The following is a 72,089-nucleotide window of genomic DNA, read 5'->3' as shown; positions in this document are numbered from 1 at the left end:
CATGAGTAGAACTAATTTCCAAGATTAAAAATCCTTAACTAAGGGACCATGTCTTCCTCTATGCTTAGGCTGGGCCACCCATGCTGATAGGTGCCCTATAAATAATTACACAGCTTCCAAGTACTTTGGAATGTTTGAATAGCCTTGTTTATGACCTCTGGTCTATTACCCTTTTCATCTGTTCCTCATCCCCAGCCACATGGTCTGATTTCTTCCTCCCACCCTGCTCCATAATTTGCTTTTAGCTAGGGCACCTCCAGAATATAGTGGCTGGACTCAATGGTCATTTAAACTAGTCATAGACATAAGATATCCCATTCTCTGCAGCAAGTAAAGTGATATGTAGACACCGTGTGTTCAAAATAGAGTACATTTGTGTGATGCTAGCAGACCAGGTGCCAGCTCATGCCAAGTCCCTAGGCCTCAACCGAACTCTGTCCAATACATAGGTGGAAAACAGTCTGACCGTTGTGGTTTTTTTTGGTCCATCCATCTCCCGGCCAGCAGTTGTCAGACACCTTCCTTTTCCTCCCAAAATCTTTCTTTTAAGGACCACAAAAGGGAGTGATGGGTGGAATAGCTCATCCCCACATTCTTTTGTCCACCAATTAAGTCTAATTTCCATCATACCTTGTCAAGGCTGTATCCCCACTTTGAACTTTAGGGTACAAATGTAGGGGCCTGCATGAAAAACTCTAAGCTTAACTACCAGCTTAGCTTTGGTCCCGCTGCCACCATCTCAAGAATCCCCTCCCTGGGAAGCCTTGAGAACCCTTTCACCAATTCCCTGGTGAACACAGATCCAAACCCCCTTGGATCTTAAAACAAGGCAAAATCAATCTGGTTCTTAAAAAAGACGACTTTTAATTAAAGAAAAAGGTAAAAATCATCTCTGTAAAATCAGTATGGAAAATACTTTACAGGGTAATCAAACTTAAAGAGCTCAGAGGACCCCCCTCTGTCTTAGGTTCAAAGTACAGCAAAACAAAGATAAACACTCTAGTAAAAGGTACATTTACAAGTTGAGAAAACAAAGTAAATCTAAGACACCTTGCCTGTCTTTTTACTTACAAGTTTGAAATAGGAGAGACTTGTTTAGAAAGATGGGGAGAACCTGGATTGATGTCTGGTCCCTCTCAGTCCCAAGAGCGAACAACCCCTTAAACAAAGGACACACACAAGCCTTTTTCCCCCCCCCCCAAGATTTGAAAGTATCTTGTCCCCTTATTGGTCCTTGGGGTCAGGTGTCAGCCAGGTTACCTGAGCTTCAAATCCTTTTACCTGTAAAGGGTTAAGGAGTCTCTGTACACAGAGAGCTGTTACCCTTCCCTTTATAGTTATGACATACCTATTTTGGTCCTTTGATTTCTGGTGTTACCCACATAATTGGGGACACCCTACCTATTCCCTACCAGTGGCTCAAGGTGTGACCCAGTCAATTTAGACACCCCCTACCCCATCCTTTCTCTTCCAAGGGCTTGGGGCATAAGGCACCTACTTACTCCCAGGGCTCAGGGAGCAACCTGGTCAATTTAAGTACCCACCATTACCCTCAGGGCTCTAGGCGTCTGCAGGACCTTTTCCCAATGAAAGAGCCTTAAACAGCTGTGCTCTAAACATCTATTTATTAGCAAGACCCACAGAATACACATGCCAAGCAAATCTCTTATGCTCATCACTCCCAATATACAGACAAATTTCATCTGATGGCCAGTCAGGATTTGTCTGGGGGTTCCCGGTGCTCTTACACATCATGGTCATGTAGGGTATGATGTCTTGTAGCTTGTTGTTGTACTGCAGTCCAGAGTTGATTCCCAAAGAGCATTATTTTTCATTTACATTCAATAGGTAAAACTAATTACCTCCTTCAAATTTACTAAACCTATCACATTATCCCACACTCTTAAGGAACAAAAAAATGTAACCACTCACACTGGTACCTATGTGTCCTCCTTCCTGCCCAAGTTTTTTACAATTTATCTTTCATGCCCAAATTGTCACTTATTTGTGACCTTCTGTGTTTGTGCTGATGGTCAGAGCCTATCTTACCATTTATTGAGTGGCTCTGTATCCTCGATAAAATTTCCTAGCACCTGGGTGTCTTTACTTTACAATCCTTTACAACAACAATAGTGGTGCTCAGCACCCACCAGCCACCTGCTGATCAGCCCCTTCCCAGGGCTTCCCGCAGCCACTGATCAGCTGTTTGGCAGCGTGCGAGAGGCACTAGGGGAGGAGGAGCAGGGACAGGAAGAGGCAGGGAGGGGATAGAGCCTCGGGAGAGGGGGCGGATCAGGGGCAGGAAGAGGCGGAGCGAGGGTGGGGCCTTGGGGGAAGGCACAGAGTGGGGCAAGGCCTTGGGAGCAGGGGTGGAGCGCTCCTGGAGAAAGCTGAAAGTCAGAACCTGTGCTTGGTGGTAATAACTCTTGTTAGGGACATTCCTGCAGTGGGCATGCTCTGTCAGCAGCAGCAGAGCATTCTTTTTTTCAATTTTAGTGGTGAACTCCCTGAATTTCACCCAAGGCTGGTTTAATATGGGGGGGGGGGGGAATTAGGTCTCAGGCCTACACTGGTGCCACTCTTCTCTTGTTTACCATTCATGATCTTAACACAGTCCCTTATTTATATCAGTTTGCATTAGTCCAGATAAAAAGGCCGTCCTTCTGCAGCCCTTTTGCACCTTTTCCTATCAACATTTATTGTTATAGATTATTGTGACATTTTTGAACTTTCACTTATTTCTCACAATTGAGCTCATAATGAGTGTAAATGTGTAGGCCCCATTATTACAACATAATGCAAGTGTGCACAGTCTATCAGCTTTTCAATCAATAATGTGTTCAGTTTTCCTCTGAGGAGAGATAGATGACATCCATTAAAATGCTAATGGTCAGTCTCATCTCATTGGGCAGCTCTATAATAAGAGTTCCAGTTTTACTTATGATCTCACCAGCAATACCGCATTGGGCATTTTTAATCCAAAAAGGCATCTCCTCTAGTATATCTTTGGCCTAATTTTCTTGGCCTAATCTTTTTCTCATTATTTGTCTACCTTCTTATGGAGGATCTTGACCGATAGGGCCAAATCTTGCTCATCTTATCCATGTAGTCCCATTGATTTCAAAATGGTGAGTTTTAGAACCTACACAGCACTTTACAGAGGAGTTATGATAATTGTTAACATTTCTAATGTAGATAGATATTATCCCATTTTACAAAGGGGGAAAATGGGGCACAGAGAGGTTAAGGCCAACATTTTCAAACTTGAGTAAATGAAGTTAAGCACCTGAATATATTTAAGCATCTAAGTGACCTTATTTTTAGAGGTGCTGAGCACTCATAGTTCAGACTGAGGTATTGGAAGCTTTGACTCATCAGTAGCTTTAGATTTAGGTACCTACGTTTAGATATCCAGGTTTGAAAATTTTGTCCTATATGATCTGACAAAAGGCCACAGAGGGTGTCCGTTTCAGAGCAGGGATTACTCCCCTGCTCAGTTCTCTTGCACTTTTGAGCTGAATCTCCTTTTATACATAGGTCATGCTAGCTACGCAGCAGAGGATTTGGCTCAGTCACAGACAGCTGTCTGGTAGTCAATTTTCAATGATACTAATGTTGTAGCCATGTTGGTCCCATGAGGTGGGTGAGGTGATATCTTTTATTAGACCAATTTCTATTGCTGAGACAGACAAGCTCTGAAGCTTACACAGAGCTCTTCTTCAGGTCTGGGAAACATATTTTAGAGTGTCACTGCTAAATACAATGTGGAACAGATTGCTTAGCATAAGTATTTAATACATATTTCAAGGGACAATTTCATGGTGAAGTGGCCTGTTAATGCCTCTCCAGTCGTAGGGGGGGAAAGGAAGGCAAGAGGCAGCTGTGGGGAGAGGGGGTGGTTAGTACTAGTGTCATTTACAGTAGTCCAGGCAGCACTGTGAAATGACTTGGGGGGGCCACTGGGGCGACCACCCAGGGCACCATGGTTTGGGGGGGGCCATGCGGCAGCACAGAGATTTGCACTGCCAGCAGGCAGAGGAGCTCCACAAACTCACAGAAGAGACATGTTGGGGACAGGAGCACCGCCAGCTTTTCCGCCGCCCTAGGCAGCGGAAGGTCCCGCCCTGAAATGCCACCCCCCCACAGAGGCGGCAGAAGGTCCCGCCGCGGAAATACCGTCGTGGTCGCCGCCCCCCAAATCGCAGCACCCTAGGTGACCGCCTAGGTCGCCTAATGGGTTGCGCCGGCCCTGGTTGGGGAGCACCCAGATTTCTCTCTACTTCCTCCTGGCAGAGGAACATGGGGTGGGGGGTCACGAGCAGTGACTCACAGATACTGCTCCCCTCATGTTCTTCTGTGCCCCCCTAGGAGTCTGTGAGGTGGGGAGCAAGAAGCAACACCAAGCACGCCATGCATCCAGGTCACTTTCCCCACCTGAGCTGTGCTGTGAAGTGAGCATCAGGAACTGCTGCTCTCCTACCTTCTCCTTACACAGCCCAGATGAGGAAAGTGATCTGGATGCAGGGAGCCCATGGCTATCTTGGGAAGAAAGAGGGCCTGAAATGTACTTTTAAAAAATAAAAGCTGAGATTCTTTGTATACAAGTCCCCTGAGGTTTGTCTCCCAGATGGTGGGGGAACCTGACCACACCCAGTTACTTGCACTGGGAGGCTCCTGCACAGCTCCTAGTTCCTTCCTTCTTACATAGGCCCTTACCCCTTGCAGGCCTTCTTAAGTCTCTCCCGGGGAGTTTACTGCACTCCACGTAGGTTCAGGGTGAAGATCTTCTGGCTGGGAGGTCCTTGTGGCCCCAGGTGTCACACAAGCAGTTGCCTGATTAGCAATCCTGCTACTTCTCCTCCCACTCTAGCTGACTGCCATCTCCTCCTGTCTATCATATATGACTAACAAGGCCAGAGGGGCAGGGCTAGCCTCTCTGGTACCTCTGGCCTCTCTGGCACCTTCCTCATTAGTATGGGGTGTGTATACCCCATCACATTCTTCTCTACATTTCCATTTCCAAGGCATTCAAGGGCCCATAAAATCCAACTCTGGTATGAGTGATTCTTCTGGCCCTCACCCAACTCTGGACTTCCCATAACTCATTCCCACCTGCTTGCGTACCAATGAACGGCTCTCATGGGGCTGTTCTCTACAACTCACTGTGTAACTGCCTCCCCCCACTCTCCATGCAGCAGAACCATGTCCATCTTACTGTAAAAAAGGCCCCCACAGCTATGGAGGATACAGCTGGATTTACCTCACAGTGGGGGTTCAGTGCATCCATAACACACTGAGTACAGAACCCTTTGTAGATATCTAAGATCACTTACTTTGAAAAACAGGCAAAGAACAATCTTTACATAGACATCTAGGGCCAAAATGTTCAGGAGTGGCTACTGATCAAAGATGCCTCAAGTTTTGGGTGCCCAATTTGAATCACCAAAGGCCTGATTTTTAAAAATGTTTGGAGGATCCACTCTTCCCATTGACTTCAAGGGCCACTTTTGAAAATCTGACTACTTTTTTTTCTAGCTTTTGTGCTTTAGATATTTATGATGGTTTTTATATTTTAATAGGATACTGTGCACTTAATAGATAAAAGCCTTAGCTGCCAGACCCTCACACATGTGACTAGTATTTACTCATGTGAGTAGTCCCACAGAACAAGTCAGACTTGGCCACACATGCTCATTTTTATAGTCTTTTGTGGCCTGCTGTACGCTAGAAATTGGTCAGTTTAATTATGTCAGTCGGGTGTGAAATATCCACACCCCTAAATAGCCCTGTTAAGCCAACCTAAATCCCCATGTAAACAGCACTAGGTCAATGAAAGAATTCTTCCATTAACCTAGCTACCTCCTCTTCGGGAGGTGGATTACCTACACCGATGAAAGAACCTGTGCCAGTGGCAAAAGTAGTTTCTACACTGAAGTGTGCCGCTGTAGCATGTTAAGTGTAGACAAGTCCTATTTCTATTCCGTGTCCTATATTTCCAAAACTTTGATACTGTACATATTTCAGTTTCTGCTCTTTAGTATCTAGGAAGCAAAAGTTTTTACAGTGAATATTTTTTCTGACTGGGATTGGTTAATTCCATTCTTAATGAACCATTCAGAATATTACATCACTGTTGCTATAATCTCTCTAAGGGTATGTCTACACTACAAAATTAGGTCAAATTTATAGAAGTCGATTTTTTAGGAAGCAATTTTATACAGTCGATTGTGTGTCCCCACTAAGCACATTAAGTTGGCGGTGTGCGTCCACAGTACCATGGCTAGCGTCGACTTTCGGAGTGTTGCACTGTGGGTAGCTATCCCACAGTTCCCGCAGTCTCCGCTGCCCATTGGAATTCTGGGTTGAGCTCCCAATGCCTGATGGGGCAAAACGTTGTCACGTGTGGTTTCGGGTACATGTCATCAGTCGCCCCTCCCTCCGTGAAAGCAATGGCAGACAATCGTTTCGCGCCTTTTTTCCGTGCAGACGCCATACTGCTTTCAGTAGATGGTGCAGTAGGACTGCTAACCGTCATCATCCAACCACCGCTTCCACTGCAACTCTGCTCTCCTGGTGCCATGAATCCACCTTGCAGGTCCTCTCGTCGTTCTTTATAAATATCTGTCTCGGTGTGACAGTTCTGTTTGTTTCTCCTTGATGAAAACCCGCCACCTTGGTTGACTCTACTTCCCTGTAAGCCAACCGACCTCCCCCCTTCGATCACCCCTTTCAGAGGCAATAAAGTCATTATTGTTTCAAAATCATGCATTCTTTATTATTTCATCACACAAATAGGGGGAAAACTCGCAAGGTAGCCCAGGAACAGTGGTTGAGGAGGGAAGCACCGGGTAGGGTGGTGGATGAGGGAAGGACAGTGCCACACTACAGTTCAAAACTTATTGAATGCCAGCCTTCTGTTGCTTGGGCAATCCTCTGGGGTGGAGTGGCTGGGTGCCCATAGCCTCCCCCTCCCCCCCCACACGTTCTTGGGTGTTTGGGTGAGGAGGATATGGAAGTTGGGGAGGAGGGCAGGCGGTTCCCATATTCTGGATTTTTCTTGCAATTGTTCTTTGGCTGGAGATCATCATTTCCTTTCTTTTTCCTCACCACAGGGTTTGACCTTGCCCCTTTCCTAACAGCATTTTTTAGAGGAGTGAGGAGAGGTGTGCATAGCTCCCTGGTTCTGTGGCTGCTGGTTAGGTGTGAAGCCGAGCTTCTCAGGGAAAACAGTTTGTTTCAGGAACTTCAAAGAGTTCCCACTATGAAAATATTCTGGTGTTTCCAAGAAAAAATATTGCAGAATTTCAGTTCTGTGAAAATGTTCAAGTTTTTGTTTTTGTTTGTTTTGGGGAGGGAGGTGTCTTGACTTGGGATAAAAAAATTCTGAAAATGCAAAAATATTTGATAGAACTGAAATTCTTTCCACAGCCAGCTCCACTCTGGAAGCAGGGCATTCCCCTGCTGTCACAAATAGGTCTGGTTCTGCCCCCATAGCAAGCAGGCTGTAGTACCCCATTGTAATGGATCTGTGAATCTTATTACTCAAAGAAAGGACATTTTCAGGTTAGCACAGATACATTTCCTTATTCTCTCCTTTCCCAGAGCTGGGGTCATAGGCAAACGCGGCCAGGTAGTAAGAGCCTCCACTGCAGTCGCAGCAGCCTCTCCCTAACGTTTGAGGTTGCTCCTTGTAATCAGACAACTTTTCTCCCCTTTATGGTATTTCTAGGCAGATCTCATCCTTCAAACTTCAAAGATTTTTTAATCCAGTATTGTATCAAGTACTTACTGAAATCAATGTACATGACATCCACTGGATTGTCTTTGTCTAATACACATGTAATTATAACCTTTTAGATAGCAAGTGTGACCTGATCATTTTATTAACCTGTGTTCCTTGTTGCTCATTGGGTTCCCTCCCACAACTGTTTACACATAGATTTGTTAGTTGTTCATTTTAGATTTTACATGGGACTAAAATTAAACTCACTGGATCATAATTTCCTGTCTCCATTTTTAAAATGTTTTACAGCATTATTGTGACCAGTAAATCTTTAATTGCTCTTAAATTATTTCTTCCAAGTGTTGTTGGTTTTTTCCCCTTGTTTGTTTCACATGTTCATTCTACATTGCTGATTTGCAAATTCACCACAGAAAAACTGCCTGCATTGGAACACAAGTTAAATATTATCTTTAACCTGTCTGTGATATCATGACCTTCAAATATACTCTTGCACCTTCTGCTGATACTTTGGCATGGATGTAATGCTTCCTGCCAGATTCTGAAGGCCCTGAATATTTCTCCATACTGAAGAGTGCAATAAGCAGTGTATTTTGTTTGGTTTTCTGTAACATTTCACAAACTGAAGCTTTGTGCCTATCATTTTAAAACAGTTCTACAAACCTGTCTCCTTGTCTAGTCCAGAATCCTGGCTCCTAATCCACTCAAACAGTGGCAAAGTTCAGATGAGGGCACAAATGTCACAGCTCAGACCTATGTCTGTAATGGAACTCAAGATGAACCCCAAATCAAAACCTTCTGAAATTTCTATTCACCCATATGTTTCTACCTCCCCTCCAGCTATGTATACTACTCTCATTGCTATAATATTCAAGTACCTGATCTTGGGAGTTTGAATCTGGATCTGAATTCAGGGGCTGAGGTCCATCTCTAATTTGGTTAGATGACAGCTATTCCAATGTTATCTTTCATGTAATCCTCATGGGTCTCTAAAAAAAAAAAAGAGTTTCCTAAAAGCACTAAGGGCAAGAATGCCACAACTGAGGCACAAAAAAATCCCAAATTTCTAAACAAATTTTTAAAAATCATTTCCCCCTTCTACAGAAATAACATTTTCATGACTTAAGTTCTATACGTGTTCTGCTGTTTAACGTATTTAATTTTTTTAAAGATTACATTATTTTAACATAACTACAGTACATCCAAAAGCCATTCTCCTGCAAGCAACATCCTGCCATTCATTTGACTAGTGAACATAACCACTAAGCAACACACAAAATCTTATCTTGCAAGATATTCTGGTGAGCAGTAAACAAGACAGTGCCCAAAGCACTCCAAACCTGGGGAAGAGAACCTTTATTTGGTTGTTTGCTTTTTAGATTGGAGACATTTAAGTGGATTTATTCCACATGAAAGGTGTAAAATCACAAACACTGGAACTTGATCCTCCTTCCAAAGAGTAAGTACAGCACAAATGCAACTTCCTCGCATTTATCTGCAAGCTGCACCTTCCTCGTGATAATAAAAGTAATTAAATGCTATGCTTCAGGACATAAACTGATAATATATACCGATCTGACTATAAGCAAGACATTCCTGCCCCCATGCAAACCATTGTACTGTTTGGTAGCTTATTATAGGGTGGATTAGATTTTTCTGACAGATTTGTTATTGCTTGGAACAGCACCTCTGTTTGAGTGGATTGGGAGCCAGGGTTCAAGTTCACGACATTAATAGTTAACAACCAACCTAGAAAGTTCTACACTCAGGTGGTTCAAAAAATTTCCACTTTCCCTACAGCTAAAATACTTCACTTCCTTGTGACTAGTGTGTTTTTGTGATTTGGATACCTACCTACTGGAAATTGGACTGAGACTTAGACTATCATTATATTAAGGTTGTCTGACACTTCCCATTATAAGACCCTGTTTTCAGTTTCTTAAATCTGTGCCAAATTAACTATGTGGGCTGAAATTTTCCATGCTGGGTGTCTGCCTCAGGCTGAACAGTTTTGGAAAATTTCAGCCAAAACAGTTCAGCTTTTTCTGACAATGTGGGAAAAAATGTTTAGTACATGTTTAATTCCGGTGACCTTTTCTTTGAACAACCACACCCTCCCCCCAGGCTCTGCAACACAAACTTGACATTGTGGCCTTTGTGTCATTGATGTGCCTTTTGCTATCCCCAGGAAAATCCCCCCAAATCTGGCCAAATTGTAAGCCTCTGGGGAAAAAAAAAATCAGAGTTTGTGCATGCTCAGAGACTTTCAATTTTAACAGCCAAAATCTCTGAACAGTCTGTCTTCGCTGAGCATGTTGAGCCTCTCACAGCTGTTCCTGCTGGTCAAACTGTGCATGCTGCATTCCCTCATGCCTCCTATTGATCATTAAACTGTGCATAGTCCATCCCCATAAGACCAATTGAGCATGCTCCCTCCAGCCCATGGCTACAGGGGTGAAGCCAGACTTTCCCTGTAATGGCTATTCCCAGCTGCTCTGGACTGAGGTGGAGCCAGTCACTGGTATTAAGCAGGAAGTCTCCCTCTCCTGTGCTCTCGGTAACCCCCATGCTGATAATCAGGCAGTGTGGAAGAGGAAGCCACCTGATTTGAATGCAGATAGTGCATTAGCCATACCAGAGTGAAGGGAAAAGAATAGATTGTGACAAGGAGTCTTGTGATATGGGGACTGGATGAGGAGAGGAAAGTGGGACTGGGACTGGCTGGGTGAGGCGACTGGGACTAGGAACCAAGGAAGAGGTGGCTGGACAAGAAGAATGGGGGCTGATGAGGGAAAAGGGGGACACTGGGACAACTCAGATCAGCTAAGGAGCTGGAGGGGAGTGGAAGAGTAGGACTGGAAGAGTAGGACTGGCTGTACAAGGAGACTGGGCCTAGGAGCCAGTGAGTGCAGGAATTGGGGTGGCAGAGAGGAGAAACATCTGACAAGGAGCTGGGGTGCAGGGAAGGAACTGGGACCAGCTAGGAAAAGCTACTGGAACAATGAGTCAGAGTGGGGAGACAAGAGTGAGAAGCTGAGGAGGAGATGGAAGGGGAGACTGAAACTGGATGAGGAGCCTGAGGAGAGAAACTAGGACTGGGAACTAGTGTGGGAAGAAAGGGAGACAGATTGGATGATGAACCAGAAGGGAGGAACTGGGACAGCTGGGAAAGGAGACTGAGATGGGGTGTGGGGAGGAGGAGAGACTGGAAGTCAGGGAGGACATTGGGAAAGCAAGCTCAGCAAGGGAGACTAGGACTGGGATGGGGAGACTGGGACAAGGAGAAGGCGCCAGAAGTGACGAAGAGACCATAGTGGGTCAAGGATGGAGCAAAAATGTCCACTAGAGTATGCTTCCCCTCCAGAGGCTGGAAAGGAACCCAAGATTCCCAAATTTCAACATTCCTCGACTATCAGCAAATATCTGTGAAACTCACTGGCAAAGTGTGTGTCGCTTCCCCCTCTAATGCTGGGTCACATAGACAATTACAACCCACTATTGCTGACAGTTACTCTATTAGCTCATGTGGCAGAGATCTGTGTGGTGGACCTAAAGGTTCCAACACTGCTGATGACCCACACAGATGTCAATATGATGCTACATGGTGGAATTTCTGGGAGGGGGGGTTCAGTTTGCTTTTTTAAAAATCTAAGAAATCTCAGACACACACACACACCTCTGTGTTAAAATAACATTATTAGGGTTGCAAGTCAAGCATTCAGAAGTTAGGAAATGCCAGAATTAAGGTTATCGGTGCAATTAAATTAATATAATGTTTGTGAAGCATTCAGCTGCTAAAATGCTAAGTGCCATAGAATGAGGAAATTAATAATTCTGTCTACAGAGCCAGGTTAGAAGCACATACAGTAAATAATGCATGGGGGCCACATGATGAAATGTGAGGGGAAAACAAATTATGGAACAGCTGCTCATTATCTACGAACCATTCAGCCTGTGCACTGAATGAGGTAGGGATCCTGTGGAAAAAATGAAATGATCATGTAACTAAAGAGTGTATCATAGGGGGCCAAATTAAGCTTGCATTGGCAAGTGTAATTCTGACATTTCCCAATCTTTGAGCAGTTGATTTGGAATCATAATGTCCTTTTATCAGTTTTTTGTGTGTAATACAGGTCTGTCGCATCTTACGCACATTTAACATGCGCCAATTCAGCTTTACGCGGTCGGCAAAAACAAAAAAGAGAAAAATAACAATTTAAATACTGTACCTGCCTATTTTTTGTTTTTGTTTTTTGTTTCGCTGACGACTTTCAGTGCGCCACTGTAGGGGGCGGCGGCGCGGAGGAGGGGAGCGGCTGCACCCTGCTGGGAGCAGGCTGCACGCTCCGTCTGCCCCAGCCAGTGCCAGGTCTGCAGCAATCCCAGCAGCCCGCGTCCTTCCCTCCTCACCGACCAACGACTTTCAATTCACCTGCAGGCGGGAGTGGCGCGGAGCCCTCCTTGCAGGCGGCGCGGCGGGAGGGGCCGAGTGGCAAGTGCCCCGGCTGAAGGAAGCCCTGGCCGCCCCCCTTCTCTCTCTCTCCCCCCCCCCCCCCGCTAGCCGGGGCGCGCACTCCATTGCCCGGGGCATGTCTGCAGTGCAGGGAGTCCCGCTAGCCAGAGTGCAGCTGCCACCTGCCCAGAGGCTTGCCAGCGCAGCCGGGGAGGCAGCCATGAGCTGCCAAGTAAGTGGCACTGAAAGTTTGCACCTTTTTTTTTTTGTTTGTTTTTTTCTTGTTTTGGTTGGCCGCTCTGCACCCTGGTTTTTGTTGTTGCTTCGCCGCTCCAGCTGCCCTTTTTTCGCTTGGGGCGGCAAAAAAGCCAGAGCCGGCCCTGCCTCTAGTGTGGTCCTGAACAGCTCTGTTGGAAAAGCAACAGCTGCATGCAAGCCAGGAAGTGGAGAGAAACTGCATGCAGAGTAGAAGCCCCACGAACCATATGCAGAGCCACATGATGGATGATACAACTGGGCATAGGTCTGTGTGGGACTTTTGGGGGAGCAGCAGCAGCATCTGAGCAGGGAGTCAGTGTAGAAGAGGCCCAGTGAGAGAAACTAACTGAGCCTAGCCTGCAAACTCCCATTTGTTTGAACAGCAACTGAGCTGTAGAGGGCACTCCAAGCACTAAGCCTGGAGAGCCCTAACTTTCAGTTGGACTGCCCCCGAGACCCAAACGAGAACTGCTATTGCTCATGTTGAACAGGAACTGTTTTTAAGCCTCTGGTATTTGCAACCTTTCCCCTTTTTCATAAGCCCTAGTTAAAAACCTTTTTGCTTAGACATGTATCTGAGTGATTATTGGTACCCACAGACCTGGTGCCTACAAGACCTAGCTGCTGAAGCATCTCCAATGGTTGCCTCTGAGATATGTTACACCTGGCATGCTACTGGCACCTTAAGGCAGGAGTTCTCAAACTTCATTGCACTGTGACCCCTTTTTGACAACAAAAATTACTACACGATCTCAGGACAGGGGACTGAAGCCTGAGTCTGCCAGAGTCCCACCGCCCCAGGTTGGGAGCCAAAGCCTGAGCATCACTGCCCCGGGCAGGGAAGGGGTGAAAGCCAAAGCCCAAGGACTTCAGCCCCAGCCAGGTGGCCTAAAACCTGAGCCCCGCTGCGCAGGGCTGTGGGGCTTGGGCTTCGGCCCCAAGCCCCAGCAAGTCTAAGCCAGCCCTGGGGTCCCGATCTACAGTTTGAGAACCGCTGCTCTAGGGGTTTGGTGTATTCCAGTGCTGAGCACTCACTATTATTACAAAGTTTTGATCACTTTTAACCTGAATGTGGGTTGCATTAATGTTAGTGATCTACTGTTTAAGAGATCCATGTCCCTTGATACATTTGTTTTTTAAATTGTTCTAAGGCAATAACCATAGTGTTAAGATGACTAACAGTTATAAGAGGCTAAGCTGAAGAATAGCATAGCAGGTCTCTTAACCATGAGCCCAATGCAACTATCTCAAACAAGGGCTCAGTAATGAGAGAAGTCATAAAACCTTTTTTATTTTAATATACAACATTGACAAGAATGCCTCTTATATCTTGCAATTTTATTGATGTTGGACCTTATCCTTCAGAAATTACAGTAGTTATTGCACAACAGAGCAAAAATCAGCCTTAGATGAGAGAATACAAATTAAGTCACATTTCCCAATAGATTTCATCAGAGAAGCTAGGGGCCATATTATCCCCTTGTGTAGTGATGCACGGACTCACCCCTGTGCCACCTCCTGCTGGTCGTCTCAGGGAATTAGCTCTCCAGCCATTGGAGCACCCTCTGCAGGTCGGTGTCCCGCTACTGCTTGGCCCCCGTGTCCCTCCCAGACTCCAGATGACCCTTTCTCTGGGTGCTGCCCCCAGGCAGTACCCCCAGTTTCTGTGGGTCTCCCCACTCAGGGGAACCCCCACCCACTATCCCCACCTTGTCTCAATATTTGGCTACTGCCAGTCACCATCTAGCCCCCACTCACTGGGGCAGACTGCAGTGTCTCAGCCATTCATCATAGGCAAGGTTGCGTCTAGACCTGTTGCCCCTCTCTGCAACCCAGTGCCTCTATGGGGCCTTGAACAAGGCCGTGCAGCCTGGAGCTTCCCCTGCCCCTCTGGCCTTTCCCCAGCCCTGCCTCACTCTAGGCACCCTGAGCTTCCCAGTAGCCAGGCCCCTCTCCCTCTCTCTGAAGGCAGAGAGAGACTCCCAGCCTCCTTTATAGGGCCAGCTGAGGCCTGATTGGGGCGTGGCCCAGCTGCGGCTTCTTCTCCAATCAGCCTATTAGCTGCTTTCCCTGCCACAGCCCTCTCCCAGGGCTGATTTAAGCCCTTCAGGGCAGGAGTGGGGTAACCACCCTGCTACACCTTGGTAACACTGCCCAAATATCAGGAAACACATTGTTTGGTACTAGCAAGTGAGGAACCTGCTCTGTGTAGTGCAGGAGTCTAGGAAAATGCCAAAATGGGTTGTAGGAAGGTGGACGGAGTCATTGGCAGAGAGGTTTGTACCATATAATTTCCCCTACAGAAAATATCATTAAAAATTAAAATAGAGCAGTACAGTGTTAACTTTTGAGGTAGTGTTCAGTGTGATTTTGGATAGGACAGAGCATATAAGTAGTCCTAGGTCTTGTCTATACTGGCAAAAATGAAAACATCCGTACAGCTTCACTAGTAGAAGCTGTAGCAAAAGAGGATTAAGAGTCCAGTGAAAATATGGTGCTAAAATGCCTGAGTCCTATCTACTCTGCAGCAGTTACCATTGGCAGAGCATAAATGGTAAATTACAGATCCCATTTTTGCCAGTTAAGATACCGCTCCCAAAATGAGCTACCGCACAGACTAGGAGGCAGCCATGCAGAGTAGACACATTGAGAGCCTAACAGCAAGCAGGAACACTGGAGCAAGCTAATATAGGAAATTATATAATCCTAAACAGTTAACAAGTCTCTCTAGAGAGGGAGGAGGGTTCAGTTGTCTGGGAGCTGTTCACGGAGAGCCAATGGACTGAGACACAGGCCCTGCAGGATGGGTCTGGAGCAACTAGGCCTGCCCAAGCTTGGAGGGAAATTATAAGCTTTAGGTAAGAGCAAGGCATAGAGGCTTTTTTCCTTGTTATATCCCTGTTCTCTGATTGTTATGTATATTTGGGTGAATAAACAATGTTCGTTTTGAAGAAGTTGTTTTGCGTCATTTTTAATTAGCTGCTGGTCACAAGCTCCCAGAGGGAAATTTCTTGCAGCTGCCAAATATAGTTGCAAGTGTGTGAACATGGTTGGTAAATGGGGCTGCTGCCCAGAGATCCAGTCTGAGGATGGTAGGATCTCTTGGTTCCACCCAGGGAAGCATGAAGGTAGCACAACCTGGCACTTGGGGTACATACTTGCAAGGGGCTGCAAAGGGGCCTAAGGCACAGCTCGCCCTGTAACCGTGACACTATCTTTCTGCTTCCCCCAATCCTAAAGCCAGCTGGGACCCAATTCAAGCCCTAGCACAATTTAGAGCAGTTTTAGGTCCGTTCTAAATTACAGTGGCTAAACTGCTCTCAAGGAGCCATTCCCCCAATTGGAGATTAGCCAAAGTGCAGCAGCATTCTGGCATGCCTCCCCTAACTGGCTGCAATGCAACATGCCTCCTACAGAAAGGGCTGCAAGAGGGAGGGGTGGAATGCTGGGTCTATGCAACTTAGGATTCCTCCATACTGGTTAAAGCAGTTTTCCAGCCCAATGGGGCAATATTGAAGGCAAGCATGCGGCTCAATTTAAAATAAAAATAACCTTGTATTGCACTCTCTTAACTGCAAACCCTCATTCAGTTGAGTGACTTGCATTTCCCTTTAAGAACAGAGCTGCTATAGCATAGGCAAATATTAGCATTACCACAAGATAGAAGAGCTTTACAACCTTTAGACAGTATAATTTAAATGCATCTCCTGCCATCTTCCCAACTGGTAGCACAAAGTAAGTGTTTTTTAATCACTGTGCTCTGTTCATGGAACATGCAGCTGATATGAAGCTTGAAACAGTTTTCTTCATAGGAAAAATGGAGCTCAGTAGATTTATCCCAAATAAAGGAGAGGATTAACACAGAAAAATCTCAAAGCCATATTCAAACATTACTTTGTTTTGAAAATAATGGCAATGGTTAACAGACCAAAGCAGCCTGCGAAGAGAGATGGTGTATTTACAGGACTCCCACTTCCAGCTCTAACGGAGTACCATAATCTGTACTTCCGACAAAGAAGGGGCCCAAGTCTTGTACTCAGAGGGCAGACACATCAGTACCACAAAAGCAGATTTGCTGCCAATTCTTTTCTTTTTGTTGCAGGAAGCACTTACCCATCTATAGTAGCTGCTTTTGTTAAATGGCTTTTTCTATTTCTAATAAACTGCTAATAAAATACAAAAAAGAAAAGCAAACAATACACACACCATGGAGCAACTGTAAGCAGCTATTATAAACACATTAGCCCATTTGGTCAGATTGTTATGGCCAATCCAGAGGAACAGGAGAAGTGGGGGGGGGATCAAAATTGTAAAGGAGAGATAAAAGAAATGCTGTCTGTCATGGAGTTACATTCACTGTAAAGACTCCCAGGAGCCCCATCCCAAGTGCCTGAAGGCTGCCTTCAGCTCTACTGAGAGCTGTTTGACGTATTAGAATCAGTAGCTCAAATCTTTCTAAAGACCCTAGTCTTTATGTGCACATTATATGCAACTACCAACAGCTGCTTGTACCAAGAATTTTCCTTAAATTTGCACCTAAACAAATCTTTTCCCCTCAGCGGGCACTCTCTTGAGAGATGTCAGCAAGGTAGCTCACTCAGCAATACACACCTGCCAAATTGAAGCTGACATTCATCTTGGTAAGGTTGACCTTCTTAGGAAAAAGGTACAGTCCTTTTTTTTTTTTTTTTTTTAAAGTATAGAGGAGGTCCATGATTATTGTCTCCAGATCAAAGTCTCAGTTTTCAAGTTCTTTTGCTAACTGCCAACCTTGCAAGCTCAAAGTGGGATTTAAAAGCAAAGCTGTGGCTTTTTTTCTTTCTTAGTTTGTACATTACTACCAGGAAAGATTCCAGAGCCTACAGACCCATGGCCACATGTTTCAGTGTCCTAGAGGCCACCCCTTCCAAGTGCAGAGAGGACCATGAATAGCCCATGATGTTTAGTGCAAAAAATCACAGTAATAGAACATAAGACCTAGTGACTGGTTTCCATGTGAAGGCTGTCTTTGCAAGACAAAGCTGTAGATCAAGGGTGGCCAGCCTGAGAAGGAGCCAGAATTTACCAATGTACATTGCCGAAGAGCCACAGTAATACGTCAGCAGCCCCCGCTCAGCTCCCACCCCGCTCCCTGCACCTCCCAGCCACCGGCAGCCCTGCCGATCAGCACCTCCCCATCCCTCCCTGCACTTCCCGATCAGCTGTTTTGTGGCATGCAGGAGGCTCGGAGGGGGAGGAGCGAGGGCATAGCAGGCTCAGGGGAAGGGGTGGAGTGGGGGCAGAGCCAGGGGTTGAGCAATGAGAACCCCCCGGCATATTGGAAAGTTGGTGCCTGTAGTTCCAGCCCCGGAGTCGGTGCCTACATAAGGAGCCGCATCTTAACTTCTGAAGAGCCGCATGTGTCTCCAGAGCCACAGGTTGGCCACCCCTGGTGTAGATGCTTCCCTGGAGGGGAGGTGGGGGCAGAGAGAGAGAGTGAGGGAGAGATTCTCTTTCACATGTTTATGTTCCAGTATTGCCAACCTCAAGAGATCAGCCCTACCCAGCCTCACCTATGCTCCCCAAGGGACTCTTCATATGCCTCTCCCGGACCTATGGGGGACTGCAATGGGATCCCCTATCCCCCTTCTGGGGTGGGGACAGTTCCAAAGGCTCTTCACCCTCCTCTGCCCCTTTTCAGGTTGGGTGCTACAGGGGGGAAGAATCCTGTCCCTGTTGCTCACAGGGAGGGAGGGGCAGAGCACCCTGAGCAGCTAGACTCTTAAGTTCCCTCCTCCCTTCTTGTGAGAATGGCTTCAGGTTGCTAGATAGGGAGAGGGCCTGCAGTAGTTCTGATTCTGCCCCACGAGGTGGGCAAGTGGAGCAGACAGCCAATCAGAGGGCTTGAATTTACTAGAAGGCTGGAGCTTCTTGCTGCTCATCACCAGACCAGCTCTAGCCCCAGCTAAAATCACGGGTGGTAAGATGGTCCTGTGGTTAGGGCAGTGGACTGTGGTCTCAGAAGAGCTGGGTACAGATCTAGGCTGTACCACAGACTCTCTGGGTGACCTTGGTCAAGTCACTTCATGTCTCTGTTCCACAGCTAAAATCATGTCAGTGGTGAAAAGATTGTTAGAGCTGGCCATGCTGATATCCACAAAAATTAGGGGGCCTGAAGCAGTGTTTTTCACAGACTTCAAAGGTCTACTCTCCTCCAGGATTTTCAGCAAGTAATTACACTCATATTCCACACCCACGAAATGCCAAGTCAGTGAAAATTGCACTCATTTACCTCTTGCACCTGTAACTGACATACTCATTTTTATCGCACTGAAATTGGCCCATTGTTTTTTCTTCCAAATTTGTCAAAAGTCTTACTGCAAAGCCTGTCCCAACTACTGTCAGAAGAGTTTATTGGAACAATATCTGAATATTTGGGAGGTGGCTACAGCACAAGTACTCAAATTCACAGCATTCTCCTCCAGAACAGGGCATACTGATATTATAGGCCCATCAGAGCCAGTGAGAGTTTGAAGGCACGTACAATAGCAAATGTGATTAACTTTGTATTGATTTCTCTGCAGTAAATTTTGATTAACTGTCAAATCAAAGAGTTTGTTTCCAGCTGTAATATCAAGATCACAAGCTTAGTTCTTTCCATGTGTGGTTTCTGATAACAAAAAGGACTCCTTATCAAATAGCTAAGAGCATTTCTACTCTGCTGTTACGGTGACTAAGATGAAGACTCCTCTCTTTCCCATCAGCCTGAGTATTAAAATCAATTTTTTTTAAAGTCTTGTTTGTACTCTACAAAAAGATCCCCTCACAAAATCAATTGTTCATATCTTCTGCAGCCGATTTCAGAAACCAGGCTTTTTATTGAAAGTGTATCTGATGTATTTGGTCACATTAGACGCTGCTTATCCTACAGAAACAATTAACCAGCAGAACAATTTGCCACGTGTTGGTAAGTTCCATCACTGGAAATTTTTAAATTAAGAATGACAGTTTTTCTGAATGGTATGTTCTAGTTCAAACAGGAATTGATCCAGGGAAGGTCTATGACCTATGTTGCACAGGAGGTCAGACTAGATGATCACAGTGGTCCCTTCTGGCCGCAGAATCTAATCATCTAAATGCTATGTTCAAAAACCAGTTAAAGATACTGTTTTAATGACTGGTGTGACGTCAGTATAGGTGACATCATAATCAGGGATGTAATACGTGCATCTCCATTTTGATGGGAACTTACATCTAGCTGTCAAACACTTTCATTTACCCCCATTTCCTCTCCAGTGCGTGTGTGTTACTGTGACCCTAAGAACCTCTCAGTGCCAACTGGTAAAAGGTTCATTGTTCTGCAATAGCAACTCCTATCAGGCAAAACATTATTATCCCAATTATTTTTACATGTGGGAAAGAGGCACAGAGGGGGGAAGTAATTTAGCAGAGGAGCCAGGAATAGAATGCCGGTATCCAGACTCCCAGTCCTGTGCTTTATGCACCGGACCATGATCCCTCTCTCAAGTACATAGGGGTCCCATATGTGAGTGATGCAGTCCTGGGCATGCCCTCTTCTTCCCTGCTTTATTCGTCCCTGTCGTACACATCAATCTCAAGGTCCTAGGTCAGGTCCTACCACCATCACCTACGATAGTAGTGGATAAACTGACTGCACCACTGGACCACACCAATAACACTCCTTGAAAGGCAAAGGGGTTGCTGATAAGTGTCATGAGGAATTCGTCTTCTGTTGTTAAGTGCCATCAGCAGACTATCTCCACCCACCCTTAGGGAGCAACTGTCTCTCCAGCCTGACTACTGCTCCTAGGCCACCCAACACCACATTTAGTCAACCATGGGGCAGAAAAGATCCCAGTGACAGGGAAAGAACGAGAGGTGACACGTAACTCTTGATAGTGGGGGGACACAATGTAAAGGCTGGGGGGCCTCATGCATCGCTTCTGGCCCCTTACCCACTCCCCCCACCATAGGTGCCAGCTTCCTCATCTCCCCCAGGGGTGCTCGACCCCCAGTGCACCACAGGCCTCACCCCCACTACATCCCTTCCCCCAAGGCCCCATCTCAGCCCTGCTCTTCCCACCCAACTCCCGCCCGGCCTCTTCCCAGCACCTGCCCTCGGTCCACCCCCACCCCCTGCACAGCTGATTTGCACTGAGCGGGAGGTGCGGGGAGGGAGGGGGAAAAGCTGATCTGTGGGGCTGCCGGTGGGTGCTGAGCACCCAATGTTTTTTTTCCATGGGTTCTCCAGTCCCAGAGCACCCATGGAGTTGGCACCTATGCCCCCCAAGCCTCCATACCCACTCCACGCTAGCACCACTCCCCTCACAGCTCCTTCCCTACTGCTCCCATTGTCTCCCTGCTGTGGGCATGGCGCAGGCCAGAGCGGCCTCCAGACACCTACTACTGAGCATCGATAACTGCGACTGTGGGCAAGGAAAGGACAGGACTAAGCAGGCTTCCCCTTGCCCTGTCTGCCAGCCTGGTCTCTCTTCCCTGCTCCAGGTGCCTCCTAGCAGGGCTCAGCAGAAGTGCTAGGTGCCGGTGCCTTTCTCAGGCACATCCCCCTCAGCCGTGCTCAGCCTGACTCCCACCCTGGAAGAAATCTGGGGGGCCATGTGACCCCACATGCCCTCTCCCCTGCGTCACCTCTGGAAAGAACTAAAGCTGTTAAGGAGCACATCTGTGTGGGCTGACTGCTATTCCAACATAGGCAGATGAGGTGAACATTAGCACGGCTGAACACAGAGCTTCTCTGTAGGAATCTTCAGCTTCTCCTGGGCACCGTAGGCCATTAGATACAGAACAGAAACATAATCAGTTGCCTGCAGCATAGAATAGAATCTATCTAGATTCTTTATGCCATGTCCATCAGCACCTCAGGACTGCAAAGCCTGTGATGGACATATCTGGCATCACATGGAAACAACAAAGAAGTGATATTCTCCTTAATCCAAGGGGAGAATCATTTTGAAATCTATAAATTTGAAGTAAATGTATAGAATGGAGACCAATTGGTGGAAAGGATGGAGACCTGGGAAGCTTTATGTTATCCCTAGGGTACAATTTGACCCAGGTAAGAGGTGCTTCACAATATTAGGGAGGAGCTTTTAACCTGTACTGGACAAAGACCAAAATTCATCCCTGCACAAATGGCCAGGCAATCCAGACACTTGTTGGAATGATGATAATTAATGGGACATAGTAATACCAGGGTACAAGTTGTGCACCACTTACATTCAGCTAAACCCTGATTTGAGGACATAGGCCAGATCCTCAGCAGCGGCAAATGGGCATGCCCTATAAGTCGTCTTTTGTGGGTCCTCTGCACAGGTGAAAATTTCACCCAGAATTAAGCTGTAAGGGGGCATTTTTTTGTACAGCATTAATGATGGTTTATTTATTTGGGGGTTTTACAGCACGCAAGCCTAGTAGGCACTGCATAGTACAAAGAGAAAGCCTTTGTCCCCAGACTGAAGAAGCTTATGTGATAGATGCATGCTAAGTTATTATCAATCAACATTTCTTTCCATCATGCAGTTTGAGTTTACGATTTTTTTCTGATGGTAACTGAAAGTCAGTGTGATGTTAGGCTACTACATGCAGCATTTGTGGCCATGATATCAATCATGACGGCTCTTACAGTTTTCAAATATTTGGAATTGTAAATTAAGTTGTTCCTCCCTCCGCCCATGAAAGCAAACTGATCAGTGAATGTTGTTTGTTTCCAATATAATAGCAGTATCTAAGGGTGCTTGTTTGTGGTGACCCAAGTCATTATTTCCCCGAAAATAAGTCACAACAAGTAATCCATGTCTTGCAGCAGCGGTGGCAGCAGCAGGAGTGGAAAGCCTGGTTTATGTCTTTTTTTGCGGACATTCCTCCAAGCAACTGAGGAGCACACTGTGCTTCAACATTACAATCACCGAGACTTATTTACAAGCACAGAAACTGAGCTTTTGTGTATTAAACTGCAATTTTACCAATTAAAGAAGAAAACTGAAGGAAAAACTAAAACAGTACAAAGAAGCTCTAATAAGGTTGTGTGCTTATTAAGGCACCTCTTGCTTCTCTCAATAATAACGTTTTCTAGGGATAAATTTGGAATGGATTGAAAGAGCTAAGAAATCCACAACTGTGAACTGTTCAAGTGTGCCACCTAGTGGTACTCATTTGTACTACAATGAAGTCCACATGAATATTTGATATGACACAATAATAATGTTATATATACTTTACAAGCTTTTTACACCTTGTCACTAATTATATACCGTGGAGATTATCCAATCAAATGTGAGATTGCTTAAAAATCAATGCGTTTTTCTATATCAACATCTTATGATAAAGAAGAGATCAGATTGGACACTCCATGCCTGATGAACCTGCATAATCCATGAAGAATTACAATCTGGGGCCATTTTAATTTGTAAATTAGTGACACTAAGGACTGGAAAAACTCTGACTTCCAACGCTATCCATTTCTTTGGAAGATTCATATATTATCTTGCTGCCCAGTGCCATTTAGTAATTTACATATGGATTTAAATAACACGTGTTCAGAGGACCTGACAAAAATATGGTGAACCAAAGCTAGGTAAGAGGTCATTTTAGCTGCAATGGGGTGAAGAAGTAGATTTTTTTTCAGCCCTAACTCTCTCAGTCCTGATCCTGGGAAGAGTTTGGCAAGTGTTTAAGTTTGCTCAAATGAATAGTTCTGTTCAAGTCACTGCATACATGCAGTTACACATGTGTAAATTTTTGCATGCTCAGGGAGTTAGGAACCTAAACACCTTTGAGGAGCTGATCCTGAAATATTATGCATTTTCTAAGTTGCAGGAGGCTCTTAAAGATACTTCTAGAAAAAAAGAAAAAGGCTGCATAAGAACGGCCCTACTGGGTCATACCAAAGGTCCATCTAGCCCAGTATCCAGTCTTCCGACAGTGGCCAGTGCCTGGTGCCCCAGAGGGAATGAATAGAATAGATAATCAAGTGATCCATCCCCTGTCGCTCATTCCCAGCTTCTGACAAACAGATGCTAGGGACACCATTCCAGCCCATCCAGGCTAATAGCCATTGATGGACCTATCCTCCTTGAATTTATCTAGTTCTTTTTTGAACCCTGTTATGGTCTTAGCCTTCACAACATCCTCTGGCAAGAGTTCCACTGGTTGGCTGTGCTTTGTGTTTAGAAATGCAGTTTTTGTATACTTTGGTGTGCTTGTTATACAACTATTTCTCTGTGCCTTTCTATATACGAGTACAGCTAATTTGAAACTAGTAAAATAGGCAAAAAATGAACAGCATGCCATTCACTTTTCTTCTAGCAGGGATTATCTTCTTATACCAGATTTGGTAAATAATGTGTCAAACTTTAGTACAGCAACTCCCATGTTAAGCCACTCACCGTGAAAATGTTGCAAGAAAAGACAACAGCAGCTGGAGAGAGAGATCCAAAAAATATATACGTTTAAAAATCACTTTAGAAGTCTATTTTGTTGATAAATTGTGTGGTAAAGCAATTGATTATATTTCAGTTTATTATGAAATATATTCAAGAGATCAAATAACCAATGTCAGTCAAGTTTATTGTTAAAAGCCAATAATATTATAGTACAGGAAACCAATTCAATATAATACTAGTCTCCGGGAAGCCATCTTGTTCATCACTGTTACACTCACCTTACGCAGAAAGTGCTCCCAAAGTTATAAATTTTAGCTGATAGTATGTATAGGATGATTTTACAAGTCACTAAAATTCAACCCATCAGTTTGTCCTGGTTCCTTTCCTTATCTTTCTTTTGGATACTAATATTGCAGGCACGTCCATGAAGGAACCTTCTATGTTTGTATCAAGGTTGGACAGTCATGTATCTTGTCCTCTTCCTTTGGGATGTTTCAGTAGCAGCCTGTGAGGGTAATTTCCTTTCTGTTGCTATGGTAAAGCACTCATCTGTCCTGATATTGACAGCTTCCATATTTGCTCAAGCCAAAACTTACTTCAGTCAGTGCAAGGGGCTATGGGATTTTTAGTGTAAGTGAGCAGGGTACATACACAGTGAGCAGATACATACACATTATCCACACATATTAGTATTCATTAAGCACAAATAGTATAGCAGCATTATAGCCTAAATTGGTTTTATATATATATTAGTGTGTGTGTGTGTATGTATACACACACACAAAGTCAGCATATATTGGTCAGTTTTTTGTAACAAATTAAAATTTTTTAGACTGAAAAATAAGGATGTATTATTAAGAGACTGGCAGCTATAGTTAATTTACAGTTAAAAATAAATGAAGACTATTGATATGTTTGCATATTATCTAGAAAAGGCTTCCAACAATATTTCCATGCTGTCATTTATATGTTAGATTGTTCATATATAGCCAGGGAGTAAGCTTTTCATCCAGCATTATCAACTGTATCAGCCTATTGTCTGTCTATGTTTTGTTTGCTAGTTTTGTACCTAATTCAATAAAATCTTTCTAAATCAAAAATAGAAAAGGTACCGCAAGGGGGAAAAAAATCAGTTTTTGCAACTGGAGAAGCATCTCAAGATTTAATCAAGTCTCAAACAATAAGTGAACAGATACTTAGTAGAATGATTTACTATTCAGACTCCTGTAGTTGTAATTTTCTGCTTGCTGGTGACATCTGCTTCATTACTATCTTTAAGATACCGAAATATGAACTTCCAGAACCAAGTGCTGATTTAAATCCTGGATTAGCGGCAGTTGCCTCAAGGTGAAATTCATCAGGGCTAAGTCCCACTTATGCTCTCAAAATAGGATTAACATGAAGCATAGAACAACATGCTAACCCTCTGCCCAGAGGTGAGTTTCACCCCATGAGCTTTGGGCTTATACTATGAAGGGCTTTATTGCCATTTGTACACCACCATAACTGTGCTGGATGCTTAATGGAGGAATACAAAATGTTGGTTGAGATTTTCAAAGTTGAATAGGGCATTTAGCCAAACAATTGCCTTTGAAAATTGTAGCTATTGCCTCTGCCTCAAACTGTTTACAATCTAAGGGCCCCAAATAGTTTCATTTGAGTATATTTACTGCGGTGGATAGTACCCCTGAAGTCAGTCACAGGTTTGCAGGATCAAGTGCCAAGTGAAGACACAATATGAGAAGGGGATGTAACAAAAATCAGGGATAGGGAGGGCAAGAGGTAAATAAAATAATGCAGGTACCTGTATTAACATTGGGGAGCTTGAGGGCTTTGTGGTTAGTTTTAAAATTAAGCCATGACAATGAGGGACAACTTAAGTTTGTAGGCCATGACGAAATACTTTTTAAAGAGAGACTGAGTAGAGGAGGAGGAGGCAGCACCATGGCAGAGCAGGTCAGGAAGGGCGTTTCTGGTAGAAGGGGATACATAGATTATGCTCAAAGATAAGAAGAAGAGAGGGAAATAGAATGGGTGGTTGTTTTTAAACTTAGTCTCACAAAAATATTCCATCTAGGATGGGAAAGTAGACAGGACCCACTATAACAGATACATTAACAAGGGGCCCAATTCTGCCTTCATTCAGACAGGCAAAATTCCCATCAACTTTCAAGAGCACTGCACCAATGAAAGAAAAGAATTTAGCCTTAAGTTGCCAATTTTAGTTTTGCTAGTATGGAGACCTGTTCAGTCAGAACTGGCCTGAGCGCAAGTTGGCATTAGATGATAGCTCAGTTCAGACCCAGTCTACTTATTTGAAGTAAAAGAGAGTATAGAAATTCTCCAAACAAGGGACCTAAACTGTACCCAATTCTCTCATCAAGTCTACACATGATTGCAATGTGATCTGTAGCTGGTGGGGGTGGGCTCAGGGAGGGTGGATGTTCCACATAAAGAAGAGAAAATGTTTACCTAAATGTCTCATACACACACACACAAAACCCACCAAAAAACAAAAACCCACAAGACATGAAACCTCACTTATGACTCTTAGAATCTTACATTCAGCAAACTGCCTGTAACCAACGCAACCAAATAAAATGTGCAAGATCTGTATTATATGTAGCACACAGGTAGCAGCTGCTGATGGCATTGACAAAAGCACATAGACACACAGTGACAGTGCAACAGATGAATGGATAATGGAACTGCAGTCCAGAATCCAAGCAGAAAAATAATCCATACCTAATGAGGTACCCTAAAGCAGATGTGCATGAGAAGAGAATTCACAGATGACGCAAATAGGAATGTGAGTAGCTCCCACTGTTAACATCCTATCCAATGCCACCGCCCACACAGCATTAATGTATGATTGGGAATAGCATTTTTTTGACAAAAACCCAAACCTATAACAGCTATTTGACCTATTCAGAACACATTGGTTAAATGAAACATTAATTCAATAGTAAAGTGCCCCCACACTAGTTACATACCCCTGAATGATAAACAGTACACATCCCTACACAGACAGCTTCCAATATATGCATAGTCTGTAGGACAGTAATGTGACCAGCATATAAATAATTGACTCTTTACTATCTTAGTCACTGATCCACCTCAAGTCCTCCCAGGGATTAGTAACCCTACCTGGGCACCAATTTCTGCTGAGGATCCAGTACATTCAGAGTGAATGAGGTGCAAGTTAAAGCTACCTTAAGCAGTTTTCAGTTGCCTTTATAAATAAATAAATAAATAAATAAATAAATGCTGTTTCTCAAGGGGAACATAGTGAATGAAGACTTGGATGTTGCCCACCTATTGCCATTATCTATGAACAGCTTGCATACACCACTTCCTGAGCCCCCTTGCTCACGACAAGAACATGACTAGTCCTCATGAGTTGAGCTAGCACCTTTTTGTCAAAAACCTGTGCTGTACTACACAGGCCAATGAACCCCCTGGAGTAGTGCAGATTTAGTAATCTAGAGATTAAATCCTGTTCTCTGCTAATCCCTTAAACCATCCAATACTGCTACACAGACAGCAATCCAAAAGAACAGTTACCATACATTTGTATATTCATATTTAGAAAGGTGATTCTGCAACAGGACATACATTCCATAAGAATTGTCCTGTTGCAATCTAGAGGCTTCAAACCAAGCCCCTGGTCTAACAATAAGGTTCACCTAAACAGATCTCATTACAGGATTGGGCTAGTAATTCAGGGGGGGGGGGGACAGATTAACAAGTGAGAGTGGGGAAATAGAGCTATCTTCATTCAAAATTAGTGGCCTGTAGCAAACAAAGTCCAAGTCTGAGGCCCACATTGCTTATCCACACTAATGCTAAGAGATACAAGTAAGTACAATATCAAGTTCACTACATAATAAACATCAGCCATTATGCATTCTAGACCTCTAAAAGTATGGCAACAAACAAAGCTCTTGGGGAACATAGATCACACCCTCTCTCAGTCTAAAGAAACTAATTCTTTACCTATCCACCTTCACATAGGTTTAGATGTTATACCATGTGGTAATTATTTCCAAATCACAAGTGCAAACACTCACCCTGATTGGAAAATTAGCAGATTTCAAACTCAGGTAATTTGCCCCTAATGAGGAACTTGTTGAACTGAATTTAACAATTAGCTCATACCCTTTCCTGGCTGTATGTGACAGGGCTATAAAAAGGCTCAGAAACTCACCTATTCAAAGTTTTTCAGTAAAAACCCAGAAATATTATCCTACTTCTCTACATAGCCCTTAGACTGGTAGTTCAAGGATTGTGGTCTTTGAAGAGCTGGCTGATCACATGATCCTGGCTCTTCTCATTTCCAGTTGCTAAACTGCATTAAAAGATGCTAAAAAAAAATCCACATTACTTCCCTAATGTTACTTTTCTACATGAGCAGCTGCTGTAGTTGCCAGATGGGTGCCCTGCAATCAGGTATCAGAGAAGAGGAGATCCATATGCAGTTGTGAATGACAGAACACAACAGTCATTGCAAGGGAAAATGTCCACAAGATAATCTCACTGTTAAATTGTGATCTACACTAGAACTGGTTGAAAACCTTTGAAATCTCACCAGGTTTTAGGGGTTTTTTCCCAAAACTTTGTCAACATTTTGGGAAAGCTTTTTGCTGTTTTCAAACCAGCGTTTTACAGCGGTTAATATTTTACAGCAATTGGGAACTCCAATGAAAAAGTTTTCAATTAGCTCTGGCCACTCTAGGAAAATTCCTGTCCTAGAGTGGTGCAGCCCTGGCATACCAAGAGCTTTATCATTTATCACTGTAACTGGCATCAGAATATTCCCAGAGAACACGTCACCAAGTTAAAAAAAAGGACAACATGCAGCGGAGAAAGGGTAAAAAGAATCTTTTGCAACAAAAAAAGGACACTTGAGAGATACACCTGTACATGGTGCCTCTTTGACTGCCTTTGTGCTAAAGCAGTAGGTATTTGAATAGAAGCTGAGATTCTCAGGAGTGAAGAATGCTATGTTTATGCAAGAAGACAGTAGAGCTTGTCTACCTATGAGGTTGCACTTTGACCTCTCAGAAACTGCATTAAGGTGTGCCTTAAAGAGAAAAGAGCACAGGAGTATCCTGCATATTTTCTCTTATGAATCAACTGTACAAAGGTCCACTCCTCACACCTAGTCTACAGGCTGGAAAAATTGATCTAGATGACCTCTCACCCAAAGATTATGCAGGCTGGAGATTTGAACATAGCAAACAGCAAATCATTTTATTGTTCTGCCTAGTAAAGGCTTAACTGCCAGTAAGATGATTTTTTTTTCCCCCAGGGGAAAGCGCGAACGCAGTCCCCCACTACCACAAATTATGCAGTCGAGTTTCCCGCATTTGGGGAAATCAGCACACCCGCAGTGCAATGGATGAGCCTCACCCTGGGAAAACCATCTTCGTGATCATGGTATCTCCCCTGCCAGGTAAGTATGATAGCTTAATTCACTATCCTACTGCATTTAGGAGAATGTGTTTCCTAGTAGACAGTGCACAGAAGCAGGAGCCAATAGCTTCTGGCTTTGGTACTGATTCCCCCCTGTAGCTTTGAGCAACTCACTTAACTTTTCTGCCTCAGTTTCCCCCTCTGTACAATAATGATAATAATACTCACCAAGTTCACAGAGGTGGTGGTGGTGGTAGGATTAGCTAGTTAACATTTTTAAAGGACTTTCAAAATACGCAATATAACGGTGCATACATTCCACTTTTCACCCATCAGTCTTAAATTGCTTTATAAAAATGTGTGTCTATTTTACATTGGGGATGCAGAGACACAAGCAGATTAAACAACTTGCCTGGGGCCAGAAAGCAAATCAGTGGTAGGGTCAGGAAGAGAATCAGGGTCCAAAATAGTTAAGAGACTGTAAAAAAGAGTAAAGATGATAAATGGCAGTTTATCAGTTTGGGGGAAAGAGAGCATAGGGATCTGTGGTCTTTATTTACTAGTCATGATCTGCTGGAGACGATAAACATCACAGTAATGATGTTTCCAAATGATATTCTTTGACTTAGTCTCCCTTTACATCACGCCACCTGCCCTCTCCACTCTACCAATGACACCAGCCTCAGTACTCCTGTTGTGTCCTTCTCTCACAGACAGCCGCATCTCTGAGGCCTCTTCCATGCTACCCTTATGCTCAGCATGCCCTTCCCTTCCCTGTTCCAGCACTGCCAATGCTTGTGAGTTCATTGCAATATTTGGTGGTTTTTCTAAAGCCCCAGCCCTTGGATTCATGGGATTACCAGGGAATCTCAACTTTCATTTTTTAAAAAGTAAGTTTCCACGCCTTATAACTGTGGAGAAAAGCCTGAAAGCATGAACCCTAAAGGCTCAGAAAGCAGAAGGCATTTTCAAAAATCTCATGATTTTAAAGTCATGACAGAACAAGAAGTAATAGTCTCAAGTTACAGCGGGAGAGGTTTAGGTTGGATATTAGGAAAAACTTTTTCACTAGGAGGGTGGTGAAGCACTGGAATGGGTTACCTAAGGAGGTGGTGGAATCTCCTTCCTTAGAGGTTTTTAAGGTCAGGCTTGACAAAGTCTTGGCTGGGATGATTTAGTTGGGGATTGGTCCTGCTTTGAGCAGGGGGTTGGACTAGATGACCTCCTGAGGTCCCTTCCAACCCTGATATCCTATGGTTCTATGATTTTTGGGGCCCGACTTGTGGTGTTTGAAAATATGGGGTTGGCAATGGTGCTGGGCCCTAGAGCCTTGATCTTGCAGCAGCATCTGTGAAGGTGCAATTGCAGGGTCAGCGCCTGAGCTGCCCCCTCACCACATCCAAACCATTCTAAAAAGGCACTTCTGCCATCTCACCTATTAGCAGTGAGGGGGAAGAAAAGTAACCATAAAAAGCCCAACCCTTGAAGAGAATTGTCCACACATGGACACACCTTGCTATATAAACACACAAGAATTGTACTGTCACTCTTGTCCTTTTCAGTTTATTATTCTCCTCAGTCTCACTAGTTTTCCAAATGCTTACAACATTTTAACCTTTGATTGCAATTCCCCCGCACTTCTCTCTCCAGTTCTTTGTTTAATATGGATGGTGCTTTTTATCATCACAAAAGGCACGATAAAAATATCTTTATCCTATCTTATATGACAATCTGAAGTAGGCTTGGCATCAAGGCTATGAAGTTAACCCTGAGGTATCTCATTTTATGGCAGCTGTTTGAAATTTGACTCATGGAACTTGAAGATCAGTCACTCTCTGGCCGAGAGAGCCTTGACTTTATAGTATTTGTAAACCTTTAATGTCACAAATACACACCATTGGAAACAAAATGTTCTTACTCTTTGAGAAGTGATTGTTACCAGAATGAGGAGAAAGCACCTCAGAATGCCAGAGGTCGAGCTAGGAGGAAAGACACATTACAAAAATAAAGTAGAAAACATTGTCATGTTTTATTTTTGGATAATTAAAATAAAACATTAAGAACAACAAAATTGATTCATTCTGCCACTTTCATGATCATTTTGGCTCTGATTCAGGAAAGCATTCCTATTCAGGAAAACACTTAAACACATGCTTAAAATTACGCAAGTCCTGTTCTGACCTAATTAGGGTTATACATAAGCATATGCATAAATGCTTTTCTGAATTGGGGCCTTGGGCCCAGATCCTCAACGGTATTTAGGTTCCTAACTTCAACAGATTTCAGTGGAAATCTGTCTTCTTAGCTGACAGCGCAAAAGTCCACTTAATCCACTTGCTAATCACTACCTAAACTGTAAATTTCATTGCTCAAATATGCAATGTAGTTGTAGTTGTGTCAGTCCTACCTTGAATGGTCCCTTAGAGTATATGCTAACTACTGATGCTCAAGAGTCTGTTCCACCTTGCATTTAGCTGTGACGCTGGAGTACCTTTCCCAAACCTAAAGAAGAGCTCCATGTGGATCGAAAGCTTGTCTCTCTCACAAACAGAAGTTGGTCCAATAAAAGATATTAGCTTATCCACTTCGTCTTTCTATTGCTCAAATATGACACATGAATAATAGTAGAAGTATTAAAAATCTACTCTAAAAGCATAATAGCTAAAGAGACTCTCATGGTGAAACTAAGCTCACATTGATTTTAAAATATAAATCTATTTTAATGAGCATTTCAGATATGTGATTGTGACAAATGCTTGGTTGACAGTGATGGAAAATGAAGCCTTCTCTCCACAGAATAGGTTAATCAGAGGCAGTATCAGAAGAGGCTTCTTGCTTTGCCCAGATGACACACCTTTAACTGTGTGTGGGAAGATCCAAGTAATTCAGTGTCCATGCCTGTTCCCAACACTTGATTTGAGTTCTAAATCCCCATATATACTAGGAAATTGATCAGTTATTAGCAACAGGTCCCAGTGAAGCAATGCTGAAAGCCATTTGATTTAATGTATGGAACAAAACAATTTTAAAACTCATTAGAGAAAAAGCATGACTTTTGAAAATGATTTTGTCCCATTTGCACTAGCAATTAAACTGTTTCCAACCCCAATTCATGAGAAGACTTGTTGGCTCTAAATAGTCTATTTTCCCCATGTGGGGTCCCATGAAGTCACAGCCAGCCATTATAAAACACTAGCAAATGCCATTTTATGTGGATAGGTATTAGATTACAACTATGGGAGTAACTATTGCTAATTGCTGTGGTTAAGTATCTATGGCCTTGTCTACACTTGGAAAATACATCACGTTAGAAAACGTGTTAAATAACAAGATGTTAAACATGCTTTGGTACATAGCATGGACAAGTACAATCGTGTTTAAAAGGTGTAAGCTGGTTATGATTAACCTTAGAGGGAGAATCTAGAAGCTAAGTCATATCTGATATCATGTATTTAAAACAGATACATTTTCCTAGTGTACATATGGCCAAAGCATCAATGCCCAATGTGAACTAGAGAAGCCAGAACACACTCAACTCCTGACAGCTTACTAAACATTACATCGAAGTTATATCGAACCAAAATGGAGCAATTAGCCTCCTCCAAGAACACTGGATTTCCAGGGACCCCTTACAATAGATGGAAATTCATTGGAATGAGGCTAATCAATGGGTGTCAATGATGGCAGTATTTGTACCAACAAGTCTAAAAACAGTCTAAGTCTTAGTGCAGTGTTTCTTAAACTGGGGGTCCCGACCCAAAAGGGGGTCACAAGACTATTGTGGTGGGTCATGAGAGTGGTATCTGCTGGCAAGGTGCCCAGCTCTGAAGTAAGCAGCAGTGCAGAAATAAGGGTGGCATGGTATGGGGGGAGGGACATCAGAGCTTGAAATATTTTCAAAGGGGGGCCCAGCAAAAAAAGTTTGAGAACCCCTGTCCCTAGTGGGCTTCAGGATGGCTCAGGATTGGGGGGGCGAGAAGGGAGCAATTCTTTGAAAATGATTCCTTTTAATAAAAATACTTAGCTTTATAGAAAAAAATTGTATACATTATCTCAAAGCGCTTCACAAAGATAGTTAAGTATCATTATCCCCATTTTACAGATGGGGACACTAAGGCACAGCAGGTCAGTGGCAGAGCACAGAACATAACCCACCTCTCCTGCCTCCCAGTCCCATGCCTGATCCATTGGATCACACTGCCTCCCATGGGGAGGACTATTGGTAGCTATTATTAAATAGTCATGAATGGTTACTGTGTGCTTACTGGTATAAAACAGTGGTTCTCAACCAGGCACACGCTTACCTCTGAGGGTACACAGAGGTCTTGCAAGGGGTACATCAAATCATCCAGGTATTTGCCTAGTTTTACAACTGGCTACATAAAAAGCAATAGCGAGGTCAATCCACACTTAAATTTTATACAGACAAATGAGAAAGTAAGCAATTTTTCAGTAATAGTGTGCTGTGACACTTCTGTATTTTTATGTCCAGTATCGCAAGCAAATAATTTTAAGTGAAATGAAACTTGGGGTATGCAAGACAAATCAGACTCCTGAAAGGGGTACAGTAGTCTGGAAAGACTGAGAATCACTGGTATAAAAAAAGACAGGAAAAAGTGACAGCCCTCACCCAAAGAGCTTATCATCTATTGAGGTGGATATCGCATGCAGGATGTGGTGGGGTTTGAGAAGATATATTTACTGAGGTATGTTAGCTGTTTCGGGCTTAGTGAGAAGAGTGAGAGTTTTGAGGAGGGATTTGAATAAAGAGAGGGTGGGCACCTGAGGTGTTGGACCAGGGAGAGAGCTCCAAACACAGAGGTGGCTACATGAAATGAGGAAAAAACAAAAAAGAGAGTGAGTCTCCAGTGTTGCTGCATTGTATAAACACCGTAATGTGTGCAATACAGTATTACATCACTTCACATTTACACTGCAGGGTTCAAACAAGCTGATGGGACCCAAACTGTCTGACAACTGCATGAAATTATATGGAGACTGAAATCTCTCACTCGGTGTATATATCTCTGAAAATAAGGAGGTTTATCCTCCCACTTTTTGGTCCTTTCTATCCAGGTCACATGAATTTATACCAGAAGCTGTTCCAGTTTGAATATCTGCTATTTGCAGTATAAGGATATAAAAGTTGCAATGGACGTCTCCTCAAGTAAAGCATATACATTAGTCAGGATCTTGCCATGGGCAAGCTGAGTTGGGCTACAAGTATTGTCCCAGCTCTCACAAAACAGCACATCCATCCATCTTCTAAACATTGTGGGTTCCATCTTCAATAACTTTGCCATTTAGGTTGATCTTGGTGTTCTGTTTGTTGTCGCTAGTTTCCTGGTCAGTGCACCCTGGAAGTTCCAGATCATCATATCTTTTCCTATACACCACCCTTGAGATCAGTGTTATCAGAAACATTTCCATTATGAGAAGCTGTTGGTTCATATCTGGCAAAAAAAGAAATCATGTCAGAATTGGGGAAGAACAGTAGGTTTAACTCATCCCCATTTGCCCAAAGGGCATAGGCACGGACTTTTATTTTTCCCTGAGGGTGCTCCACCCCTGTTCTGCCCCAAGGCCCTGCCCCCACTTCAACCCTTCCCCTGGGGGTCCCTGCCCGCCTGCTGCTGTCTGCCCTCCCCTGAGAGCCTCCCCACAGCTGCCAAACAGCTGATCAGCGGTGCCACCAAACAGCTGTGGCTGGTGGGTGCTGAGCACCCACTATTTTTTTCCCCAAGGATGCTTTAGCCCTGGAGCACTCATGGAGCCAGCACCTATGCAAGGGAAGCAGCTTCCTCCTAAGCCAGCAAGTGGCTGTTGTAGCCCAGGTGGGTACACTCCTGCAGAGGGTAGCCAGGACTTGCAGTCTAAGCTGCCAAAGATCCACAGAAGCTCTGTAGGCAAAAGTTGCCTTGGGATGTGTTGAATCAGCACATCTCCTGGATGCCCAGGCCTCCCCCCTCCCTAGCAAGTGTTGGCTTGGGGAGGGTGAGGGGAAGGTTCCTTGTTCCTGGCTCCTTCCAAGGATGAGACTGGTGCTACTGCCTCCCATTTCTGGGTGGAGTTAAAGTTGGGAGCCTTGGTTCAGGGTTACACTGCTGGGAGATGGGAGTGAAGAAGGTCTAAAGCCTGGTTTACACTTAGCTATGGAGCTCAGGGATGTGAAAAATCTACAGCCCCGAGCGCCCTACTTATGCCAACTTAGCCCCTGAAGTAGATGCAGCCTTGTTATTGGAACAATTCTTCCATCGATCTAGCTATCACCATTGAGGCAGGTAGATGACCGACAGCAATAGAAAATCCTTTTCCATCACTGTAGGAAGCATCTACACCAGTGGTCGCCAATCTATGGGGCACGCTGTGACATTCTGTACTCCAAAGTACCACCTTGGTGCCCCCATATTCACCAGCGTTATATAATTGCAACAAATCTTGTACAAAATATGTCATGTAAGGTGTCAATGGAAAAGGTATGGTTTGCTGATTATGATTATCCTATTTGTATGCATGTATCATTTTTGTATCTGAAGTTATGAATATTGACTATGGGCCAGTATTTCAAATGTGGTTACTCCTAGGTAACACCCATAAAGTAGTTTACATCCAATCTAGCCAATACATTGTGAATGGACTATTCAAGGTAAGGGCCGATCAATAAACACAATGGGCCAGGGGAAAAGCTTTCCCAATGGACTTTCCTGTGAACATTCTAGCCAGAATATGGGTAATGGCCCTTGCTATGACTCATCCACGCATGCAAGGGCATATGACTATATCATGTGACACTGGACTCCATCTTGTGCCTGTACTTTACTGTACAAACTGTGCTGGGACTTTGCTTGGAACAAAGAATTTCCCTCCACATGGAAGAAGCTATACAAGGGGGAAGTGACATCATCACTGGGCCTCACTCCTCCTACAACAAACACATGGAAACACCTTAGGAACAAAGACTGAACTGGGGATGTGGTCCCAGTCTGAAGGGATTTCTAGCCTGTGTATGGAAGATTGGTGGACTGTTTGTACCATCAGGGTGAGACACTGATTGATTCAAATCCGGTCTAGTGTATAGAACTTAGCCTGCGATTTTGTTTTTTTTTCCCCTTAGGTAACCAATTTTGATTTGTATGTTATCACTTACAAGCACTTCAAATCTCTCTTTCTGAAGTTAATAAATCTGTTTTATATTTTTTACCTAAAACAGTGTGTTGCTTGAAGTGCAAAAGGGAAATCCGCTCAGGAACAGGGGTTGGTACATTGTCCTCTCCACACTGAGGGAGGGGTGGACTGGGAAATAAACTTACACTGGTCAGGCTTTTGACCAGAGCAAGACGGTACAGCTCTTGGGTCCTAGGCTGGGGAGCTAGTGGGGGGACTGACTGGAGCCACTCTATTGTCAGTCCATGAGTGGCTAGGAGAAGCATTCATGTAACAGCAGATGGGGGTGTCTCTGTCTGTGAATGTCTGTGTAAGTGCAGGATCTGGAGGGGTCTGCAGCTTGTCCCAGCATCACAGTGAGTGAGGAAGCCCAGGCTGGTGATACAGAAGGCTCAGCGATACCCCAGTTCCAGGTGCACCCTGGGAAAGTCCGTCACACTCGCCCCCCTAGGGGGGCACAGAGGAACGTTTAGAGGGGTGAGTGGCAGGCCCAGGCCAGCCCCCGTGGGGGGGCAGGGAGGGAGAGCCACCCAGTCCTGCTCCACCCCCAGGCCATCTCCAGTGCCAGCCACAGCTCCACTCCACACCATGCTCTGGCCCCAGCCCAGCTCTGCCATCATTCGTTCTCTGCCCTGAGGCCACATCCACCTCTAGCCCAGCTCCTCCCCCCATCTCCAGTTCTGCCCCCAGCTCCACCTTCAGCCCCAGCTCCTTTGCTGAACCAATTGTGCAGTAATGGAGTGGGGAGGGGTGTGGACAGATTCCATTACCGGCGTGGGGTGGGAGATGGATGACAGGAAAAGTTTGGGCACCACTGGTCTACACTATGGGGCTGCAGCACCATAGCTGTGCTGCTGTAGCGCCCATAGTGTAGACATGGCCTAACACTCAACTGAGTGGTATTTGTCTGTACTATGGTAACTTTTGAACACCACATCTGATCAATTCCAAAATTTCAGGGAATATTCTAGGCATCAAAGAGCAGAAAATGGTAAAAAAACAAAAGGGGGGAAATGGGGGACACACCACGCCCCTGGCATCTGGTTAGCAGAGTCACAGCTTCAAGTGCCTCCGTAATTGTCTATAGATCAAAGAACCCGCTGATGGCAGCCATTAACACTTTCCAGCCTAACGATGCCCATCTCATGTCTTTCCAGCCTCCCAACCGAGTTTAACAGGCTGACAGCCTAAATGATTTATCTCCCCACAGAAAGAAAAGAAATGAGAATTGTGGGGGGAAGATGGGAGTGGGGGGGCACGATGGCACACACAATACCTTGTAGGATCAGCTCCTTAATTCTCACTGTTTTGGAGTTCATATCTCTGTAAAGTGCTTTGTTGCTCATGAAAGCACTTTAGTAAATGCATACTTTACCTCCCAATAGATTTGTGGGTGTCCAATTTCAGAAACCTTTGAAGGGGCCTAATTTTCAAAGGCTTGATGTTCAGTACTTTATGAGATCAGACGCTTTAACACATCTCAAGTTAGACACTAAAAATCACTAGTCATTTTTCAAAACATACAGTATTGCCAATTCAAGCATTCAAAAATCATAAGATGGGCCCCAAAAAAACATGAGAGTTTTTTTTTTTTTAAATCTCATGATTTTTAATCCTGATATGTGTTGGATTTTTTTTCTTTGACATCTGGTTTCTGAGTCATTATCACTTATCTCTATAACCAGGAGAGATAGAAAGATTTTTCTGGGAAAGTTGAAATGCTCATGTAACTGCAAGATGCCAGGAAACAGATGTTTAAGGGAAATGCCAAAATTTCACAAGACACCATTAAAATCGAAAGCGTTGGCAACACTGATTTCCAGGCCTTTATACATTTAAAAAAATAACCCTCCCCTACTCTACAGCCCTCCAAAAGAACCTACACGCTCCTCTTGCTAAAGAAGCCAGAGGTGGTGCACAGGGAATAATTCCTTGCAGAGCCAGGATATTGATGATGGCTGCCTGGAGTTGGCTCAGAATGAGGACAAACTGTGAAAAGAAACAAAGAAAAGGAGATTGATACTTCAGTACTATAGACGGGCTGTATCTCAGCCAGGGCCGGCTCCAGGCACCAGGCAACCAAGCTGGTGCTTGGGGCGGCACCTGGAGGGGGGCGGCGCGGCGCTCCGGCCGCCGGGGAGAGCGGGGCCACAGCCGGGCTCGCCGCCCTCCCCCCAGCACTCTGGGCGCCCCCCCCCCCCCGGCGCCCTCCCCCCGGCCGTGGGGGGGAGAGCGGAGCCCCCGCCGGGGCTCGCCGCCCTGCGTCCGGAGCCTTTTTTGCCTGGGGCGGCAAAAAAGCCAGAGCCGGCCCTGATCTCAGCACAGTGATCTTGCTTTCATGAAGAATATAAAAATCCTCTTCCACCTTGTCTCTCTCCTCTCCTCACCTCCTACCCTAAGCCTGCCTCCCCTGCAGAATAAATCTTTTGGTGAAGGCAATATGGCTCACAGCTTGAAAATTAAATCAAACTTCCTAGCTGTAAAAAAGGCTTGACCCCAGCTCTTCGGTCCAAAGATGCAACAGCTGTGAGGCTTCCATTTGGGGTAACAATCAATATTTACTGCTTCATATCAGAATAAAACATAAGAAAAATGGAGTCTTACCAGCCTTGTAATTATTAATTTGTACCCACCTGTAACAAGGGGGCAAGATTCTTCTGTTGCCCTACTCTGGTATGAGGTGTTGGAAAACACACACACAGACACAAACAGAGAGAGCAGAGAGATGCTGACTGATTCCTGCTAACTCACTGTGGCAGGGGTGACTCTTAAACTGTCCCCTAGTTATAAGGGAAGTGGCTTTTGGTGCAGAAGAAACTAGATTCTAGGACAGAGATGTCTTTGCAGTGGATCCCTAGGAAAGCCAAGCTGGGGAAGAAAGGGCAGGGTGATGTGTGTGCGCGTTGTTGTCGTTTGAGTAACCAATAAAGCCAATACGTCAGGAAGGGAGTAAGTTTGGACTAAATTCTGTGGACCAGCTTTATAAAGTTGTATACGTGCATAAAGATGCAGATAGGTGCCCGGTGGGATTCACAGACATGCCTAAACAGATTAGGGCCCAGATTTTTAAAGGTATTTAGGCACTGCTGTGCTCAATGTTGCAAAATCTAATTGATTTAGGAGCCTAGCTCTCATTTTCAAAAGGGATTTAGACACACACAAGTCTAAATCCCATTGACAGTCAATGGGCAACACGTTTAAAATCTGGGCCTAGGTGCCTAACTCCCATTGAAGCCATTGTAGGCACCTGGCCTGCTTAGGTGCTTTTGAAAACCCCATTAGGTGCCTATCTGCATCTTCATGCACCTAAATACCCTTGTAAATCTGGCATTTTGTGTATAAATTCTTCTTAAAGCAGGGTAGAAACACAGCCTGCTCCCTTGAACTTTTCTTGCCCTGTTCCTGACCTGAGAACTTTCCCCCTGTGCTAGTCAGCGTCTCACTCGGGAGTTCGTTCTGAGCCCGTGTCTCTAGTTGGTGTGTGACCAGAGCATTTTTGAAATCGGTCAGGAAAACTGAGCTTTGCATACATTTAGTGCAGAGTGTTCGCTGTCTTAGCATGTTCCCAGCCCTGCCCACAAAGTAATCAGTAAACAGATGTAAAAATTAAGAAATTCTTTAAGGCCAGTGAGGACAGAATAGCATTCAACTACTTTCTCAGGAACTGATAAGGGTGGAGGAGGGAAAGAAAATCTGTGGTTCAATATAAGATTATAAAATCCATTGCATAGGTTAAAATGATCTGAACTCCCTCATGAATACATTTCCCATAAAAATTCAAAGACAAAAATGTTCTCATTCACCTCAATTATTATTGTCTTTACTAGTTTAGTGCTGACAGTGTACAGGACACAGAGAAAGACATAGTTCCTGTCCTAAGGATTTTATAATCTAAGGGCCTGAAGCACTTCATACGAGGTGTAATATTCACTTCTGTGAGTAGTGCCTTGAGTTTAATGGGACTCCTTGTGGTAGTAAGTCTAACTACTGAAAGTAAGTGTTGTAGGATCAGCTGCGAAGGCCAGCTGTGATCATGCAGAACAGATTTCAGATCCAGATCATCAGGATGAATCACCCAATGAAGTAATTTTTAAAAACAAACAAATGCATGTGATCTCAGAATAGAGAGAGTGCTCTAGAGTGTGACACCTCTTAGTCTGTGCTGTTCTTAGCCATATATCTTGGTGGGCATCCAAAATATTTACGGGACACATATGGAGTATCAGTGACTCACTAGCTTGAAATCGTGTTTAATTCCATGTTGAAGTAAATGTACAGGCTGACTTCAATTAAATAGGGTTGGGGGAACTAGCCTAAAAACTATCATATATAGATCTATACCTGAGAGCAAGAGCCAGTAAAAACTACATGCTGCTTTTGTACTGTGTTAGATGGTGCAAATCCCAAAAACCAGAGTGAATTTAAAGCTGTACTGGTCCCAGATCCAAAAAAAACTTTGCCATCTCCATCCTGCCAGACAAACAGCAATATCTGACATGTGTTGCTGGATGGCATCCAGCTGCTGCCTGCCCTACCTGTTCCTTCAGGTCATGTACTGACACGTACTGACTACTTGTGAGTGCCTCATGGACACAGGCTGCACCTCCTCATTGACAGCATGTGGCCAGAGAGACTACGCAGCCTGCTGTACACTGGCCTAAGCCTTCTCTACACTGAGTGTATACCCCAGTGTAGACACTGTACCAGTGCGTAACCCCTTTGCAGTTTAGAGAGAATGGCCCTTTTAAATCTTTGTCCTGAGGGGAGGAAGTGTTGATTTTTCCAGGAAGAGGAAGTTCTGTTTTGAGGGGGTGGGCATGGAGAGAGGGGAAACGACAGGGTGTATGTGTGTCTGTAGCTCCAGACAGAAGGGCTGCAGCAAGTGGGCCCTCACGCAGTGAAGCAGCCAAGAACCTGCCTGAAGCCTGGGAGGGACTGAGCGGCCGATCAGGGACACCCCAGGACAGGAGCCAGGAGGAGCACCATGCCAGGATGGAATCATCTGAGAAACAGGAGCTGGACTAAGGATCACTGTTGCCCAGAGCTGTATGGGGCTGCGAGTACTGGGTCTTGTGACTTTGCATTGGGAATAAGGGGAGAGGCGGTAGCTAGCTAAGTGGGGAGGTTGCCGCTCTGTCTGGGTTTGCAGAGAGTGGCAGAAGAGGGCACTGGAAGGGTTTGTTGGGGAAAGTTCACTGGTGCCCAAGATGACCAGGAGCACCCAAGACTCACTGCCAGACTGGAACTCTGCCCGGGACCCCTGAACTCTGAGTGCAGGTGTAGTGCTCAGTGTCTGCCCTTTCAGACTGTGGTACTGCTGGGCCTGTGGGGCCTCGTGGTAGATGTAACTCTGTTTTACCACTGCCCCATCTTCCCTCCTGTTGTTCTCCATTCATCCCTCTGTAAATAAATATTTCCTCTCCTGTATTCATTGTACTATTCCGGTGTGCATGTGTTCACATCAGGGGGTGTCGAACAATGTACCCCTGGGGCGGAAAGGACTTTCCCTGCTGCGTTCCTGCGTGCGCCTTTTCTTGACCAGAGCTGCCTACAGACCAGACTCCATTTTGGCCACGAGGGCACTAAAGTTACAACTTAGTGTGACTTGCACTAGGGCAACTTAGTGAGGTAAACTGCCCAGGTGTGAGTCATGGTTTACAGTTCTGGCCATTGCATTTACACTAAGGTTTTTCACTGATGACTAAAACGTAACACAAACAAGGCCTTACAGCACCACCTCCTAGGGATGCCCACAGATGGCAGGGCCCAAATAAGAGGATACTGCCTCAGTCCTTGAGGATGGAGGTATCTTTCACGGGTTTCTTTAATATTGAAAATGGATAGAACTAAATCTGGCCCATATCTGGCCCCACTCTATTATTCAGTGGTTTCCTACCAATGTTTTTATTATTGTCTTATTCTCATTTGTAGACTGGCCAAGAAAAATAACTAACATCACAGAAACAGCAGCATGTTGCAACAATTGAAACAAGAAGAACCCCCCACCCCAGTTCCAGAACCCTTCCCATCTTGTAAAGTACACACTAGAATTTTAACATTGTATTACAGGATACACCATCTACTATATGAGGCTTCCTTTATGCTGAGAAAAGAGAGCTCAGCTATGTGCTATTTTTTCCCCACAGCCCAAGGAAGAATGGATTATAAATATTTTTCAATTCTCCAGCATTATACAAACACCAGATGCAAGTTAATACAAGTTGAGCATGAACAAGAACAACACTTCAAAGAGAAACTACATCTTTAACCAATCAAAGGGTGTGCCTTTGTACAGTAAGTTTTAAATTACAGTTTTTGAACTGAGAAGCAATAAGCCGTACCAAATTCTGCCCAGGACTTGGGTTATTCTATATCAACAGCAATGCAAATTCTGAACTGAAATGTGAAGATTCTTACCTCATAAAGTGCAAACTTAGGGATGATCTTCTTACAGTTAAGAAGAACTCGAACTTGTTGAAACATGATTCCAATTGGCCACAGAGCAATGATTGTAAGGACACCAACAAAGCAGTTAATCCATATTGCAGCTCCATTAGGAGTTAACTAAAAAACAAGTTAAACAGGCATATGGATAAGACTTGGCAACTGTGAAAACATGCAAAAAATAAAACGCCTGTTTCTATTTTTATGAAAGCTGAAATCAACAGCAGAGGCTTCTGGGATTTGCACTGGAAACTGCTCAGAGGACACTGCCAACAGAAGGGATAATATGGAATGCAGTACTTGCTCACCAAGCAGCCAGTGGCTTGCAAAACTGGTAGGACCTGGGAAGGTGACAAAGAGCTAGATTCTTCCAGGACCTGAGCACCGTCCTTCTCCCATCAACACTAATGGGAATTGCGGTGCTCAGCATCTTGCAGGATCAAACCCAGAATGACCCACCAAAGGCTTCTTCTGAAAGACAAATTGTCTCCCCCAGCAGCCTCAAAGATATTTTACAAAAACAACAAGGAGTCCGGTGGCACCTTAAAGTCTAACAGATTTATTTGGGCATAAGCTTTCGTGGGTAAAAAACCCACTTCTTCAGATGCATGGAGTGAAAATTACAGATGCAGGCATTATTATACTGACACATGATGTTGTGAGCGTTATCTTGTTGCATGACAACCGGCAGCCGTGCAAGGTGAATGTACAATGCTACTTTACACTGAGTTCGCACAAGTATAAATGACAGCACAATATGCAGCGGAATGATGAATTGGGTCTACTGTTTATAGGATGTTGGTTGGTACATAAACCTGGCCTTTTAGATACTAATTGTCAAGCCAAATGGTAAAAGCTTAGTGAGCAATGGCTGATTAGAATATTTACTTACATCAGAAGGGCTGTAGTTTCCATTGGTCCAAAGCACTATTGACAGAAACATTAGCACAGGTCGAAGGAAAGCAAGTTGAATGGTCCCCAACTTCAGCAGAAACAGGGTTCGTCTGACAAGTCAAAAAACCACCACTGCTCAATACCTTGTTAATAAGCTTAACAACACTTCACTAGATATTGTTAAATAGTAGAGGCCCCACATTTTCCATATGTACTGTACATGGCTGAAATCTGGTAAGGAACATCTTCTAGAACCTAAATAGCTTGTCTAGAATTCTCTGTTTTTTCACAGCATATTGAAAGATGTAGACACGAACTTAGCAGAACAGGCACAACATAATGTTTTTTGCTCCATTGCTGGTTCTGCAGCAGCAGTTAAATAACTAATGGAGCTGTGCAAAAGGTGATGTATTAGAGTCTACTGGGGAGCCAATGGCAAAATAGCTAGCACCTGAAATATGCCATTAGCTCCTCCACTGCAGCCATACTATCCCAACCTTCTGCTACAGTGGGCAAGTTGGTGCTTCACTACCAGCATTAAACTTAATGGCAAGTTACCATAGATCTTTAATCCTTGTCTAGAAAAACCATGTCACATATGGTGGCTTCTTCCTGATTCCACCCTTCCTATTAGCGAACCCCCAATCTTGTGGTAGTCCAGGAAAGCAGGGGTTTTGAAGGATCAGGAGAGAGGATCAGCATTTTCCGGAGTATTCCTCCATGAACACTGTTCAACAGCCATCCACTTTTCCTCCTAGGTCGGAGGAAATCATCCACCTTCGACCACTACACTTCCTAGCCCCCTCAGGACAGCTGGTGCACACTTTCCTCTCTTCAGTGAGTCATAATCACAGACCCAAAAAACATCCTTCAGATTTTAATGCTGTTTTAAAAATACCGTAAGGAAAGGGCGGGGGGAGAGGGAAGGGAAAGACACTTGTCTCTCAGATACATGAAAGCTGATATAGCTGAACTATCTAAGTGCACACTGGGCAAGATCCAGCTCCTACTCCCCTTTTCTTTGTCAACTTTATTATTCCTCATCTATTTCCCAGCTCTCGCTCTCTCTGGTTATTTCGGTCTTCGCTGTTGTGCCCTTGGCCCCTCGGACACTCTACCTAATGAAGGCTCAGCAGCCAGCCAGCTGCCATTTAATGTGTAATGTGATATATTAATGAACCTTGATTTATTATAATTGCTCAATTAATACAGCCATAATTACATCATTACAGTGGTAATTTTACTCCCGCAAATAATTATAGAACTATAAACGGTACAAACAAGTGTGAAATGTGCTGAGACAGGTCACCCGATTAGTGCATTTGCCCTTTCAAGCATTTGGAGAATTGTGACAACAGAGCAATTGTTGCTGATAGAAACCTGTTACTGTACCTTCCCCTGTTCCTGACCCTTATCACTCTTATCTGCACTAGCCTGTCCTATCTACCATCCTTATTTCTTATTTAAAAAAAAGCTAAGTTCAACCAAACAAGAGACACCTGCAGGAGGGGCCAGAGGAGGATGAAATTTTCAAGAAGTTATCCTCTGTCCTGGAAGAAGCTTAGAGAGCTCAAAAGTTAGTAGAAGGCAAGGCCTCCCAACCCTAGGTACCGATGAGAAGGAGCCCAACACAGGTCTACAGAGGTAGGAGTAGGGTTACCATATTTTAATTTAAAAAAAGGAGGACACTCCGGCCCCGCCCCAACTCCACCCCTTCCCCGCCCCTGCCTCTTCCCCAAAGTCCCCGCCCCAACTCTGCCCCCTCCCCTGAACGCTCCGCCCCCCTGCTCCTCCCCCTCCCCTGCTTCCCGCGAATCAAATGTTCGCGGGAAACCTGAAACAGGGAGGCAGCAGATGGGCTGGGGCTGGGGCTGGGCACGGCGCGGCCCAGTCCGGCCCCCCCAGCCGAGTGGCTCCCTCCGGCGGCCGGACGGCCCAGGCCAAGGGGCTCTGGCCCCGGCGTCTCCCGCCCGGCTCGGCTCGGGCCCTGGGGCGCCGGCCCTGGTTGCGGCCCGCCCTGGCCCCGGTGGCCCCAGCGGCCCCGGCCCCTGGCCGAGCACCGCCAGCCCCAGCGGCCGCGGCCGAGCACCGCCAGCCCCCGACCGAGCACTGCCGGCCCCAGCGGCTCCGGCCCCCGGCCGAGCACCGCCGACCCCAGTGGCCCTGGCAGCATGACTCCAGCAACAGCCTCATTTTCACTGAAAGCCTGAATGTCCGCTGGGTTGACCAAGAATGATACTACGGAGATTGTCTGGTCCCCAACTCCAAGCCCTTCCACCCCAAAACAGTGGAGGATAGCCACATGGTGCAAGCTGAAAGAGTCAATTTTGATGTGGCCCCATAATGATAATACACCTTAAAATAGACAGCATGAGATACAGAGGTAATACATACAAAATGCACCGGGTGCAAGTTTTCTCTGGAGCGGGAAGACCCAGTATTGTATGTGTGGCTCTGCTAAGTTGCTGGTTTCTGACACCAGTACTCTAGCTGGGGAGCTCGGAAGTGAAACTCACCTAGTGATGTGTACATAAGGGAGGCAAAGGCAACAGCAACAGCAGGGACCTGTGCTGATCTTGAAACGATCATTTTCAAATCTCCTGAGAAATAACTTTTGACCTCCACACTCTTCAATCATCATCAGCATGAACTTGTGGATCACAATGGCAAAAAAACTACAAGAGAAAAAATATCAGGTTAAATATACACAAAGTGCATGTGTTCTTTGTATACCAGCATAGACATGTATCTTTAACCATCCTACTTCAGGAATTTGCAATGCTGACATTTCCTAAAGTCTGTTAGTAATAGTAATATTTAGCGTTAACTGCATAGAAACATTACTTTATAAGGGCAGGCTGAGTTAAGTATTAATTTCATTTTTCAGAGAAGGAAATCGAGACATAGAGCAACTAATTGATTTGCCGAAGGCCACATAGCATGTAGGTGGGAGAGTCAGCATTAGAATGCAGGAGCTCCTGGCTCCCACCCTAGTGCTCTATCCATTAGACTATGCTGCCTCTGCTTTTTGTACTATTTTTCTACTTGTTGGCTGAGCTCTCACCAATGCAGTCATACTTGGTACTCACACAGTCAGAACCTTCTAAGCAAATCACATTCAGCCTTCACAATTTTCATTTTAAATATATAGCCTATGATTGGCCTATGATTTCATGGGCAGGGATGGTGTCTCTAGCCTCTGTTGCCAGAAGCTGGGAATGGGCGACAAGAGATGGATCACTTGATGATTACCTGATCTGTTCATTCCTCCTGGGGCATCTGGCACTGGCCACTGTCGGAAGACAGGATACTGGGCTAGATGGACCTTTGGTCTGACCCAGTGTCACGGAGTGTGGGGGAGTCAGGGCCTTGCACCCCCCACTTCCTGCGATTCACCATGACTCTCAGCCAGCCAGTAAAACAGAAGGTTTATTAGATGACAGGAACACAGTCCAAAACAGAGCTTGTAGGTACAGACAACAGGACCACCTCAGTCAGGTCCATCTTGGGGGGCAGGGAGCCTAGACCCCGGCCCTGGGTCTCCCTCCTTTTCCCCAGCCAGCTCCAAACTGAAACCCCCTCCAGCCTCTCCCCTGTCTCTTTCCTAGGCCAGGAGGCCATCTGATCTCTTTGTTCTCCAACACCTTCAGTTGGCACTTGCAAGGGAGGGGCCCAGGCCATCAGTTGCCAGGAGACAGGGTGTCAGCCATTCTCTGTGCAGAGAGCATCACCAGGGCCAGCTCCAGGCACCAGCGGCAAAAATGCTGGAGCCGGCCCTGAGCATCACACTGGTCGTCTTAGGCTCTGCAACAATCACTCTCTCTTATCCCATGCATAGGGGAAACTGAAGCACCCACACAGTATTCAGAAAAAACATTAAGAATATTCCCACTTCGTCACACCCAGTATCGCCATTCTATGATTTTGTTTTCTTTTTATACGTATTTTTAGCATCACGCATACTTCTACAGTTAGACAAAGTTGGGAATCTAATAATATGGCAGAGATTTGCATGGTTTTATTTCAGACACAGATTAAGCCAGTGAGAATTTGCATTTACCATCCAAATAAAAGCAACTTAACTAATTAGCATTGCACCATGTTTTATTCCATCTCAGACTCTTAGTTAATGCAGCCAGAAGTCACGAGGAGTTAAAGGGGAGATTTGCAAAAACATTTATGTGATTTAGGAGCACAATTCCCATTGACTTGCCAATGGAGCTTGTGCCCCTAAATCACTTAGACAGCTTTGAAAATCCCACACTGTAGCCTTCAACCTTTCAACCTCTGCCTTAAAATTAGAGGGTTGCACCATTACCTCTAGGAAGCAGAGACCACAATTCTTCATCCTCCCGTTTACATGTCAGAGCTGTCAAACCCTCACACAAAGATTTTATCAGGACATGTATGGAACATTTTCTCATTGATATACTCATTGAAGGTTCACTTGCCATCGTTAATAAAAGGCCCATACAGTGCATCATTAATAAAAGCACAGTGAAAAGTCATAGGTCAGAGTCTCATTCTACATGGCATTGAGAGAGATACAGGAACGACTCTACTATTTCAACGCTGCTGCCAATCAAAGGGATCAATTATTTTCTTTCATTCTGCAGTTCCCACACTAAGGGGGCTGTAGTACTGGGAATTCATTTTTTTTATTTTTCTCCCTCCCTGATAAACCAACTGCCAAGAGATTTTATCTCAAACTAAAAATCCATTATTAAATTTACAAAATGACTATGTTTACCTAGTGATAGAGGCTGTTTAAAGGCAGGAAATTCAGGGTTCAGAGAAACAAGAATACATACACTGCTGCAGTGAAATCTGTAAACATTGTTGAGCGAGGAATCCACATCCCAGTGCATGATGTAGTAGCTATCACCTGGACAGAAAGACAAGAGGGTGTCAGAGGGGCAGAGATAAAAAGAGGTTTGTGCATTAACTACAGCATCTTTAGAGAAAGGGTCTTTTTGATATTCAATTGAATTTCTTTCTCCCCCCTCTTACCGGAGCTGCTGCATTTATCCAAATAAAAATCGTCCTTTTAGAGGAGGGGATTTTCCTGTAGATATAGAACACTTCCTCTACAAACACCAGGTTGGCTATTAGTGTCATTAGAGTCAAGATGGCAAAGAGAAATATACCTGTTATATCAAGGCCTGCATAAAAGAAAAAAAGACACATTTTATTTTAGGAGTGTAACATGTTCAATGCAAGAAAGTGCCTCAGAAAGAAGTTTTAGGTCCCACTCCTGCAAAGGCTTTCTTAACTTGACACACTGACATTGACTTCAATGGGATGCCTCGCAGTACATCAGGTTAAGCTCACGAGCAAGTCTTTGCAGGATCTGGGCCTCGGGCTCCATATTCATCTTAGTGCATACATATGTAGCTCCAGCAGCAAAGTGTAGTGTTTAGTGCCCTATAGAGCCTAAGGACAACCCTGTCCTTCTCTCCCCCCACACCCTCCACCAGGGGAAGGTTTAAAAAAAATCTCAGGCAGCCCTTAGTTGGAATCAGCTGTTCCTAATTGACCTCAGGTAACTCCCTCTCAGCTGATCCTAATTGATCTCTGGTAACCCCTTCTCAGCTGAACCTGATTGATCTGTAGTCACCCAGCCCCAGTTTGAAAGGGAGGAGGGCCTTTTAACCTTCCGGGACTGCATTTTACCCACCCCCTCTCCTCCCGCAGCCGATTGTCCTGAGTTTATCACAGTAGAAAGAACGTATCTCTGTTTTTGTGTGACATCCTGCAAAAATCCCCTTCAGATTCCTGAACACGGACTTTGACATGCCTGCAATAGAGACATTCCTTGAGGATTAATCCATGCTGGTTCTCATGCAGGAAGGATCAGAAATGCATGTTGGGACAAGGTTCTAGGACAAGTACTCTTGTATGAATCTAAATAAATAACACCAAATATTCTGGGAGATTTACTCACTCCAGCTGGACCATAAGCAAAGCTGCATTTATTCAGTATTAGTTCCTTACCTTAACAATGAGTTTAAGGGGCTATTCCTGCATGCCTTGGGCATTCAAAATCCCCGTGGGTCTGTTTGGGAGTTTTATCTGCACAAGGAATGAGTTAATCATAGATTCCCAGGGGCCTGGGATACAACTGCCTGTTTCTGGCCAGGTTAAATTATCATCAGGGGCGGCTCCAGGCACCAGCGCAGCAAGCATGTGCCTGGGGCGGCAAGCCGCGGGGGGCAGCCTGCCAGTCACTGTGAGGGCAGCAGACAGGCAGTCTTCGGCGGCATGCCTGCGGGAGGTCCGCCGGTCCCGCGGCTTCGGCAGCAATTCGGCGGCAGGTACGCCAAAGGCGCGGGACTGGCAGATCACCCGCAGAAACGCCACCGAATCCCCGTGACAGCCCGCAGGCGTGCCGCCGAAGGCCGCCTGACTGCCATGCTTGGGGCGGCAAAAAACATAGAGCCGTCCCTGATTATCATTGTGCTTCTCCTCCTTGGCACAGGGTATTGACATTAATATTTACTTCTGGCTCAGTGTAAGGCCGGTCTACACTACTTGGTTAGGTCGACAAAAGGCACTTTACGTCAACCTAGTTGTGCATGTGTCTACACTTATTTGGTCTCCCACCGCTATGCTGAGATAGTAACACCACCTCCCTGAGCAGCATAGAGTCACAGTGAATGTATTTAGGTCAATACAGGGTAAGTATAGATACTGCATTACTTATGTCGACCCTCCAGCAGCTGTCCCACAATAACCCACAGTGGCAATTCCACTGCTTAGGGGTCACAGAGCCCAAAAGCCCTCCCCTCCCTTTAAAACCCCACCATTTTTGAAATTCCTTTTCCTGATTGTCCAGCTTGCCGAGCACACCTAGCAGCTCTCCATTGCTGTGTGCCACTGCCCAGCTGACCCGCTGGCTGCATGCTCCAGAGGCGCCCCTGCCTGCAATAGACAGGAGATATTGCATCTGTTGGTCTGTGGGAAAAGAGGCTGTGAAGGCACAGATCCAATCCAGCCATAGAAACATCGACATATACGAGCAGATTGCTGGGGTGATGCAGGAGAAGGGCTACACCGGGGACCAGCAGCAGGGCCACGTGAAAGCCAACAAGCTGTGGCCAGTATACAAGAAGACCAGAGAGGCCAGCGAGCTGGTGCCAAACCTCAGACCTGCTGCTTTTACAAAGAGCTGCATGCTATCCTCGGCAGACACCCCACTACCACATCCCACAGCACTGTGGATACCTCCAAGAAGCCCAAATCATAAGCCCCTTCCATGAACAGCAAGGAGGAGGAGGAGCTGGTGGAAGAGGACAAGGAGGAGTATGGGGGACAGGTGACGGGGGAGCCAGCTGCGCAGTGACCCAGGATCCATTTTTAACTCCACTGCAGTATAGCCAGTCCCACCAGTAGAGCAAGGGCAAGCGTGATGCAGGGGAAGGAACCTCGGGTAAGCGTGTAGATAAGTTTTCAATGACAGGGACGGACCCCCAGAGTAGCAGGACACATCTTTTGACTTTTCATCAATTTACTTGTGCTAGAAGAGGCAGTGGTACAACTCTGCTTTCCAGACCCCTTTACAGTTAGGCAGGGGTGAAGTGGGGGGAGGATGGCACGCAGAGCAGTTTGTTTATGGACAAACAGGGATGTCCCTTAAATCCTCCTGAGAGGTCTTGATGAAACTTTCATGGAGTTACTCTGCAATCCTCTGCCCATGGTTTTTAGGGAGGGTTGCTTTATTTCTTATCCACGGTAGGACACTCCCACACCACTCAGCCATAACTTCAGCAGGCCCCATTGCAGTACGCAGGCTAGCAGCGTACGGGCCTGGGCGGCTTCAGGACACCAGCAGCAGCCTTTGAGACCTTCAGGAGTGAGACATCAGCTAAAATCACCACCGCCTGTGGAAAATGGTGCCAGTATTCCTATACTTGCCCTATACTACTAGAATCATACGACCAAGCAATTCCTCCTCATTTCCCCACCCCCGTGGGGGGCCATACTCACCATGGCTGGTGCTGTGACTGGTGCCGTGCACAAGCAATCCCAAGCAGAAGTGAGAAGGTCGTGTTTAAAACTTGTGGGGAGCAAGGGGAGTGTGTTCAGCATCTTCAGTTTCTCATTCTGCAGTGAATATGCTGACAATGGTACCTCTGTGTGTGTTATCTTCAGCTGCTGCCACTGCAGCCTTCAGGTCTCCCCCTCTACACTTGCTGAACGCCTGAGCCAGATAAGGAGGAAAGAGAAGGGGACTTGGGAGGACGTGTTCCAGGGCATCTTGCAAGCCAGTGCTGGATCAGACTGTGAGCACAGAGCCTGGAGGATGAAGACCGCAGGCAGCCTGAAGAAGGTAAGAGCAGAGAGGAGAGAGTCCCAGGAGTCCCAGCAGGAAAAGGAGAGGGATGCACCAGGACATAATGGGGCTTCTCAGGAAGCAAACACAGATGCTGCAGGCTCCCTATATCTATATCAATATTCCATGTGGCATCTGGGGTTTCTGCACTATCCCTACCACTCCACATTAAAGACAATCACAGCTTCCCCTAAACTGACCTGTGAAAGCCACGGTTGGTGTATGTGTAGCTGAAATGGACATGAATGTTCTTTCCTCTTCATAAGCTCTGCTCCCTTAATTTATTAAACTTTATTAAGTTTTTAATGTATTTGTTTTAAAATTGCACAGGTTATTTTGCACTGATTTTATTACAGAATAAAATTACATTATTTGGAACTCATTCAGCTTTATTGGGTCAAAACATATACCAATGAGTGCTCAGCAGTTCTGAGAGTAACCATGTCACATAACTCATAGGATCATTCACAAACAAAATTAAGAGGTGCATTGACTATGTTATATTCCTACATGTCCAGCGATCACCAAATGATTCCTACTAGGCCACAAAAGAGGAGGGCCAGGGAGAGCCACTACAACACCACACACTTCTCTGGCTCACTGTTAAAATGGTCTTTCAGAGCCGCCCACAGCTATATAGCTCCGTGTTGAGCTCTTCTAATAGTCCTTGTATCTGGCTGTTCAAATTCAGCAGACAGCTGCTTCACCTCCGCCCTCCACTCCAGCGGAAACTTTTCCCCCCTTTGCTTCACAGATATTATGCAGGACACAGCAGGCAGCTATAAACCATTGGGGTATTTTTCTCACTGAGATCCATTCTGGTGAATAAACAATGCCAGCAGCCCTTCAAATGACCAAAAGCACATTCAACTGTCATTCTGCACCTGCTGAGCCTGTAGTTGAATTGTTTCTTGGTGCTGGCAAGATGGTTTCATGAGCCAGGAATATGCTGCCTCCCCCGGGATCACTACTGGCATTTCAGCGTTCCCAATGCTAATCCGCCAGTCAGGAAAGAAAGTCCCTGCTTGTAGATTTCTGAACATCCTGTGTTCTTAAAGATGTGAGTGTTATGCACCTTCCCTGACTACCTAACATTGATGATGGTCAACAATGATGACGCATCCCCAGTGATCCAACAATGATGTGTAACTATAGAAAAGTAGCCCTTTCTGGTGATGTACTCAGTGGCAAGGTGGTCTGTGCCAAAATAGGGATGTGTGTGCCGTCTATCACTCCTCTGCAGTTTGGGAACCCCACTGCTGCAAATCCATCCACTATGTCCTGCACATTGTCCAGAATCACAGTCCTGCATAGCAGGAGGTGATAAATAGCCCTGCATGCTTGCATGACAATGGTCCCCGCTGTGGATTTCCCACCTCCAAACTGATTTACCATTGACCGGCAGCAATCCAGAGTTGCAAATTTGCCTAGTGCGATCGCCACTCGCTTCTCCACTCTCAGTGCACCTCTCATTTTGGTGTCCCTGCACAGGAGGCCTGGGGCAAGCTCGGCACACAGATCCAGGAATGTGGCTTTGAGAATCTGAAAGTTCTGCCGCCGCTGCTCATCATCCCACACCTGCATTACAATGCAATCCCACCACTCAGTGCTTGTTTCTCAGGCCCAGAAGTGGTGCTCCACCATGTGCAGCTGCTCCATGAATGCCAGCCACAACCTTGAAATGGCTCTTCCTATGTTCCACAGCACTTTGTCCTCCAAGAAATTGTTATGTTGCCCACTCATTCAGTTCTTCTTGCAGCTCTACAAACGCTCCAGGATCGTGTGCCCTGTGCTTGCAATGCTCATGACAACAGTGCAGAGCTGTGCGGGCTCCATGCTTCTGTCAGAGATGGCAGATAGCAAGGAGGGCTGTGCGGGTTTGTGGGATTTTGAAAAAAAGGCACAAAAATTATGGGATACAGATAACATTGTGGGATGGAGATAGTTGCAAACTCAGAAGTTAACCCCATATTCCCAGTCACCCTACACGACTCGTTTCAGTCCCATCGTGCATTGCCAAAACTTCCAAAAACACAGTGCGCTGGACAGGGTCAAGTTGCACAATGGGATACTGTACAAGAGTTTGCCGGGGCTCGACCCTCTCCGGGCGCCGGGGAGCCACACCGACTCACTACACACCGGGGCTGGGCACTCTGTCCGGCGGCCGGGTTTCCCCGTCGGTCCTCGCTGTCCTCAGAGACACGATAAGCCCGGCCCGAGCTCCGGGCGGACACCACTGTTATGTCAGGGCTCAGACCCTCAGTCAGGGCTGAGCAACGGTATAAAGTCTTTAGGCCCAGGCCCTAGGTCAGGGCGGGGCAACAAATGCTGGGGCAGGCGCTCAGGCCCTCAGTCAGGGTTAAGCAACAGGATAAACTAAGCCTCAACAGGCCTGGGAGAGGGGGAGACTGCCACCCCCGGGTTGGGTGGCAGGTGGGACGCAGGCCCACCCACTCCACTGCGTCCCAGCCCGGGGCCCTAGCAGTGGCAAACGCCCGCTGCTTAGTCAGTGGGGATCCTGGCCGCAACACACTGACATAGGCTCTGGTAATGCTGCAGCCAGACTGGGGTCGGCTGCCCCCGGGCTACTTCCACTCTCCCCCCCTGGGCCTATCTGGGGGCCGGTGTCGGCCTCGGGGGGATCCTGGACCATGGGTTCGTCCAGCCAGGTGTCGTTCGGTAGGTCCAGCAACTCCTCCGGGTAGAGGGCACAAGGCGGGCCTGGCGGCTCCTCTGGATAGTAGGCGCAGGGCAGGCTCAGCGGCTCCTCTGGGTAGCGGGTGCAGGGCAGGCCCGGTGGCTCCTCTGGGTAGCGGGCGCAGGGCAGGCCCGGCAGCTCCCGGAGGCCGCCCCGGGCTGCAGAGGTTTCCCAGCCCCGAGCTAGGCTGGAGACGTCTGGTCTCTTCGGCGGCTGGAGCCTGACTGAGTTCTGAGGGCCAGCCTTTATACTTCCGGGTCGCCGCCTGACCCCGGGAGGGCCGGGCTCAGAGCTCCCTGGCTCCGCCCACTGCAGCCTCCGGATGGGCTCTTCCCCCTCCGGGGCGCCGGGGAGCCACACCGACTCACTACAGATACCTAACCATGGTGCACTGCACTCTGCATCGACTCAAGCACTTCTGGTGAGTACTTGCACTGCCGACACAAGGTGCCAAGTATGCATGCGCACAAGCAAAGTACTAACTCCAGCAACTGTATGCCAACGTCACTTGAGTTAACATATGTAGCCCTGGCCTAAGAGATATACTCTCTCAAAAAAAGGTGCTGCCTGAGATAGATGAAAAAATTCAATGACACCACATCCCATTCAAATAGGAACCTTATCAAGGCTCACTGGTACTGCTTTGCTCTAGGCTATAAAATGTTTGAGAAGGTGTTAAATGGTGTCTACACAAGTGCTAAGGGGACTTCCCTGTCATTTTAAGATAACTCAGCTGAAAAAAAGTGCCTTTACTTTCTTGTGTAAACAAGGCTGTAGACGTAAGTGGAAATACTTTGAATCTACCCCAATGTGACAGGGAGCAAAATTTAGGATTTGGGTCAAAGGAGCTAGGTGAAGTTTATCAGGATTGCTTCACTTTCTCTCTCAGTAGTTGTTCCCCTTCCATTGCATGATCCAAACACCATCCTGGCTGCAAGCAGTAAGGAGTGACCATGCTGTCATCTCGCCCTTCCCTCTCCCCAGGGGTGAGAGGCAGTAAAGCCAGCATCATGGCAACCAGTTTCATCAAGGCCAGGAACCCATTGTCAGGCCTTCAATGAAGGCTGATTGGTTAGCAGCACTTGGCAAAGGACTGATTCTCTCACTCTGCCTCTTTACTACTGCAGGGAGTGAGATGTGCTGGACAGCACCGTGTCTCATTGTATTCATTTCTGGTCAGTATATTCAAAAGCTGCAAAGATTTTTTCTTTAACCCTAGGACATTATTAGATTGGGACACCAGGGGCTTGAGTTTTTTCTCATGTGACACCTGTAACTCAGTTGGAACAGCACTGAAGTCAGTCGAATGACACCAGTGCATTATTTAGTGCAACTGGAAAACAGCTAACATTCCCCATAACAGTTAGCAAAGTCTCACTTCCCTTTATACAGGACCCACTCCAGATGGGTGCTAAGCATCCACAATTTCCCACAGGTGTTAAAGGGTGCTGCAGCTGTCCTCAGAAGTTTGCTGACTGACTATTTGTGGTTTCTCCATTGGTAGGTAACGGCTAGCCTTGTTTTCTGGTCTGTGAGGCAGCAGCAAAACTGTTTGCCATGGATAGGAAGCACTCAGTAATTAGTTTACAGGGTTTGAATGTTTTTGCACCAAACACCAATTTGTGAAACTCCTGCTTTTGCTGGTTTTACAGCATATGAGATAGCCTGACCTTTCGGCAAGGAACGTTCACCTTGATTCAATTGTCTTTCCTGTCCCATAACGCCTCGTGTGTCAAAATATAACAATGGACAAAGGCTTTACTAAGCTTCAGAAACTGGAAGTTATGTACATTTCTAGCCATTGGGAGGCCCCTGAGTTTCAGACTTGGTTGATCCAACCCAGACCCGTTAAACGAGTTAGTTATGTTCCCCTGCTGCACAGCAATTTACTTAGAAGGTTGCCTGAGTGCATCTGCCGCTGTAGTCTTCTGAATCCCTGGCTCAGAATTTCACACTCTATTTGATCTCATTAGGCAATTTTCCTTACATTCAGCCTGAGTTTTCCTCTTCCCATTAAACACCATAAACAATTCCACTTCCTCCTTGGCCTTTAGTAGAGCAGTGTGAAATGCCTGTTCCTAACCTGAATTCAGTCTGGTCTCACTTATTGTTCTTTATTTGTACTGCAAATATTTTGTGCTTGAAAGTCCCAGTCACTGATCCCTTAGGCACTGTGTACACGTATGAAAAAGAAAGAACCATTGGAACAAACCTGATCTGGTTTTCATCAAAATTTTATTTTTAAACATTGGACTCATCAAGCAGCATTTATAGCTTACCAGAGCATCTTATCTGTGTAGCCTTTGTCTCCCCAATCCCCCTAGTATCATCACTGAACACATTTTGTGTAAGATTAGAGGTAAGATCCTTCGGGCAAGGGCCTTGCTTTTTATTTGTTCTATACAGCCTAATGCACAGTTATGCCACTGCATAAATGATTAATAAATGTAGGTACATTTTAAAAAAAAAATCAGCTTTTGCTTTCAAACACAGTCGTTGCCGCAGTCTACAAAGGCGGGATTCCCAGTTGTCCTGGAGTTTGACAAAAATATCAGTGAGCAGGCCCACAGTCATATGCGGCGTACACTCTGGTTTATGCAGGACAGAACTAAAACATAATTCCATCTTTCATTCACCATTCTGTTTCATGCAGTTGTCTGCATCATTGTAAGTTTGCAGAACAACCACTGGGAACAGGTCAAGCAGCAGCCTAGAAAGGGTTAAGGGATCCCTTTTTATCAAATGGCTGTGCAGGGTGTGTAAGGAAGCTGAAGATTGGAACAAAGATAAGTCCTGGCTGTGGATTGTGTCCAATATTTTCTGTTGAGTTGTTTATCCTTTGTTATACATGATAAACCATGATCTGATGAAAGGACCTTACTTAACAAGGACTTGGCCAGGGCATTTGCTTCCCTTTCCTGGCTGGTGAAACAGCATAGCAGCCTACAGTTACTCACTGTGTACATGACTAGGAGATTAAGTGTGAGTAATGAATAAGTGAGGGAATCCACAGACAACAGCTGTAAACAATACCATGAAATCCAGACGCTGTGCTTTTACAGGAAATATTTCAGCTGTCTTGTGTTCCAGAAGAGACAGGAAATGCTATGCCAGACCAAAGTGGTGGCCCATCTAACTTCTGCTCCTCTCTCTCTGACAGTGGCTAGTACTACATGCTTCAGGAGCAGAAACTACACACTAGACAACTGTGGAATAAACTGCCCAAAGAGGAAGTTTCCTTCTAACCCCATCAGTTAGTCTTATGTCCTGACATACGAGGGTTCCCATCCCATGTTAAAGCAAACATTTCAGTCCTGTGGATGTTCTCATTATCTACATAAATATCTCTGCTTTTTCTGAACCCTAAGAACCTTGTGTCTGAGCGCTTCATAATGGGTACAGCAAAATGTTGTGCAATGGGCAGTAGGAAAAGATTATTTACTTTCTCAATTCATTGCTCTGACTGTAGTAACGGCTTCCACAGTTTTCAGTTTTAAATCCTTACTCCAAACACACTGATGATTCCAATCTGGAACTGGTCACCATTGCAACATCCGGGCAGAGGTCATCTGTGTTGTGAAGAGCCACGCACTGACTTGGACGTTCTTAAGGTTGCTGGGTAATTTAGCTGGTGTGTCCACACCTGAAATGCTACAGTGGGAGAGCAGCTGTAGTGCTTCCCTGTAGACGCTACCTATGCCGACGGGAGGAGTTCTCCTGTCGGCACAGGTAATCCACCTGCCCCAGAGCTGGTAGCTAATTCCATGGAAGAATTCTTCCATCAACCTAGCGCTGTCTACACTGGGACTTAACTTGGCTTAACTATGTTGTTCAGGAGTGTGGATTTTTAATACCCCTGAGGGATGTAGCTGGGTCAATATCATTTTCTAGCATAGACCAACTCTGAGTCTGCAGACCCTCAGACCCTGCGATCCTCCAGTAGGAAGAAATAAGGCATGTTTTCTTTTGCCAGCCCTAACATCCTGGCTCACTGCCTTCTCACACTCTAGAACTACCCTCTTTCTAATGCTGTGCCAGTTCAGTGGTAGGGGATAATCTGATGCTGGACTATGTGTAACCACACTGACGTGATTTAAGATGTGCTCACTATTGGGTTATGTTGTATGTTGAAAAAAATAATAAGAAAATGCAGTTTGTCAAGATGGCGGCCTTTATTCACCAAACTGCTCAGCTTAGCAGTCCTCTATCATTGACTAGCAGTTAAATTGTATTAGCAGCAAGGGCCTTTTGTTAACACTCTTAGGGAATGGCTGCATGTGAGTTAGGAGGTGTGGTTCCCAGCTCGCGCAGACAAACCCGCGCTAGCTTTGCTCAAACTAGCACCTAAAACTAGCAGTGTGTCTGCAGCAGGATGAGCTAGCCAGCTAGGGACGTTCCCAGGGGCCGGGCAGGATTGCACTAGCTTAAGTGGCCACCCATGTCATCCTGCACACTCTGCTTCTTTTAGGTGCTAGCATGGCTACATCTACATGAGCTGGGAATCACACCTCCCAGCTTAAATGTAGACGTACCCTGAAAACCCTCACGCTTGACTCCCACGTTCAATGTCACTTTCGTGTCATTTTTGTCTTATCTTTTTACAAGAATAACATAAATAGCAGAATGTTAGTGAGAGCGGCTTTCCCCTCCAGCTCTAGTTCCCTCAGGCCAGCTGGACTGAGCCTCACTCAGTCCCCCACTACAGCCAGCACACAAAGCACCCACTTCCCCTTGCCCTGTGTCAAGGCTGCCCCTCTTCTAGCCTATGTTTAGGATACTATCTTGACAGCTGAGCCTTGACCACAGAAGCCGCGTTACAGGCCCTCCAAGACAATGATGCGAATAAGAGTACTAGACAAGAGATGACGATTGAGAGCCCTTCTAGTAAAAGGTACATGACATGTCATACAATACCCAGTGTGCAGGAACATCACCTCCAGATTCCTGAGTGGGATTTGGACAACAAAGATATGAAATACATGCACCCCTTCCCTGGATCCATCTCAGGTTTTATAGTGACCCCAGTGCACTGTGGAACAGGAGTTAGTGTTGCCAATCCCAAGCATGCAGAACTCAAGAGTCAGGAAACAAAAACTCATGAGACTGACTTAAAAATCATGGAATTTTAAAAAATAATAAATGGAGGGTTGATTTTATTTGCTTTCTAGTTTTGAAGACTTTAGGATGCATGCGTTTACACTTTCCTCTACAACTATCATGCTAGAAACTTCCTTTTTTTTAATGAAAGGTGAGAGTCTCACAGTCACATGATTCCAGAGACGGGGCAATACGAAAAATGCCAAATATCACAAGACTCGTGATACAACCTTAAGAGTTGGAAATAGTGTCTGTACTCCCTTGCCCAAGTTACCTTTGATCTAGCTAGCTCAAGTGACACTAGCAGTGAAGCCATGGAAGCACGGCTGGTGGCTACTCGAGTATGTACCCAGGGTGCTGGGTGGGCAGGACTAGCTTGTGCTACTGCCTGGGCTGCTGTGGTTTCAATGCTATTGTGCTGACATGGTCTAAATCCCATAGTTTTGTACTCACTATCAAAACTCAGGCTTTGTGTACATAGTAACTTGCACTGGTCAAAATGAACTCAGATTTAAAACCACTTTGGTTAAACTGCTGCAAGATACTTGTTTGGAGCCTCTTAACCCATTTTAAAACTGGCTTGTATCAATTAAATCAATTCCTTTCTGACTTAAGCTAAAGCACCACAAACCAGGTTAAATTGTCTTTAAGTGTTTGTCTTTCTGCTGGCTCCCAGCCTGGTTGCTAGGCAACCCAGCAAACTCAATTGGACCCAATGAGCTCCCTCCATATGGTTTCATTTTGATTGGGCAGAGGAGCATTGCCAAGTCCGCTGTAATTTTTTTTTAGAGCCGCGGGCTGCAGGTTTTGGGGCTTGTTTTATTTGGAGGTTGCTTTTTTGTAATAGTGGACTTCCATGCCACTCATACTTCTGCGCTGCTCCTGGCGGCGGTGCTGCCTTCAGAGCTGGACGCCCGGTCAGCAGCCGCCCCTCTCTGGCCGCCCACCCTGTGCTTACTTTGTGCTGGGGCTGAACCCCGCAGGGCCGCTGGAACGGGGGGACCACGGGGCCATGGCCCCATCACTTTTTTCCTGCCTTAAGGGGGGTAAGAGGCAGAGAGGAGTAAGTGGCAGGTTGGGGAGCCTCAGGAGGAGAGGCGGAGTGGGCATGGGGCCTCGGGAGAAGAGGTGGGGCGGGGTGGGACCTCGGGGAAGAGGCAGGACCACTGTTCAGGTGCCGGTGGCCCCCACACACTTCTCGGGAGCTTCCAGTACTTCTGAGTCCTGGCAACTCTTTCATTTAAGCACTGCCCCCACACACCTCCCTCTGAAATGGGCTGGGCTAGTTTGGGGCTTGTTCTGAAAGGCAGTGCCACTTTTTTTCCCCTTGTGTTGCCAAGTCTCACATCAGTGGCTGTTCGGTGCATACAGCGGTGCTTAACTTGCTCTCACTTCTGCTTAAAGCCTACTCCTGCTCCAACCTCAGCCTGTACCTGTTCCATTCTGGTTTCTGACTCCTGGCTCTGACTTTTGGCTACATCCCTTGGCTTACCCATTGGCTTCTGACCTTTGGTTTGACCCCTGGATCTATACTCGATTACTGGAACTGCTAGTACAACCACAGGAAAGATCCTGCTCTATCCACTGGGCAGCTTATAGTGTGTCCACACAGGGCTTTGCACCTCTTTAAATCACATAATTGTACAATACACTTTTAGTGGAAGCCAGTGCCAATGTATGTGTATACAAGGCCATACTACTTGATGTAAGGAGCTCTCAGTAACCTGGGACACAAGGGGTATGTTTACACTGCCAAAAACAAAAACCCTGCAGCAGCACATCAACTTTGTCAACTGACTCAGGCTGGTGGGGCTTGTGCTATGGTGGGGCTAAGAATAGCTGTAAAGCCATTCCTACTCAGGCTGGAGGTGGGGCTCTGAACCCCCGCGGGGTGTGTGTGCAATGGTTCTGAGAGCTTCAGCTCCAACCCAAGCAGGAGTGTCTACAATGCTACTTTTAGCCCTGTAGTACGAGCCCTGGGAGCCTGAGTCTGTTGACACAGACTTTGAGACTTGCTGCAGTAAGGCTTTTGGGAGGAACGGGGGGTTGGTTTTTTGCAGAGTAGACATACTCCAAGGTCAGGGTTGATGTCCCACCATGCTCCATTCTGACACCCATTAAGAGATAAGGAACTCACTTCTCTTCTCCCATTGTAAAATCTATGGGGGTCGGAGGGCTCTCCAAAAATGTCATGAAGTTGGAGAGATGCAGCTACATGTACCACTCAGGGGAGAGGTCTGTGACCACACAGGCCTTGTCTTCAGTAGAAACAAAGGGATATTTTGAACATATGTAAAACAAATCTAGTGTAGAATCATAGAATATCAAGGTTAGAAGGGATCTCAGGAGGTCATCTAGTCCAACCTCCTGCTCAAAGCAGGACCAATCCCCAGACAGATTTTTTCCCCACAGATCCCTAAATGGCCCCTTCAAGGATTGAACTCATAACCCTGGGTTTAATAGGCCAATGCTCAAACCACTGAGCTATCCCTCCCCCCCAGGATAAATTGACAGGGTAAATTGTACTTTTAACATATGTTAAAATCCTGCTCTAGACCAGGCAGATTAACACGTTAGCTAACGTTTTAAAAACACTTTTTTCCTAGTGAAGGCATGGCCTTAGGGGACAGGAAGGAAGTGGCATGACAATACAGACCCCCAAGGACATACAGGGAGAGCTTAGGACAACCCCATGGGACTTTCCCTCCACGTGCCTGTCTATTCTCAGTCCCCTAGCTGCACAGGAGGAGTCGTGCAACATTAGGAGACTCCCTGTGGCTACACATGTCCCTATTGTCACTGATTAAAAATAAAAAGGAGTTAATGCTGCTTCCAGCAGACTTTTTGATCAGCAGAGCTGCTCCCCAACTGTGATTCCTTCCCACCCCCCAGTCCAGGAAGCCCTGATTGCATTGAGTTTACATGGAAGAGCATACGTGGGCATAGCAAGGAAGAAGCTGCTGCATCATCCTCTTGATGGTTGCTGCACAGATTCTGTGTGACTGTTTACTCCGCTCTTCTTGGGAGGAAGGAAAGGGCATCTGGACCCAGAAACATAGCACCTCTGCCCAGCTCCCCCATCCCAGTCACAGATACACCAAAATAAGGAATACTCTTCTTATAAATGGTCTATAAACTGCAGGTGACAAAGCATTAGCTCTTTTTTCAGGCATTTTTCTGGGTGTCCCAGTCACTGCTGAATCTATTCTCCCCCTCCCCATTCTATTAAATAAAAAGTTAATGTTGCCTCAATTTAGCAGTGGATTTTTCCCACTATCTTGGACAGCCTGGAAACCATTATGCAATAATGCCAGCTGAGAGATGATTCATTGTATTGTAGTCCCCTCCTGAACTTCCTGAGTAAATTTACAAGTGACAGACAACTCATTAAGGGAATCATTAAGAAAGGGATAGATAATAAGACAGAAAATATCATATTGCCTCTATATAAATCCATGGTATGCCCACATCTTGAATACTCATGCAGATGTGGTAACCACATCTCAAAACAGATATACTGGAATTGGAAAAGGTTCCAAAAAGGGCAACAAAAATGATTAGGGGTACGGAACGACTGCCATATCAGGAGAGATTAATAAAACTGGGACCTTTCAGCTTGGAAAAAAGATGACTAAGGTGGGATATGATAGTGGTCTATAAAATCATAACTAGTGTGGAGAAAGTAAATAAGGAAGTGTTATTTACTCCTTCTCATAACACAAGAACTAGGGGTCACCAAATGAAATTAGTAGGCGGCAGGTTTAAAACAAACAAAAGTATTTTTTAATACAACGCACAGTCAACCTGTGGAACTCCTTGCCAGAGAATGTTGTGAAGTCCAAGACTATAACTGGGTTAAAAAAATAACTAGATAAATTGATGGAGGATAGGTCCATCAGTAATGGCTATTGTAATGGCATGGAGGATAGGTCCATCAGTCAGCTGGGGACTGACTGGCTAAGCAGCAGTTCTGCAGAAAAGGACGTGGGGATTATAGTGGATGAGAAGCTGGATATGAGTCAGCAGTGTGCCCTTGTTGTCAAGAAGGCTAATGGCATATTGGGTTGCATTAGTAGGAGCATTGTCAGCAGATCAAGGGAAGTGATTATTCCCCTCTATTTGGCACTGATGAGGCCACATCTGGAGTATTGCATCCAGTTTTGAGCCTCCCACTACAGAAAGGATGTGGACAAATTCAAGAGAGTCCAGCGGAGGGCAACAAAAATGATCAGGGGGCTGGGGCACATGACTTACGAGGCTGAAGGAACTGGGGTTATTTAGTCTGCAGAAGAGAAGAGTGAGGGGGGATTTAATAGCAGCCTTCAACTACCTGAAGGGGGGTTCCAAAGAAGATGGAGCTCGGCTGTTCTCAGTGGTGGCAGATGACAGAACAAGGAGCAATGGTCTCAAGTTGCAGTGGGGGAGGCCTAGGTTGGATATTAGGAACCACTATTTCACTAGAAGGGTGGTGAAGCACTGGAATGGGTTACCTAGGGAGGTGGTGGAATCTCCATCCTTAGAGGTTTTTAAGGCCCGGCTTGACAAAGCCCTGGCTGGGATGATATAGTTGGTGTTGGTCCTGCTTTGAGCAGGGGATTGGACTAGATGACCTCCTGAGGTCCCTTCCAACCCTGATATTCTATGATTCTATGGTGTCCCTAGCCTCTGTTTGCCAGAAGCTGGGAATGAGTGACAGGGAATGAATGGATCACTTGATGATTACCTGTTCTGTTAATTCCCTCTGGGACACCTGGCATTGGCCACTGTCAGAAGACAGGATACTGGGCTAGATGGATCTTTGGTTTGATCCAGTATGGCTGTTCTTATGTAACTCACCATAGTATAAGCACTTGGTCTGGTAATAAATGTCGACAGGATCAGGTTGTATAGCATCAAAATTACAATACAGCATAGATTATACTTAGCATGGCCATTACATTTCTGTTACTCTGGTGAACTACTTTGTACTAAAAAAATTACCTCCAAATATTAATAATTATCACACACTTTAACAGTGGGTCCATTTTTTAGCGTTTTTAGTTACTGGAATCCCTTTCAAACACTAACCCAGCTTCCTCATGTTACAGATCACTAAAATAAAACGGGAAACTAGTGACCGGGTATTTAGATGTACATAGTCTGCAACGAGAAAACAGGGCTTTCAGTCCAGACACGTTTCAACTAACAAATCTTCCTGGAAAATCCCTCCACCCCCCCCCCCCCCCCCGCGCGCACACACACACAGTTTTTAAAGCAGCAGCAAAACTTACTTCCGATAATTTTGTGAGAGAACGGAGGCTCATTTGCAATGCAGACGGGATCGGTCCCATTCTGCATTTCTTTAGCTTCTGTTAAGCCTTGTCTCCTCGTGCTGTCCCTGAGGCGTTGCTTCCTTTTCAGTGTTCCCAGTCCCCAGATGGCTGAGTTACAAAGCACTGCTACTTCTGCGCTTTTCCAGTAAGGCGCTGAGATTTGTTGCCAAATGTAAATTTCCTCCCAACTACCTTTCGATTGGGTAAATGCTTGACAGTCCGAATAGCCAGCTCTTTCTCTCTCCGTTCAAACACTGCTGCAGAATGAGGCGCCAGTGAAAGATCCCCCAAGGAAACCACAGGGTGACTGGGTGGCGAAGTCCTGTTGAGCAGTGCCCACACACAATTTACACTCTTGCCTTGTGCGTTAGCAACATCCTTCTTGTCGGCAGGGAGGTTCCACACTTGTGTCCGTGTCCCCTCTAGTGTTGTGTTATTTATTTGCTAGGTGCTGTTAAAGACATACAGTAAAGATGTCCCTGCTCCACAAGACACATAAAGACAGAGCTCCCTAAGGCATACAGTGTTAATACTTACAGTACAAGTTCCAAGCTTCAGAATGTCACCCTCTTCTTCACACACACCCCAGCACCAGGCAGCACCTCCCACACACTACCTGAAATGTCAGCGATAGTCACTTTTGCAAGGCTTTGAGAGAAACAGTTTAAACCTATGAGCAAGAGGCATATGTACTGCACTCCGCATTTACCTCTCTGTGTGAAGTTAGGGGCGGGGGAGACCAATGGATACATTTCAGACCAAATCATGGTCCTATTAAAGTGGAAAACTACCATAGACTTCACCCCTAAAGGAACCAAAAATGGGGAGGAGAAGCAAGTGAAAATTAAACTTTTTACCTCATGTTTAAAAACGATTTAACAGGAGAGCTGGATTTTACTCAACTCTTAAACAAACAACCACACCATTTTGATCCAGTTTTGCAAGTTCTTGCCATATAAACCAAAACTACTTTTTGCATAAAAAGGGAAGGGGAGGGGAGAGAGAGAGTTACATTACAATGAAGGGGAGAGAGTTCAAGAGAGAGAGTTACATTACAATGAAGGCAGATTTATAAACTTAAAAAAAACAACACAAAATAGCAGAATTTTTCAATTTGATCTCTGTAGCAGGTAGAGCTGGTTGGGAATTTTTGTTGGAAATATTTTCCAAAGGAAAACTCAGTTTGAACAAAATTGACATTTTCCACAGGAGAATGTCAATTATGCTGCCATTTTGATTTTCTATTTGGAAAACAAAATGGAAATATTTCCTTTTGGATTGGTTTCACCTGATTCTGAATATTTGGGATTGTTGAAAGCCAGGGCTCTTTGTTTGGAGCCAGTTCAACATTAAACTGCATTTCCCTAATTGTGACACATTGCTTTATGGAAGCTGTAGTTTGGGCTCATGTTTTCTCCTATGGGCTGAGCTCCCTGGCAAGACTTCATTTCTCATGATGCAATACAGTCTACCCTTTGACTGAGCATGGTACATCATAAAAGTCCCATAACTACAGGTGCACAATGGGAGATCAGTGGTGTAGTGGTAAAAAAATAAAATGAGTAAACTAGCCTAAAGGAAACTCTATATTCCCTAAATGAGAAGTGGGTCTACTCTGTTTACCCAAGTTTACCATCAACTACACTACTGTGGGAGATGTAGTCTGGCCAGGGAACCTGGCCCATAGCGGATAATCTGAGGTACAACACCCCCAAGGCAATGCATCACAACAGGGAAACATAGTTTAAGGCTGAAATTGACTCAAAAATGAAGCATTTATGGTCTGTTCAACAAACCAAAATGAAACATTTTGATTCAGAAATGTCAACATTTTATTTTTTATCAGAAATGCTGAAGTGAAATATTTCAGCCTTTCCCAAATGAAACATTTTTGAAACTTTTCATTAATAGAAAAATGTTGATACTTCATTTTTTTCATTCTGATTCAGGACAAAAGCAAATGTTGAACATCAGAACTTTCTACAGGATGGAAATTCTGATTTTCCACTCAGCTCTACTAGCACCCCCTTTTCTGGGTATTCATGACCGTGGGATCTTCATCACAGACCTCTAAAACTTGAGCTAAAGGGGTAATTGTCACTAGTAGCAATACTAGTTTTTTATCCTCTAGAGAACCAGCCACTAGAAGGGGATGTGGCACACACTTAATCAATGTCTTACACCTTCAGGTTAGGAGGCATTTTATCTTGCTCTTTCCAGCAGTAGTTATGCTAGTTGTGTAATAGGATTGTCAGGCACTGCACACAGGAAGGTGCAAGTGAAACCAGACATATCCATCTTGGAAAACACTTGAGAGAAAATGCAAGAACCATTTGCTTTGGAAATCTGGCTCAGCCTACTGCAGAACTCCCCAGACAGGTTTTGGGCAGCAGGTCCAAGTGTGTGAGATGAGAAAGCGAAGAACTGTGGCTGGATTTAGGACAGTCCCTCCAGGACAGAAGAGGAGAAATATAAGGAAAACCCAGACTCCAGAGGTTAGGGTCTGAGGAAGGATAGGCCTGCCTAAGATTCTAGGTAAGATAGATGTGCATGTAGGCCTTTTGTAGTTTCAAAATCCTTTCTCTCTTGTTATTATTTGCTCCTACTGTTAAGATTAAACAATACTTTGTTTTAAGAAAACTGGTCACAAACTCCTAAACAGATCTGCAGCTACTGAGTCAAGACAACCCAGTCTAAGAGTGGGAGAACTATGTGATTCCACCCCAAGAAAGGAAACAGCTCGAGGCCTGGGATCCTAGAGCAGTGGTTCTTAACCTGGGGTGCACGCACCCGGCGAGATGCCGTTTCTGGGGGTGCGAGACATGCCAGATTTTTTTAGAAGGTAAATCATCGAAAACACAAATTAAGCACAGGCACGTAAGTACAACTACTTTGTTTCATCAAACCTATGTATTTATTAACATTATACATTTTTTAACAATTACCATAATATACAAACAAAAAATATATCTAGGTTTAAGGGGTGCGAGAACATATTTGAAGAACCAAAGGGGTGCAGGCTGCAGTAAAGGTTAAGAACTACTGTCCTGGAGGGTGCCCTCAGACACCGGAAAAGGGACATAGAGGAGGCTGGCTGTGTTACTGTGACAGTAGTGATGTGCCTATATATTTTTTCTAGGGCTGTCAATTAATCACAGTTAACTCACGCAATTAACTCAAAAAAATTAATCGCGATTAAAAAAATGAATTGCAATTAATCGCATTGTTAAACAATAGAATACCAATTAAAATGTATTAAATATTTTGGATGTTTTTCTACATTTTCAATAGTGATTTCAATTACAACACAGAATACAAAGTGCACAGTGCTCACTTTATATTATTATTTTTTATTACAAATATTTGCACTGTAAAAATGACAAACAAAAGAAATAGTATTTTTCAATCCATCTCATACAAATACTGAAGTGCAATCTCTTTATCATGAAAGTGTAACTTACAAATGCAGATTTTTTTTTGGGCTACATAACTGCACTGTAGCGGAGCGGTTACCCTGCTCCTGGGATAAAGGAGTGAGAGCAGCTGAGGGAGGCTGGCTGAGTAGCTGGCCATAGGTGTGGCCAGCTCAATCAGGGCACAGCTGGCCCTGATAAGAGGGCTGTGAGTAAGGAGCCATGAGAGTCTCACTCCAGCCCTGGAGTGAGAAAGACCTGGCTGCCTGGGAGAGACAGGGTACCTTCGACAGAGCAGCCCCTGGGGAAGGGGCAGGCTGAGCTGGGGAGCTCAGGCCTGGCTACCTCCCAGGCTAAGGCCTGGCAGGAAGGCCTAAGGCAGTACTGTGGCTGCAGGGAAAGGCAGCAGGTCTAACCCCCTTGCCAATGATGAATGGCCATTACAGACTGCAGGTTGCCCCAGAGAAAGGGGGCTAGATGATGACTGGCAGTAGCCACTGAGGCAAGGTGGGCATGGGGGAAGGGGTTCCCCTGGGAGGGGAGACCCAGAGTGGGGGTGCACTGCTGGGGGGCAGCACCCCAAGATAAGGGTCACCGCAGGCCGGGAGGGATGCAGGGCCTGAAGTATGGTGGTGGAGACCAGGAAGCAGGTACCGGTAGGGAGACTCTGGCCAGCAGAAGGTGCTCTGAGGCTGGAAAGAGCTAATTCCCAGACTGACCAGCAGGAGGCACCATGGCAGTGAGTGCCCGCCATGCTACATGCACTCAAAAACAAAACAGTGTAAAACTTTAGCGCGTACAAGTCCACTCAGTCCTACTTCTTATTCTGCCAATCGCTAAGACAAACGAGTTTGTTTACATTGACAGGAGATACTGCTGCCTGCTTCTTATTTACAATGCTACCTGAAAGTGAGAACAGGCGTTCACGTGGCACTTTTGTAGCCTGTGTTGCAAGGTATTTATATGCCAGATATGCTAAACATTCGTGTGCCCCTTTATGCTTCAGCCACCATTCCAGAGGACATGCTTCCATGCTGATGATGCTCGTTAAAAAAATAATGCGTCAATTAAATTTGTGACTGTACTCCTTGGGGGGGAGAATTGTATGTCTCCTGCTCTGTTTTACTTGCATTCTGCATATATATTTCATGTTATAGCAATTTCAGATGATGACCCAGCACATGTTGTCCAATTTAAGAACACTTTCACTGCAGATTTGACAAAATGCAAGGTACCAGTGTGAGATTTCTAAAGATAGCTACAGCACTCGACCCAAGGTTTAAGAATCTGAAGTGCCGTCCAAAATCTGAGAGGGACGAGGTGTGGAGCATGCTTTCAGAAGTCTTAAAAGAGCAACACTCTGATGCGGAAACTACAGAACCCGAATCACCAAAAAAGAAAATCAACCTTCTGCTGGTGGCATCTGACTCAGATAATGAAAATGAACATGCGTCGGTCCGCACTGCTTTAGACCGTTTTCAAGCAGAGCCTATCATCAGCATGGAACCATGTCTTCTGGAATGGTGGTTGAAGCATGAAGGGACATATGAATCTTTAGCGCATCTGGCACGTAAATATATTGCAACACCAGCTACAAAAGTACCATGCAAACGCCTGTTCTCACTTTCAGGTGACATTGTAAACAAGAAACGGCCAGCATTATCTCCTGCAAATTGTAACCAACCTTGTTTGTCTGAGTGATTGGCTGATCAAGAAGTAGGACTGAGTGGACTTGTAGGCTCAAAAGTTTTACATTGTTTTATTTTTGAATGCAGGTTTTTTTTTACATAATTCTACATTTGTAAGTTCAACTTTCATGATAAAAAGATTGCACTACAGTACTTGTATGAGGTGAATTGAAAAATATATTTTTTTATTTTTTACAGTGCAAATATTTGTAATAAAAATAAATATAAAGTGAGCACTGTACACTTTGTATTCTGTGTTGTAATTAAAATTAATATATTTGAAAATGTAGTAAACATCCAAAAATATTTAAAATAAATGGTATTCTATTGTTGTTTAACAGCACAATTAATCATGCAATTATTTTTTTCCTTAAATTTGGATTCATTATTCTGACTAATGCTGAAGCTCTTGTACAGGCAAAACGTCCATCAGGCACCTGCTAGTGTAACCCACACACCTGCTGGGTGTGGTGCTCTGTCCCATTGAGTGGCACCGAGACCACTTAGTGCGAGATTAATGAGTTTGCTCTACAGCCTTAGCTACCAAGCCGCTGGCTTTTAGCTCATGCAGTAGAGGTTTATGCACTAAGCTCCAGAGGCCCCAGGGTTCAATCCCACCCACCACTGACTCGTGTCTGTTGGTGTTACACTAGCACCATTTATTATTACCTTTAAAACTATTTCACTTTTGAAGAAAAAACCCAGCATTTTCACTTTATTCTTTTCACAATTATCATTGGATAGAAATTTGCAGAAGCCACCGAGTTCAGATAAGCCCCCTATTGACAAACATGCAGCCACAGGTACAAAACAAACCAATGGCCTTTCTGAAGATATAGGCCCAACTTTTCTTCTTGAGCAAGATCTGATCAATGCAGTGGGGGAAGGGGAAAGGGAGTTGCCAAGGAACTGGTTAGAGTTTCCTGAGTCTCCACCCCCAGTCCATGTTAGAGCAGCCTGAGGACTGCTCTAACCTACACCAGCTGGCAACATTCCCCAAGCAACCATCTCTCACCTGAAGATAGCTGAGGTACAGTACACTCTAGCCATAGCCCCTCCCTGACCGAGACACAGCCTCTATGCTGGAGTTGTGGCTTTAAACCCACTAGAGACTCCCTCATACTAGGAAAATCCCTAGAAAGAGGGGATCCGAGCAGTTTCCACTCCCTTTGTGCCACCTGTGTAGCAGAAAATAATATTTCATAGTCAGTTAAAAAGGACAACCTCAATCATGTTGATGGATTTGGTTGTTTTAAAAAATATATGAGAGCTGATGGTCATTCAATGAAATTAAATGACAAGGACATTTAAAAGAAAGAAAAGAAAATATTTATTCACACAGTGCAGAGCCTGTCCAGTAATTTATTCATTGTCACAGGACATCTTGGAGTTAAATATTTAGCTTGAATTTTAAAACTGGCTGGGTAGTTTTATAACTGATAATAAAGTTTATTGTTCCACATCCTTAAGTGGCGTAATAAAATCTTATGCTTCAAAAAATACACAGATTGCTGCAAAGGTCAAGGAGAACATTTTTCTCTAGTATTCAGTGTCATGCAATTGGCCAAGGGCATTATCGGTTTGTTTGTTTTGTTGCCTCCTTTCAAACATCCTATCAGCCACCATCAGAGGCAGGAAACCACACTGGAAGGATCAATATTCTCGTGCACTATGGAAAATCCTTTGTTTGTAATTAGCTTTTTACCCTACCATACAATTCAATGTACTAATGCATAACGTCCTTCAAACAAATTATCTCAAGATGCTGTACAGTGAGG

The 72,089-nt window shown here is 45.2% G+C and overlaps 1 protein-coding gene and 1 pseudogene across 1 annotated transcript; both read right to left on the bottom strand.

Annotated features, from left to right (window-relative positions):
- Positions 1-29,162: 29,162 nt before the first annotated feature.
- LOC113406271 lies at positions 29,163-29,317 on the bottom strand (annotated as a pseudogene).
- Positions 29,318-33,607: 4,290 nt separating this feature from the next.
- On the bottom strand, positions 33,608-65,501 carry LOC112118060 (organic solute transporter subunit alpha-like). The gene is made up of 8 exons (XM_026649197.1): positions 65,169-65,501; positions 48,782-48,933; positions 48,583-48,656; positions 46,288-46,446; positions 43,770-43,881; positions 42,851-42,997; positions 38,317-38,422; positions 33,608-34,722 (listed from the first exon to the last, which is right to left on the bottom strand). The coding sequence occupies exons 1-8, from the start codon at positions 65,233-65,235 to the stop codon at positions 34,535-34,537; spliced, it is 1,005 nt and encodes a 334-aa protein (XP_026504982.1). The 5' UTR covers positions 65,236-65,501; the 3' UTR covers positions 33,608-34,534.
- Positions 65,502-72,089: the final 6,588 nt, after the last annotated feature.

This window comes from Terrapene carolina, unplaced genomic scaffold, assembly GCF_002925995.2.
Source record: "Terrapene carolina triunguis isolate 2854851 unplaced genomic scaffold, T_m_triunguis-2.0 Scaffold23, whole genome shotgun sequence".
Taxonomy (NCBI): Eukaryota; Metazoa; Chordata; order Testudines; family Emydidae; genus Terrapene; species Terrapene triunguis.
This window is presented reverse-complemented; position numbering and strand designations above follow the sequence as displayed.

What these genes read in the sequence shown, in the direction of transcription:
- LOC112118060 (XM_026649197.1), bottom strand. Translation starts at nt 65,235, where the DNA reads ATGCAGAATGGGACCGATCCCGTCTGCATTGCAAATGAGCCTCCGTTC. An exon ending in CTCTCACAAAATTATCGGAA is followed by an intron (nt 48,934 to 65,168) that starts GTAAGTTTTGCT and finishes TCTTTTATGCAG; the next exon opens with GCCTTGATATAACAGGTATA. An exon ending in CTAAGTTTGCACTTTATGAG is followed by an intron (nt 38,423 to 42,850) that starts GTAAGAATCTTC and finishes TTCTTTTCACAG; the next exon opens with TTTGTCCTCATTCTGAGCCA.